Source organism: Haemaphysalis longicornis, unplaced genomic scaffold (assembly GCF_048455015.1).
Source record: "Haemaphysalis longicornis isolate Haplotype H1 unplaced genomic scaffold, Haemaphysalis longicornis Haplotype H1 scaffold_5, whole genome shotgun sequence".
Classification (NCBI taxonomy): domain Eukaryota; kingdom Metazoa; phylum Arthropoda; class Arachnida; order Ixodida; family Ixodidae; genus Haemaphysalis; species Haemaphysalis longicornis.
Genome location: NW_027526385.1, coordinates 146,498,540 through 146,570,628, shown reverse-complemented (window position 1 = coordinate 146,570,628; position 72,089 = coordinate 146,498,540). Strand labels below are relative to the sequence as shown.

At 45.2% G+C, this 72,089-nt stretch overlaps 1 long non-coding RNA gene across 1 annotated transcript; it reads left to right on the top strand.

Annotated features, from left to right (window-relative positions):
• The first annotated feature begins 16,796 nt into the window (after window positions 1-16,796).
• On the top strand, window positions 16,797-54,276 carry LOC144139436 (uncharacterized). The gene is made up of 3 exons (XR_013316206.1): window positions 16,797-16,962; window positions 53,108-53,197; window positions 54,091-54,276. It is a non-coding gene; the product is annotated as an uncharacterized LOC144139436 (long non-coding RNA).
• The last annotated feature ends 17,813 nt before the right edge of the window (window positions 54,277-72,089 follow it).

Sequence of the window (72,089 nt, the reverse complement as noted above, 5' to 3'; positions counted from 1 at the left end):
CCTTTAGCACCCTCTTGGCATAGTACAGCTTGCATGCCGCGATCGCTGGTATCGAACCGAATAACGAACCTTTCGAAAAGTCGTGGACCGTTAGAACTGGCTCCTCGCTCAAGGCTTGTTTCAGCGCTTAAAACGCGTCCTCCTTTCATGTCCCATTCCACCTTAACTGGCTCAGTCGTTCTAAGAGCATCAGTCAAAGGACTAGCCAGTGTGAAGTGATCTCTCCCCTAAGTCTAGCCATATCCAGTCAAACCCCAAAAGTCCTTATCTCTGACTTAGCAGTTGGCCGGGGATAGTTCACGACTGCGGCCACTTTGCTTTCTGACGATCTGCGTCGGCCGCGCTACCACCGCCACATGCGCTAGATACGTTACTTCGGCGTATCCTATGTGACACTTTTCACTGTTTGACTGATAGGCCTGCTTTGAGCCTGCTCGGCACGACTCGTAAGTGCTCTACTTGCTCCTACCCAGCGCGTACTCTGAGAGGCCACGAAACACCCATCCAGTACTTTCGACTCAAAAGGCCACACGGCACCCGTTTGAGACCGACGCTCAACATGACGGGACGGAATGTTCCGAACGGGGAAACGAAGAAAGCAGCGTTACAACTAGCTCTTCCCCACATGCTAGTTTCTTCAATCGAAGCGCGTTCTCTTTCCCCGGTCATATACAAGCCTCGCAAAAAAACTAACGCCCGTAATCTCGCGCGGAGCTGACTTCAAGGTCAACATCGCGGCAGGCACACATGCCTCCGAATCGCGTTTCCGCTCAAAGCAGAAAGCTCTGATCGTTCGCTTTCGCCCTGGGGACCTTTGCTCCACTAGGTTGGAACGCGGGTGAAAGTGCGCCACCTTGCTTTCAAGCAAGCCATCGAGAACTGGGGACAACTTCGAGTTAGCCTTGCAACGCTCGGCCACCTGGGTTTCCCTGCCGATGGGGATGACGCAACCCGCTTCGGCCGTCGGCGGCTCCACTAAGCTTCTGCCAGAGCTTTCGGTCCGCTCACCGCTCGGCCTTCGTTGCTCGCTCGTCTCTCGTGTCCCGCTCCCAGGCTTTGCCACAACATCGCCATAGTTGGAGCTCGCACCCGAAGGAACGCTTTCTGTTTGCGGGGGCTCTAGCGGCCTCGTCTGGCTAGCCTCACTGTCCAAGGTTTCCCGAAAAACCTCGCTATCTCGCGCACTGTGCGCGATCCCGTTGGAAGCAGTCTCTGAGGCCTCCTCTGATTCTGAGCATTCTGCCGAGTTTGTTGAACCCGAGACGAACACCTGAACTCGATCAGCGGACTCGTACGGACCTCTATCGGACGTCTCAGCAAGTGCGTTATCTTGTTTAAATACGCCATTGCTCTCCGAGACGGCGGTACGGTCTCTGTCAACGTCATTCGCCACGAGCTCACTGGATTTCTCCGTCGGCCCTGTCGGCAGCGCTTCGACCTTGAGCTCATTTTCGCGTAACAGCCGATTGGAAACCGGTGACAACGTACTCTTCGTGTCGCCCGGCTCCGTTTCTCCACCGATGGGTTTCACGCAACCCCGTTCTGCTGCTGCCGGTTCCACTAGCCTACCGCGACAGTTTTCGGTCGGCTCGTAGTTTGGGCTTAGCTTCTCGGCGTCCTTTCGCCTCTCGCTCGCTAGGGAAGAGTCAACATTCTCCGAGAGCCTCCCCGCTTGCGAACTCGAAAGTGCCATGCCCTGTGCCATGCACTGGCCACTGCCCGCGGACTGTGCGCGCGTTTCGAAATCTTTATTTTGTAGGGGCCTCTCTGCCTCCGCGCCGTTCTCGCCTTCCTGGCTCGCTTCTCTGTCCAAGAATACGAGTGCGGTCGCTTCGCGTTTGGCCTTGGACGCTCCGTCTTCCGGCCCTAACCTCTCCACAACGAACGGCGGCCGTTGGTCCTGACTTCTCGGACCGCTCGCCTGTACCTTTGGACAAGTCACGCCAGGCGCCGGCGAACCCTGCCGGAGCTCTGACTCTAGCCTCATAAACTAGAGCCACTCGAGCTACCTTACGGCTTCCCGTTCCTGCCTTTCGGCTTCCTCCCTGCGTTCCTGTCTTTCGGCTTCCTCCCTGCGTTCCTGTCTTTCAGCCTCCTCGCGCTCACGGCGCTCTTTCTTTTCGGCTTCCTCGCGTTCCCGGAGCTCTTTCTTTTCGGCCTCCTCGCGGTCACGGCGCTCTTTCTTTTCGGCCTCCTCGCGTTCGGGGGGCTCTTTCTTTTCGGCCTCCTCGCGTTCGCGGCGCTCTTTGATTTCAGCCCTTGCCTCACTGACTTCCTCAGCCGTTACGTTTTCCTTCCGCATGATCTCAAGGATCGCATGCTTCCGTCTCGCACGGCCTAAGTCAAGGCCCAGCTCCTCGCCAATTTCGACGAGTTCCTTCACTTTAAGGTCCTCCATCGTTTGCACTGGCCTCTTGCTGCTTACCCGCGTTAGAATTCCCTTGCCGCTCCTATACTATCGAGCTACTAGTAAGGCAAGCGCAAGTAATTCTCTACGCTCCTTTGTTTACCTCTCGGAACTAGCTCAGGTTTCAACACACTCTCTAGGCATGAAACAATCCAAGCTATACACAGTGCTTTACACAGCCCTTCTCTAAACTACTTTATCCTGTGCTAGAGAAGTCTGGTGAACTGAGAGAAAACGTCGAGCGCTTACCACACCAGGTAGTAGCCGTTGCCGGTCAATCCCGCAGCTGCCATCCACTGTTGGGAATGACTGTCCCACCGCTGTTACCACTGTTGGGAATGACCATCCCAGGGCGGTCGCCAAGGTTGTGACTCGCCTTCAGCTCGTCACCGATGCTGGGAATCAGCCATCCCGACGCCGTCACCGCTGTTGCGACTGGCCATCCGAGCGCAGTCAGAGGTGTAGCGACGTTGCCTTGCTCCGTCCGCTATCGACGCGCGCAGAGCAGAGCGAAGAACCCGAGCCGACGAAAACTTGATGTAACATTTATATACAGTATGTACAGGGTAAGCAAACGTTACATGACTAGCACAAAGGCGACAGCACCCTTTTCACTCGGTGCTTCCGAAGAGACTGGTGTCGGAGAGAAGCCGCCGAGGAATGCCGACGATGAGAGCCTCCGGGCTTCTTTAATAGCCCGGGAAGTTCGTTGTGGCCCCAAGAAGTTCAAAAAGCTCCAATAAGAGCTCTCGCTGCCTGAAGTTCAAATTCCGACGAATGGTAGCGAAGCGGTGAGTCAGCGGCGCCGCCAATGGGGAAAGGGATGGCGATGCCCCCGTCGTCTCCGTGACCTCGCCTCCGGGCGTAGCGACATGCGCTTGTTTGGTCGTTTTGAGATGCGGGATTCGGCCGCGCCGCAGCGAAGAAAGGGAGAGGCGTGACTCAGCCTCGCTGTCGGCGCGTCGCCTCATGCAACGCATTTGGGCCAGGCGCTCTGGCACAACACCATCCAGTGAACACCGTTACAGCTTGGGCCAAATTAGCTACATCTTAGCTTTTGAATTAATTGTACCTTTTGAAAATGTCTGACCCGCCGTCTACTCGGAGGGCTAATGAATAAACAATTGGGGGGCAGGCTTACAAACACATCTGGAACTTTTTTGCGGAAAAGTTACTTTCTTTCGAAACATCAATTCTTATGCCATAATTTTAGGTTCGATGGAATCCCACCGAGCTGGTCTGTTCCCGTTGCTCTTCAACTTGACGACGAAGGATTTTCCGGCTGCACTGAACAACACGCCCTGTATTTGTAACGCCATATTAGCAGCCCTCATGGTCTGGTGCGTACAATTCACTACAGAAACGTGCACCAAAATTTAGAGAGTGCCGCAAGTTCAAGGCGTTCCAATGACAGAAGCAAATTTCCCGCAGAATTCGCATAATACTTTACCAATTAAGTTCCAGAAGAAACCCCAGCCATATACCTGATGTTAACATCAATTGCGGGTTGTATCTGCAAACCGACAGTATAAGCGGCCTGTTAAAACAATTCACCAAGGCACGGAAAAGGTGGTTTGGTTAAAAAAACTCAGGAGGAAGCAGAGGAAGGGGTTAGTATGACACGAACCAGTAGCTACCACCACATGCTTAGTAGAAATGGTGTGTTCACTGCTAGATAATACATTTTTTCATGGTCTGCGCATCTATAACACGACGCACCGCCAACTTCGAGATGGCAAATTAAAAAAAAGCAATAACTGAATTTACCAAAGTGTGCAAGTCAGATTTGGAAATTCGAAGCTCAACAACCTTCTTCAAATTTTAGTTTTTCCACCCAATGACAAATTGAACCGTTACAGCAAAATCCGAATATACAGGGGCTATTGGGGTAACTAAGCATCATATTTGCCGACGTGGAGTGAGAGCAACTACAAAACCTTGCCCCTTATATCATAGCGGAAACTACAATAGGCCAGATGTATAGAATGAGCACGAACTTTAGAATGCCAAGCGAAAATGAGTCGGTGCTGAATTGGGGCTGTGAGCGAGCCCCAGAATTCCCGCAATACCGTTCTCGCTCTCCCCGGGGGCCGGGCTCAGGCTGCTAGACCAACTCTCTACCCCGGGCGGGCCTAGGATGTCCTATTCTGGCTACGGTAGGCGCGGGCAGCTCTGACGGAGTGTATCTGGCCAGGAACATATCGATAGTTCGGTTTTCTATATTAGCACCGAACTCACAAGTTGGCGACGGGTCTAAAAACGATCATTATTTTTACACTCCAAGGATCTCATCGCTCCTGATTGAGTCGTCAAATCTACATCGGCCGACTGGTCTCGTAGTATAGAGTTTACTTTTCCGGTATCAATTCCATTGAAGGGGTTTTATGCTGAAAGGTGCCGTATTTTTAGTTTCTTAGTATGTGTAGTTTTGTAAGTGTAAAACTGTTTAGCAAATGGTAATTTTCCGTCTCCGGAGTATAAAAATACCCGAAAATTGAGAGTGCCCGCAAGTGAACGAAGACCTCGATGCGACCGCCCGGCAGTTAACAAAACCAAGAAAAGGTTTAGCGCTTTTGTGTGCGTGCTTCGCGACGACCGCCCAGCATTCTGTGCGCACCTTTGTTAAGCCAAGCAAACATTCACTAAGAGAGATTCCACAAGATTGTGGCGGCCCGCGGCAGATAAAAAAACAAGAAAGATGTCGAGCGCTCATGTGTGCGGGCTTTGCGGCGGCCGCCCATCTTCCCTAGTGCATCATTGTCAAGCTAACCATACCCACTTGGGAATATTGACCAAGATTGGGCAGAAAATTGTGCAGTTGTTGCAGTATTCGTACAAGCACTCGCCTCGGAGCGAGAAAAACTCCATCGTTCACCGTAATCCTGGCCACACTCGCTCGGAATCAGAAATACAAGTTATAGAGTACGCACCTCCACGTTGATGTCCAGTGATTAGCATTATAAAAAAATTAAAGAAGCCCGCACTTGCAGCCCCAACAATGGGGAAAAGGTCGTTGGAAAGCAAAGAAACGATTGGGCTGCTATATACGTTATGGTTGTAAAGGAGGGGTGTAGCTCCGCCATCTTCAAGTCTTACGGGTTAGCGTAGGGTGCCTTTGTTTTTTTAACCAATTTCTTATCATTCGACATGATATGTGTTTATGGCACATTTGTGAAAAACACAAAAAAATTTGGTTGGTTTTGGTTTCTTTAGTAAGTATTACATGATGGTTTGCAATTTTCACTGCTCGTGTTACAGGTAGGGGTTGCGTAGTCCTATTTACCATGGTCTCGCGCCTTTTTTATTCCACGTTACGTAATTCATAACGACGTTAGGTATCTCTCTGCTGTCAAACGTGCCCAAGGACGATGCGGACCCCTCGAGTAATGTGGATTGTGCACACGTGGACTGTCACGACCCGCTCCATATGGTTATAGTCTCGGAGGGCCAAGGCGATCCTATTTCTTTTCCTTGTGAGTCCAGACCGGGCCTTCTGCGATAAGCACCAGGAACGATCGGAACTGGACCAAAATTTGTGCCCGTACACATACGTAGTTTGAATGGACGTAGATACTATGAAACAACAACCAGAGCACCATATCCCGGGACGCCTGGAAAACGATAGCTTAGGATTTCTTGCACCGATTGGCAGCCGCCAGTGTAAGCCACCACAAAAAACATGGCTTCGACATTCTAGTACGGACTACAGCGCCGTTTGCTCCTTAGGCTTGAATTCTAATGTGCAATTACCTGTGCGCTTATTGCTGGCGTAAATTACTTCCGTCCTGCCAATTTTTCAGCGTAGGGTGAAATTTGAAAGTTTGTATTTATTTTTGATCGTTAGAGATTTTTAAAAGTTTGTTGTTGTTGAAACAGGGCTGAGTGAGCTGTGAACGTAAGGGTTATTAAACGAAACAATTTTTTCGCCTTTGATCTCTGTTGTTTTCTCTATGTGGCGCTATGAAGACTATTTGGATATTTTCTAGTTTGGCGCTTAGACAAAAACATCGCAGAATATTTTCGCTAAAATATCAAATCAGCCACAATTAAGTTCGTGAAAAAGCCACACGCACTTCAGAACCTAACGTACAGCCGGTAAAAGGCTTGTATATAACACAGCGTTCGTACTCTCAGCCCTATTCTGCCAAGCCGGAGCGGGATTTGAATAAAACTACTGCGGAATTCTCAAGACTTAGCCCTTCGCTTTTGCCTCCGACATGTTTGGAACGAGTATGTTTCGGCAGAGCCCTGGCTGCCCTTCGCGATTGTTCGGCGGCAGATGACGTATTATTCGAAAGTGCCGGCGCTGCGATGACCGCTCGACCGGAAGAGCTCCTTCTGTTCCCTGTTCCCTTTCAGATGCGGCCCCGAAGATCCTCTAGTGAATGGATGGCTCATACAGTCTTTCCTTAGAATAGGAGAGACTGACGGAAGTATTAACCCAACAAGTTCGCTCTCGGCGAGCTTTAGAAAGGGGTTCTCCTCCAACCGCTCATGGCCGACTTCTGTTTCTCAGATGCTTGGAAGTTGTCCAGATATTGGTTCACCGCTTTCATTACCAGTGTTAGTCGAAATTCCTTGCACAATTTTTCAACAAACCATCATCACCTTCCTCCCATGTGTAGGTTTGTTTATACATTCGTCAGGCGGAAACAAGCTCTGTATGAAGCCGGCGAAGCACGTAGGCAGCAGCATTTAGTGACGCGGCCGCCACCGGTCGCCGCGTCGCGAGGAGGTACTGGTGCAGGTTCGCGACACCGCCTGCCAGCGTAATGTCGCATTGCTGCATATACGCTGTTTTAGAATAGAACAGAACGTTTGAGACGCCCCCCTCCAAATGTGCAGGAACCTAAACGCAGAACGCTTGTTTCCGACGCGCTTTATGAGAACGCCTTCTCCAACAGCTCCTGCCGGTTAAGGTTGCACGGATCACCTCGGATATTGGTAATTTTAGGATTAGCACCGAGGCACATATTTCGTTGCTGCAATTTCTAGAATTGCGAATGAATATCCTGAACACAGTGTTTGACCACACTATAATCCCCTTTCGCGAATTTCGAACCTTATTTCCACGTTGATAGTCATTCTAGCGATGGGTGCTGTGTTGTTTTTCGCGAGGAGGTAGCGCCATCCATCGGCCTGTCGTCGCATGTCTTGCTCGTTCCGCTTTATTTGCTGCCGTCGAGGAGCCTCCGCGACCTTTCGCCGCTTCACGTAGCGATACAAATTCGATCACTTCTTTCGAAATTACTTTTGATTACAATCCCTAGCGAAATTTCTCGCGACACTATCATCCACCCTCTATTATATTTAGCTTGATTTGCACTACGGCCTTGATACTGGACAGGAACGAAGAGCAGTTGCGACCGCGGCATGCGTTGTTAGAGCCGTTTTGTGTGCCGTACGGGCATGCACGATCGGCGAGCGTAGGGAGCTCTTCCGCGCGCTGGAAGCGCTTCATGCTTTCAAACTTCGTAAAGTCTACCCTCTTAGCTAAGCGGCATAGCCAACAACGTTGATGGGGAAAACGAGCGAGAAGTTTGCGAAATCCAGAGCGCTGCGTCCCACAAATTTTAAATTCCCCTATAATATGGGATAAGAAATTTGGGGTACCTCCGTATATGTTTTAACCCGTCGCTTCGCGTATGAAGCGCAGAGCACAAGACAACACGGCCAGCCCCGACTACTCGTAAAAAATAATGTAGTACCCACCATTGCCCGGGTAGCAAACTTCTGGTGTCTAGGAGTATCTTTAGGGTATCTCGAAAAACACAGTAGTATGGCGGATTAAAGTCGACCCGGAAGCAACTCTAGACAATAAACATTAATAAAGTGCAGATTGCATGCGTGCCTACTTCGCAACTTAGCCCAAAAAACTGGGACCCAGCGAAGCTGGCGAGGCGGCGGCACCCAGTTGCTGGCCACCTTCCGAACATGACGCTACTTCCGGTCGTTGCCTCTCGTTTCCTTGCTCTTCCGGCGATGTGGTAGGGATCAGTGGGCGAAGCGTAGGGTGAACTTTATCGACAAATACCGAAATCCACAAGCTGAAATTGCTCAACAAACGTTTATACGAAAAACTGGCGTGTTTAATATTTGTAAAAAGTTTAATTTTCCCCGGTTTTTTTAGCACTTTCGTAGTCCTCTAAGAGGCTTAGTTTTTTTAAAGTAAAAGGTCGTTAAATCGAAGTCGGGTAATTAGAACTTACAGTTATTTCGAACTGACGCCGTGGTGTCAGGATAGTCCTGTATATTTCAATGTGAGAAAACTTTAGATAATTGGAACGCGGCGGTATCCAGAACAGTTACTCGGAACTGCGATGCCCTGGTTTCCATCGCTCTTCGGAGAAGTCGGTAAAGAGTTATTACAATACGTTGCAAATCCTGGCCACATCAAGTTACTAAGCAAGCAAAATAACAAAATAAATCAACAACAGCGTAGCGCTCGCGCTACTATGCTGCGCAGCCTATATCGCGTCCGCAGCGGGCTGCGCCCCACCGGCGCCAGTGCTCCAGCGCATGCCCTTGCAAGTTTTCTTAGATATAACCTACCGCATAGATGTCATAGCGCGTAATTCGCTTTCGCGAGTCCAGAGGTTGCTTCTTTGTGCTCTGTCCGCGCAATCTGGAGCGCGGTGCATTCATTCTAGTAAGGACGCTAATTATAACTATTCTTATGGAATAATTTTATGGCCCCCTTATAGTTAAAATCAACGAGATTTTACTGTACATGGCTTGGTGGCACTGAAAACAGTTCAGAGAGTTTCAAATACTGTGTTTAACTCTGCACCCATTGCGTGACCTTAGCGGTCAGTCATATTATAGACCGGTTGTCTTGAGGGGCCGGCTCACACTGCTGACAAAGATTGTGTTGCGGCAAGAGATTTATCCTGACCATTTTATCGAGTACCGTAGCCCGAATGGTTAAAAAATGATCCATATTATTCTCTACTTATCACATTAATAGTAGTGGCTCACTTATGTTGTTCAGATGGATAAAGAAAGCTCAGTGGTGAGTGATCATTCCTCCGTTGAAAGTGTGCAGTGGCTGGTTGGACCTAAATCCATGTCCCATGTAAAATGTATTGCAAATGCAGCGATGTAACAAATACGGACTTGTACCACGACTATATTGCAGGTTAACTATTCGTTTTTTAGGAACAAACAGGTGAGGCCTCTATGACGAATATGACGCTTAGTCAGAAGGTCCAACCATTGAAAAAGTATAGTATTTGTCGCGTGCTCGATTGCACGCTTATATGTTTCTAACAATTGTAGTATAATTTTTTCCACTGAAATGTGCTGAGGATTATTCGGTAGATCTAAAACAGTGAACTTAAAATAGTTCATTTAAATTTGTTTTGCCACAATGGTTGTTACTTTAAGCCCCTCCCTCTGCAGGAGTACACTAGTTTATCGAAATGAGTTATTAGTTATTCAATGACACAATGGATGCTTTAATGAATTAAACTGTGGGGTTCGTACTGAGGCGGTTACTTCATTTTATTTTTGCGATACACCCCTTTCTATTATTCTCTAATAAAACAAGGATTTGGGCAAATTTTGCGTCTCACACCAGTGTTCCGCAAAGACGAGCTGAATTTTCTCCGCAATTAGGTAATGTAGTATCATTGATCATAAATGGTATTTTCGTGGATTACACAGATTGCCACTTACATTTTTTTATACTCTGATGCCGCCCTCAGACGATTTCCTATGAGTAACGCCTCGTTACAACACAAGGCGTTTTCGCTGACCATTGAAATACTACAATAAAAACGAGAACACAAAATTCGAGCAATTTTTATTTCGGTATCATCATTCGTGCCGTTGAGCTACAGCTTCAGCACATTGAGCGTAAGTTTTATTACCTTTTGCCTGTATTAGGTTTTGTTTTATTATTATTTCTTTAGGCGAAGCTCACTATACCGACTAATGACATTGTTCGAAATAGTAAAAACACCCCAGAAAAGACAATGTTACATAACGGCTTTACAAAATGAAAGATGTCTTTACGAAAAGATGACAATAAGCGAACAACCACCAAAGTGCCCAAGAAGACAAAGCTAATATTGATCATAATTGAACGTGGGTCCTTGGCGTTTTGAAACGTAGGTCGTCTGGTTGCCCCATTAGGACACGGTCAATGTGGTTTAAATTTTGGATATTGACATTGTGTGAGGTTGTACAAGCGACATGTTCACGTTTTAACAATCTCTCAATTTAGGACAGGGCTTTGATTTTTCGCCATTACGCGTAGGAGAACTCAGTGAGTAGCGCAGCTTCGCTAAAAAAGGGTTGGGCACACAACGCAAACAGCGGTGTGTAGCTCGATGGCGTCCCCAGTCGCGATAGCATGGGTTGGAGGTTGAAGTATTACGCGGTTGCGTAAAGATTAGTGGTCGGCGTAGACTTCTTCGGCAGCGTGGCACACCGCTGTCCTTCTCACAGACACCTGTTTTCTTGATAAACACTTCCGCAATTGCAACACTGTTTCTCCAAATTTGGTTTTTCACCTGTCGCGCATTTTCTAATGCTTGAGCGATTCCTTATTGTTCCTAAGCTTCTAATGATCTTACAGTGCTTCTGTGGTTATTGTACGATATACTTTTAACACTCCACACTCCCGTATACTTATTTCGACATTTTGCATGACCATCTCCAGTTTATAACCTTGCATAGAAGAACATTACACACTTTATTCGAACATTTTTTGACGTAAGTCGAAAACTTTCCCTTTGTTCCAGAGTATGTTTTGTTACTTGCATGCATTGATGGTTATATGGTTATGCAAGTAGCGATCACCTAGTCTTGTTAGGATATAGGTTCTACCAATTTTCTTGATATTGTCCCTGAGAAAAGCGGACATTGGTTGATTCAATGTGTCTGGTGCTCCGTAGAACCACGGTGGGATATAAAGAAACCAAAACACCAGAATGACTGGGAATAAAATTTTTAGGAAAGGTTAACACAAACAGATACATCAGAGAACCGTATTTACAAGTTCAACTGTACAGGAAGCCTGTGATAGAAAATATACATGTGTGGTACGACTGATTTCAGTTTATCACAGAAACAGGATGTCGCACTTGCGAGGGTTGTAGGTGATGGCTTGAGAATTAGGCTTTTTTTATATCTACGACACCTAGCGGAAGCCCTCTTCGCTTGGAGGCGAATATGATTGACTCCATTATTCTCCTGAACTTTCCAACCTCTCATTCAAAGGGCACGGCTTTACAAGTGGTTTCCTTGGTGACTCAGTTTTGAAATTTCAGGCGTGGGTATTGTAGTGAAGTAGTTCTTACACCAAAATTTTGCTAGCGGTTGAAAGGCGGTACATCAGCTTGCCGAGAATAATATTACGAAACTTTTAAGAGGTAGTGCGTCTTTATCTTCAATGTGGCGTTAATTACCTTTTATGAAAGCGATCCTCCGAAACTTCAATACACGGTTTGAGTGGTAATAGAATGTTCTACCTGTACCCAAAATATTGCAAAAGTACGATTGCTAGGTTTCACCTAAACGTAGAATTACCAGAAACGCAGAACAAGCGTTGAATGCAGAAACCCCTCGGTGGGTGAGCGGCGCATTATGCTGTGCTTGCAAAAACTGCTTGTGGGACTGTTGTGTTTACTGGTTTTGTACTGGAAAAGGAGCGGGTGAAGCAAACTCTATAACATTTCTGAAAACGCATGTCTGAATAAAGTGTCTGTGTTTCTAATAACGAGTGGCTTCGCATTACTTCGGGAAACCAGGAAGAACGCGAAAATGGTGTTGCTACCATTCACTATGTTGAAGGAGCCATCAAGAAAAAACGCAAGTTTGGTTCATTCAAAAAACGGTCTTGTTAGAATCATCCTGACGCCAGTTTTAACGTAAACTTCACCAAAATTAGCTGTATAATAAGAAAAAAGGAAATAGCCATGGAACCCACTCATTCATTTCCCGCAACTGAACCTATGATGTCATACCTGACTCCTCCGCGATTGGGAGAGGCCGGCAAAAGCAAACGCAAATTAGGCTGAGCTCATAAGCTTGCAGAGCGAGCTACTGTGATTCAATTTATGGCACATTATTTTTATATCAATAAGAATGGTGCGACAAATAGTGGAAGTTACGAAAGCACAGTAAACATAGAAGTACTGATGTGTACTGCTGTTGGTATGCGCGCACTTGGTTTAGCTTAGCATGGGGAGCTTTCGGGTTGTCTCAGACGACACAGGCCTATTGACGCAAGCCACGGTAGCACTAACTTTCACGAAACTAATTTTTTCTCCCAGAACAAAAATTACACCATCTTCCCGTGAGGAACCCTCAGGAGATGCGAAGCACCATGGGGGTTCGGTGTGGTTCCATTGTGTTGTTTCATTTATCGGAGGACCACTGGAAACGTAATGTGCACCCCCATGATGCTTCACATCTACGCTGATGGGACTGTTGGTTCCGGTCAAACTCATCATACAACGACGTAGCAGAACCGGCGCAGGAGATCTCACCGAGAAGCCTGAACGGGCGCGCACAGCGCGCACCTGCTTTATTCGCTGGCGATGGAGGCGTGAAGGAGAGGGCGTGTGCAGCACGTCCATGCTTTATTCGCTGGCGAGGGAGGGAGGGGAGTGAGGGCACGTTCAGCGTGCAGCTGCTTTATTCGCAGGCGAGGGAGGGAGGGAGGGGGAGAGGGCGCATGCAGCGCGCGCATGCTTCATTCGTTGGCGAGGGATGAAGGGGGAGAGAGGGCGCGTGCAGCGCGCAGCTGCTTATCGCTGGCGAGGGAGAGTTAGAGAGGGGAGGAGAGGTGCTGCGCACGGGGCACGCAGGAGTGACATAGCTCCGAGCAAGAGATGCTCCGCATCTAAAACAAGCCGGGTTTAAATACGGCTTGCCACGGTATGGAGGCGTCCTCTAGGTTCAACAACGTAAACAAAAGCAGAAACGTAAGCCAGTGCCGCCGTACACGGTGGAGACAACCTTTCAATGATCCCGTGCCGACGCAATTGGGTCAACGTGCTCAACGCGTCGTTGTTTTCGTTTCCCACGATACCCAGCAACGCGAAACTGACAAGATGAATCAAACGTCGCTAGTGAAATGCGTTGCGGCGATAACTTTAGCGAGGTTTTAATACAATGGCTTGCTTCTTTTGCGAGCGAGTGAACCAAAATGGTTGCGCCAGTCTATAGTGTCTCCACCCTATACAGGGACGCGTCAATCAAGGTTCCCTATGGCTGCAGGGCGATCGGTTCTTTTGATGTCATTGCAGACCCCGAAAACACGCGATTTAGAGAGAAAAGCAAGATTTCAAGTTAAATATAATAATTTCTCAGTGAACAAGTCATCGTTTTTATCCGGACAAGCGCTGAGGGCCCTATGAAACACAAAATTTTCGAATAAAAAAAAACTTGTATTTTGTCTTCATGGCTAATCGAAGCAATATGAACAAAAAATAATCAGTTGATTGAAGAATATTTTATGCGGTCGTTGGACAACATCTAACCGTTCAGTTGAGAATATATGGGAGTTGCGTTTTTCAGTTACACAATCACGCAAAGTATGTTTTGTTCACTCACTATACCAGACTGATAATAACTTTTTCTTATGGTTTGCCAGGGTTCGGCCGTGTGCCCAATTTTTACGCACCCTTGAAAAATGATTTGCTGCGGTGCTATCTGTTAGCAAACATTAGTCTTATGTCCCCACTGTGCATTATAGAAAGTAATTAACACAAAGTATTACCACATTTTATTGAAACATTTAGCAGAATAATTGTGGAGGTGGTGTGCGAAATGACAAATATAAAATTTAGAAAATCCAAAAGGTTATTTTTTTCCGCGAAGGTTCAGTGCATTGTTTATTGTTTCTTGTTTATTTTTTTCCTACAGTAGGTGCCCGAACGTAAGTAGGCCTGATTTTCACACTTACCTGGTCGTGGTGACACAAAATCGGATACACGGGCAACCAAGCACTAACCTGGGATACATAACTGGCACAGACGCGATGCATCACCTCAAACAAAATGTGCCACAAATAAATCGCTCCCCTACCCATCCTTTATACGGCTGAACCACATAGAACGTACTAATTTATCAGGAATAACATATTTATTTCAAACGAATTCAGTTCTCTGCCTATGACGCTGTTTGGCTGTGCCAGTTCAAAGTCATCCTATATTGTTACTCTTGAAAAACAACCCCTGTACGAGAACCGTTATCTCTAATGTCCCTAAACCATTGCGCATTTTCAAAAACACCCCGCAATAAACTGCAGCAAAGAGTTGGTTTTTTATTTATTAACAGAAATCTACAGATATAGCCACTAAGTTAGCGTTATTCCAGGTGGCCAAAATTAATCCGGAGCCCTCCACTACGGCGCGCCTCATCGCCTGCGTTGCGTCGGCGCGTTAAAACCCTACAATCAATCAACTTAGCGTTATTTGAAGCACATATTAAACTATGTGCTGCTCTTCAAGCTAAAAATTATAACAGAATGTACCAAAAGCTGAATTTAGGTATTGCCTGCCTGAAAATTTTTCGCAAGATTGAAATTTATTGGGTTGTGTTAACGAAAAAATATAATCCTTTGCACTCCGTCGGATCTGTACTATTCGCTGTATCTGATCAACAAAACACATCGCCAATTTTATTTTGCTGCAGAATATATTTCCCTCATTTATGCGGAAGACGTTTTCTACACTACATGCACAATGCAACTCCTGCGATATATCTATTGGGCGGAAATCTGCCGCAAACAAATAAAATATAGGCTACGAAGGCGTATATAACATGTAGCAATATCAAACTTAGCGTAATCGCGACGATTTTATGTATTTTCAAATGAGGAGCATTTCTTAGGCTCGCGATGTCACTTGTCGATGTTGTTTGCGCTGTCAAAATGCTCACTGCGCATGCGCGTTGCGTCGAGGCGCAGGTGCGCGTCTCTCCCCTCTACCCTCCTCGCTCTCAACAACAGGTGCGGCGGTGCGGGAGGAGCGCGTGTACCCCGTGCGCTCCGTCGCTCTCAACAACAGCTGCGGTGGTGCGGGGGCAGCGCGTCTGTGCGCGCATGCGCCGTAGCTACCCGTGCGCTGCGACGTGCTCAACAGTAACGGCGGCAGGGCGTGTACACGTGATAACGGCGTGGTTGGAGCGTGGAAAGTTCGCGCACTTGTGTACGGAAGTGTGCGCATGCGCGTCTTTCCCCTGTACTCCTCTCCCTCGAACGCGGGCGGTGTGTATATAAGCGGCGGAGCGCGCGTTCGGAATTCAGTCAAGGGCGTTTTTGCTTGGCTTTCGCTTGACTTGACGCTTTGCTTGACGGCACCAAGCAATAAAGAACGAGTTTAACTTAACACTCATTGCCTTCGCTGCTCCTTCATTCAATAAATAAGAATAATAATGACGAAATAAACATTAGGCATTCCCAAACCATACCCAATTACGTAACATTCACGCGATACCCCCACCACTCTGCGACGCATTTGCTCGAGTTAGTTCCCCCAGGGGGAAGATGCCAGCGGGTTTTTTTTTCTAAACTTACGCTCGAATTGTTTTGCTGCTCCTATTCTGTATATATGCGTCTTCACTAAACTATTTCTTATCAGAAAACGAACTACCTAAAGGGGTTAACGCCTTAGAAATCTTGGCTTAACTTCCGAAAATATTCTGTTAAGGCGTAAGTTGAAGGTTATCGAAAAAACAATTTAGGAAAATAAATTCTTAGTAAACACAGCTATCCGACCCCACTTGAAAACATAGATATAAAACAAACATTTCGTAGTGCACTCTGCTTTTTTGGCAGTAATAAATTGCTGACAGCAAGAAAAAAGTAAATAAATACGGGTGTGGACGCCTAATTTTGGTATCGTTGAACAATCTTGCGATTTCTCAAATGTCGACAGAAATGGTCAAGTATCCAGCAGCTGCCCAGAAATAAACCGGTTTTCGCTACTTCCTTTAAAATCACATGGTAGATTGAAAAAAAAATGTTGTTGGGAAAACCTATTTTAAATTTCCGCCCAAGAAATATTTGCAAAGAAAAATGACGTGTCTGTCATTAGAGCATGTTTTAGTCACCTTATACCTCGAGGCGTACTACATCCGCACCTTGGCCTTTCCTGGTGCTTCCACGCGCACGAAGCAACACTACAGAAAGACAACTAAGTCAGCTACAATGACGATTGTTAAAAAGAAATGTATTTTACTGGGAAGCGTTCGGTGAAGTAAGTAAAAGAAACAATATGTGTACGAAATCAGCATTTCCAAAAAGAAGCGCATAGAAAATAATTAATTTTGGTAGATCAAAAATTACAGTGTGCAATGTTTTGCTTTTGGTGTTATTTCTAACACGTATATAAACCCAAGACGTTCAATACAGAGACAGCGGCTCCAATAATTCTCGAAGATGTCAACAAGAAAGCGCTACAGTTTTTTCACGATTATTGTTTTGGCTTTGCTGCTGTCAGTGCCGCACAGTTGGACATCTGCTCCTCCCCCCGGCAGTGGGAATGAAATACTACATAACAAAACACGTCCGAGTGGGGACCCAGACCTTCTTGGAAATTGTACGTATTGCATGTATATCTTGTCGGGCAGCCTGCTCAAATGCATTGAGTCTAAACAAGCAAGGCGGCTTGCTTTGAATACGAGTGATAGGCACGATGTATTTTGCAAATAGAAAGATTGGATGAGCACGAAAGTTAGAGCGAAGTTTCTCCCGAAATTATTTTTTGACCGACAACATAATATTTACATTCGATTACGTTGAATTGAGAAGAACTAGTAGCGGAGGCTATCGCCAGATAAAAGTGTTGCCAATCCTTGCACAGCCATGGCAGCCAGAAACTAAATTTTTGGACTACAACCACGCATCTGTATACTCCTGACATCCGGTTAAAAAGAGCGTATTTAAAGGATGCACGTGCTATAGAGTGAGTTTTAGGAGAAAATACAACGGCTTGGAAATTGCAGAATATGAAAAGGTAAAAAAATACTGCCGCCAACCGTGTATGGGTTTTTTTTTTTTACTGCCCGGCCACGCCGTGCTCTATTACCCGTGTCCTTAGGGAAGCGCGTCTTCTATTCATTATGTTTATGCCGCACGGGCTATCTCACGCAGATAAGCAGACTGTTTTACCCTAACGTCACTGAGCCCAGAATATTCGTGTTCGTTCTACAATGTTCTGGATGTAAATCGACGGTTCCGAAAACACTTGCGCCGAAAGATAAAAGCCTGAAGAGCAGACGCCGCGGCATTCCATTCGACGACACTTTCCCGCGCAAGTCACGTTGTTGACCGCTGCTTCGCGGCCTCTCTATTCTTTTGAGTTGTTAGGGGAGCCCAAGTTCGCTCAAAAAAACTCGTTTTCTTTGAAGACAACTGCCTCGTCTTTGACTTCGTGACATCTAGTGGAGGTGCTGGGTGCGGACCCTTTATACTGGAAGCCGCTAACCTCTGGAAGCCGCCTCTGGAAGCTGCCAAGCCAGTCCAACAAGAGCCAGTCTACGCCTGCAAGGTTTACCACCCGAGGTCGGCTTGCTACCGGAGAAAGCGAAGAAGGAAGACGTCGCAACCTGCACCATGGTCAAACAAGCCAATCCTCGCGTCGTTGTGCAGCAACCACGGGAGCCCCCATTATTCCGTGGATCCCCTGGTGAAGACCCGGAAGAGTGGCTGGAGAAGATGGAGCGCGTCCGAAGTTTCAACCGATGGGATGATGAAGAAACTCTGAAGCAAGTGTTTCTCCCGGATTTATAGACTACTCTGACGTAGAATTCTTGCAGGTGCAAGCTCCACCTACCAAGATGGCCAGAGGGGTCTTTCAAATTTGTGAGCAAACACAGCGCATGGTGGTCTGTCACAACCTTGAATATTTTCCATATACGTACGGGCTAACTTTCGAAATTGCCCATATATTCCCGAGGCACTCTTCATCAGTGGCTGAATAGTTTGTTTTCTTTCTTGAATAGACCACGGCTGGCAGAGGCGATTACTTTTTCGCACCAGCTTTGCTTCAGTACGTGGAAGGCACCCTAGCCTATATCACTGGCGTTCGGGCGCATTTCCGTTTCGGCGTTTTCGTCGAAATGCGCGAGCACAGGCGGGCTTTGCAGGCATTGTTGCAGCTCGCGGAATGCTGTTTCTTGGCATTTTCCCAGCTGAAAAGGTTGCCATCTTTTGTCAAGTGGGTGAGTGGCTCTGCGATACTGGCGAAGTTTGCGACAAAGCGCCTGTAGTATGCACATAGTCCGAGAAATCACTGCACGCTCTTCTTATTTTTCGGTCTTGGGAAGTTCGCTATAGGGGAAATTTTCACCGGGTCAGGCCGGACTCGAGCGGCGTTGACGACATGGCCCAAAATGTTGAGTTCCTCGTACGCGCAGCGGCACATTTTAGGCTTCAGCGTTTACCCCGACGTAAGGATGGCCTCGAGTACAATCTGCAACATCGTAAGGTGTTCGTAGAAAGTTTGGGAGAATACCACAACATCGTCGATGTATACGAGGCAGGTGTGCCACTTCAGGCCAGCTAGCATAGTGTCCATGACTCGTTCAAATGTTGCTGGCGCCATACACAACCCAAACGGCATCACCTGGAACTCGTATAGGCCGTCCGTGGTTATAAAGGCAGTGTACTCTCGGTCTCTATCGTCCACTTCAATTTTTCAGTATCCGGTCTTCAGATCCATCGATGAGAAGTACTTCGCGTGGCAGAGGTCATCGAGGGCGTCGTCTAGCAGGGGGAGGAGGTTACATGTCCTATTTGGTGATTTTGTTCAGTCCCCCGTAGTGAACCCAAAACCTTAATTTGCCGTCTTTTTTTCACCAGTACGACCGGCGCAGCCCAGAAACTTTTAGATGGTTGTATAATGTCGTCGTTGAGCATGTCGTCGACTTGAGTCCGAATGGCTTTTCGCTCGTGTGGAGAGGCGCGGTACGGTAAATGCCGGGTAGGTCGGGCTCCGTCTTCGGGTATTATTCGGTGCTTCACTAGAGGTGTCTGACGTAGTTTTGAGTTCGACGAAAAACAGTCTGTGTAGCAACGCAGCAAATCGAATAATTTCTTCCGTTCTTCTTGCGGTAACGCCCGATTCACGTCCAAGTGATTCGGAAGCTTGAGTGTATCTTCGGGTAGGCGTTCAAAGTCGGGCACCGCAATCACGTCACTTGCTTCTGGCATTTGTTCGAGGATTGCGATTGCCGCATTTTTGTTTAAAGGATGATATTCCTCGCTCAAATTATTCACAAAAACTTGGGGTTGGCGTTGCGTAAGGCGCGCAATGCCTCTTGCAACGGAGACACCGCGGTCGAGAAGCAGCCTTGGGGCACTCTCTACGACAGCGTCACGTCAGGAACAGCATCTTCACAGTACACGGTGATCATCAAGCTTGCGCGGAGTGGCAGTGTGACATGATCATCGGCGATCCTTAAAGCAGCACGGTGTTCGGAGTTCGGTTCCTGCGTCATGGAGTGATCGGAGGAATGAGTTATGGACTTTGTCTGTAGATCAATTATTGCACTGTTGTCCGTCAAAAAGTCCATTCCAAGAATTACGCCGCGGGAACACTTAGTCAAAATAACGAACGGCGAACGGTACGTTGTGCCGGCTATTGTGACGGGCGATGTGCACGTTCCACTTGGCGTCAGGAGGTGGCCTTCTGATGTGCGAATATGCGGACCATCCAATCTCGTCATTACTTTCTTCAGCATAGACGCAAATGGGCCGCTCATGACTAAGTAGTCGGCTCCCGTGTCTATGAGGGCGTCTACATCAAAGCCGTCGATGGACAGCTGAACGTCGGATGGGGCTTTCTTCGAGTTCCGGGTGCTTCGTAGCGTCGTAACTCGGCTTGTGCGTGTTGACGATCGGGCACTGTGCGTCGCGGTCGTCTTCTCTGCGGCAGGTTTTGTCAGGTCGCGTAGGCGCCACGTTGTGTGGTTGTCATCGTGTTCAGGAGTCACGTCTGGGTTAGATCATGTCGTCGGGCTGAGAGCATGTCGGGAATCATCGTCTTCCACGAGTCGTTGCGTCGTTGGAGGGTTTTCGTCTTTCCGCTGTCGTGCAACTTTACCTACAGCAGTTGCTGCTTTTAGTTTCCCCCGGGTGTGCTGGGGGACCTTCGTTTTGTGAAATCAGTATTGCTACGGCGGTTGAGCGACTGGTTTAGGTAAGGCGACGGCGATCGGTTGAAACGGCCTGCTTCATGGCTGGGTTGGACAGGTATTCTTCGATCTCCGAGGGGTGCTGGCCGGGTCGGGGGCTGGGTGCGTCGACGGAGAACCCTCGCAAACCGAGCCTGTTGTACGGGCAGCAACGGTATATGTGGTCGGCCTCTCCGCAGTGGTAGCACAGCGAACGATTATCGGCGGTTCGCCATACGTCCGTCTTCCTGGGATTCTGATTTTTGGCTGCAGGTGGTCGTGCGGGGGACAGTGGACGGCGGTACGGCGGGGCTTCTTGACGACGGGTTCGATCGTGGTGGGGTCGACGAACAGCCACGTAGTAGGTTATGGCTTGTGGTTCGCGGGGTGCTTCCAACAGTATAAATGTTCCCAGTGCGTTTTGGACGGTTTCTAGGATTACGTCTGTCATGGAGGCTATCTATGGTTGCAGCGTGGTTGGAAAAAGCCTCCTCAGTTCTTCGTGAATGACGGCGCGGATCGTTTCCCGCAAGTATTCCGTCGCCAATCCAGAGATGTTGACGGGGTTCACTAAAAGCGCGTTCAGTGGTGGTTAGTATTGCCTCGAACGCATGTCCGGGGTGCTCTTGATCATCGAAGTCTTGGTCAACAACTCAGTGCCAGTTTTGAACGGGTTGCGAATGAGTCTAGCAAAGTGCTCTTGTTTAACTCGACGTATCAGAAAGCGCACCTTCTTCTCTTCTGACATTTCGGGGTCAGCTCGTCGGAACGGCATCTTCATCTCCTCCACGAACACCACAACACCTTCGTTAGGGTGTTGGATTGGCGTCTCCTACAACAGCTCTTCTCCTTCTTTTCGTACGACAGTTGTAAGGCTTTTCAAAAATTCTGCTTTAAACAAGCTCCATGATGTTAGCAAGCTCTCGTGATTTTCAAACCAGACTGAAGCCGAGTCTCCGAGGTAGAAAACCCTAGCCTCAGAGTTTCCTTATCGTCCCATCCGTTGAAACATAGGACGCGCTCCAACTTCTCCAGCCACTCTTCCGGGTCTTCACCAGGAGATCCTCGGAATGATGGGGGCTCCCGAGGTAGCTGCAGAACGAAGGGAGGATTGGTTTGGTTGAACATGGTGCTGGTTGAGACGTCTTCCTTCTTCGCTTTCTCCGGTAGCAAGCCGGCCTCGGGTGGTAAACCTTGCAGGCGGAGGCTCGCTCTTGTAGGACTGTCTTGGTGGCTTCGGGCGACTGGCTTGGTGGATGCTGGGCGCTACAACCTCCGACGCCGAGACGAGAGTACCAACCAGGGTATAATGTGTGGGTTTGGAATACCATCCGTCGACGCTGACTAAGTGAGAAGCTTCTATGACGGTATTTCGGACCCTACCAAACTCTACGACGTGTCGGCCAACTTACCTACAAGGTGATCCCCGATGGTAATACCGGAACATGTAACATCATGACGACGCTTTCTGCTCGAATTCGTCCACGTGGTTCTCTTGAAACCTTACTATGCTAGATGACCGACTTTTTTTGTGCGGTCTGTCTTTTATTTTGCATCGGGTCGATGCACTTTAGAGGAGGGTAATGCCGCGAACCATGTATGGGTTTGTTTTTTATTGCTTTTTTTACTGCCCAAGCACGCGCGGTTTTGTTACGCGTGTCCAGAGCGAAGCGCGCCTTCCATTAATTATGTTTATGCCACACGGGCTATCTCATTCAGATAATCAGACTGTTTCACCCTAACGTCACTAAGCCCAGAATAAGCATGTTCGATCTACAATGTTCTGGATATAAATCGACGATTCGAGAAACACTTGCGCCGAAAGATAAAAGCCTGAAGAGCAGACGACGCGGCATTCGATTCAACGACACTCGCCTGCGCAAGTCACTTTGTTGACCGCTGCTTCGCCCCCTCTGTATTCTTTTGAGCTGTTAAGGGAGCCCACGTTCGCTTTAATAAACTCGTTTTCTTTGAAAAGAACTGTGTCGTCTTTGACTTCGTGGCAATATATTCCATAAACAGGGTACTGACCCTAGGGTCGTGTGGCTGGAACCAGGAAATCACAAGAACGTTCGGGACAACAGAGTCTTTTTGGTAGATTTATCTTTTGCAAAGCGTAGCGTGAAAAGCACAGGTACGTTATGGGTGCTTTGTACAAGCCTAGTGGTTCTAACACTGACATTCTTGAAAACGTAAAAAGTTATCTAGACGCGCCGTTGAGGCGTTGGGACAGAATATTATTTTCAATCAATTTTAATCTTCCATGTGTGCATTGTTCATCTTTCACTTGTGGTAACCGAAATATGCACTTTGAAACGATGATTGATATTTCCCTTGCTTTTCACCTAGAGCAGGTTACGAAACAATACACAAGGATTCACAATGATAAATTGTACACCTTACGTGTTTTTATAGGTGGGTCGGTTACAGCCTAAGCATCCTGTGACGAAATACCAGTCGCATGGGATCTGTATGCAGTATTACTAGGATTACCTGGGGTAAAAATCAAACGTAAATACGTAATACCTAGCTAAATTAATTTTTTCGAGCAGATAACGTCTCGATCATTGACATGCTTGCCTTTATTTACAATATATTGCGTCCTATTCTGGCGATATAAACGACCTTATGTATATATTGAAAACAATTGTTAAGAAATATATTAGGAGTTATGTTCCCCGAATCGGGGAAAACAAAATGGAGCACGAGAACGCCTGGACTGCTCGGGGCTCTTTGCGGTTTCAAAGGGAACCAAAACTCTTTACAGAAATGAAAAACACTCATACTTTTTAAAAAAATATAGACAGAATAGCGCACAGTGCGTTAACGATGAAAGGAGAAGGGGCACTCACAAACAACTGCTTTTCGAAGAGTGTTTACTCAAAATTTTACCCATGTCGGGTAAAAGGATTTGGCGACGCGTACGTCAGACTTCTGGCGGTCGTGATGCATTTGATAGTAAAGATGTACAAGTGCATGACGCAAAAATATCTCACTTGCATTCAATTCGCACTTCAATAGCGTTTTTGCTATTGGTGACGGTGGAGTACCAAGAAGACTTTGGCGCAGATTTTGCGGTCTTACCAGATGTAGTATTAAGCGAAGCTGCGATTTTGAAGTTGCTCCTAAAACTACACGTGGAAACGTTACCAGGGCTGAGGACATACCAAATGTTTTTTTTAATATGCAGAGTGGACATCAAATTACCGGCGTGTTGTGTTTTGTAAATATTTGTCTGAAGGGCAAATACCACACGACTAGGGAGTCACCAGAGTAATACCTATACACAAGAGCGGGAACAAACTGCATGCGAACTATCCTCCCATCTTCATAACTCATGTGGCATGTAAACGTTTCGAACATTAAAGAAATAATCACTATACGCAGCCTATTAGTAAGGGTAATATTGTATCAATGTATCAACATGGATTTCAAAAATACTATTTTATGTGTACCCAACCACGTGAAACAATATATAATTTTTCGCATTCCCTTATAATGCGAAGCAAATCAATGCAGTTTTTATTGATTTAAAAAGCATTTGATACAATCTCTAATGAGATGTTAGTTAACAGAGTAATCATAATTGAAAATAATCCCCAGCTTTTAAAGTAACATGCTGCATACATTTCCAAGCGGGAGCAGTTTGTTGTGTTCAAAGGATGAACTTTGGAAGTTGTTCGTAAGGACTCTGGTGTTCCTCATTAAATGGTACTTGGGTCCCTTCCTGTTTTTTGTTTATTAATGAGATTTTGTAAAACATTCCTGAAACATGCGCTTCTACGCCAATGATTGTTTTATTTACACGGAAGTGAACAGTCTAGCTGATCAGACTTTTTAACTGATTCATTACACTAAATTATCTGGTGCTACACTTAGATAATGTCTATTACTAAGGAAATAATAGTATTCATCACAATTACTCACACAAAAAGCTATTTGGCCTTTACTTATTCTGCAAACTACAATGTCCCCGATGAAGTATACACCTGCAAACACATGGGATGTGGATCTAAAATGACCTAAACTGAACGTACCTTATTGATTATGTCGCAAGGATTGCTGACTGTGCTCCCTTAATCTTAGGAAAAGCTTTAAAAATATGTAGTTTTTACGTTTGCATGGCCGCATATAAAGCGTATCTTCTTCCCTCGTTAGATGATGCAGCTAAAATTTCGGACCCACTCGATCTAATATTAACAAGGGTTACACCATTCAAAAAGGGTGTACGGTAAATTTAAAACAGCTGCTGGAGCACTTAGGTATCTACCTGTTTAAACAGCCAGCGTACCACAAATACCTGACACAAAGGGCCTATGAAGGCTATAGTGTATGTATCAGTAGTAAAAGACAAAAATAAATTGACATTTCCAGAAAAAGTTATTTTTGTCTTTGTACGCCACTAGAAAGACACAAAATGACAATTACTCATTTATTGCAAGCAACCAAACCTTTACTTGCCTTTCTTTCTGCTGATAATTATTAAATAAACACCACTTACTCATTGTTAAGTACAACACCATTCACTTATTTTGTTAACGTCATGTTTAACCTAATGCCTAAATATGCCACTAACGTTTTTTTTTGCACCCAAGTATTTGTGGCTCGCAGGTCGTGATGTTCTCATTATTTGCGCTCCTGCAAAAATCCCAAAGTTCGATTGCAGTATCAATCAATAAATAAAACTAATAAACCTTGTCCTAATGTCTCATAAAAAGGGGTATTAGTCTTGTTCTTTGAATGATTTAACGACCCCTCCCGCTTTGTGTCAAGCCTCAATTTTGCCTCAAAGATTTGGACAAAACTTTGCGCTCATTTGCATTCGGTTATTGTATTGAGTTCCTTCTAAAAGTGTAAAATAATGTGAATATTAGTGCCCGTTCTATATTGCAGGGAACAAAGTCTGCCAGGCGATAAGCCTGCGACATCTCCGTACCAACATTGCTCGATGAAATACAACACCGGAGTAGCCAGCGCACAGCATCAGAGAAAAAAAGCGCTGTAAACACAGTCAGTGTGCGTTTGAGGCACCTTTATGGCTTTGAGCTATAGGGAATTTGCACAACAAAGATAGCTCATAGCACGGGAAATGATGCCACGCCAACTAATCTATAGGTCAGAGTCCCCTTGGAAAATCCCTGAGTTTTACGTTGTTGAAATTGTTTCCAGCCAGCATTGAGGGAACTTGAGTTCTGCGAACACATGGTCTCCGAGCCTAGGCAGAATATGACAATAGTTCATAATAGTTAGTCGGCAAAGAGCCGAAAGAGTCGAGCAATCATGAAACAACTGACTTATTGCGACACCAGTCCCTCACACAGTCAACGGCTGGCGCCAAAACACACGGAGCAAAACCTGTCTCCTCCCTAATATGAAACTTCAGGTGCAGGCTGTTGTACCAGAGTTTTACGCAGTCTAGCGATGCCAGTATCCGCACACAATCGAGTTTCCTTCTTCTGCATGACAAAGGGTTATTGATGCTCTGGCCTCGTCGTGAAAGACGAGAGAGATGGTGTTAGGGTAGCTTGTAGGGAAAAGTGCGGAAACTATGTAAATGAGCTATACACCTTTGTCTCAAGCTTAGAAGTGTAGAGGGCTTAGGTATTAAACGGCAATATTTCTCAATTCTTGTGATCGGAAGCAATGTGCCTAGCCATTATGTTTTTTTTTATTGTCCAGCCGGTCTGTTCAGTGAGACCGTTTTTTGTGGGTGATATAGCGGTGAAAGGCAGAATTTACAATCGGTCACACCTAGTATCTTTCCAACTAAGGCTGCAGTGAATGGCGCCCATGGTCGCGAATGATGACATGAGGTAGGCCATGTCAAAGTGTATTGCTAAAAAGAAATAGGATTGCAACTTTGGCAGCGGTTGCATATGACAATGCAGATGTCTGGCCATGTCTTAAGAGGTGGTCGACGCAAACGATGATCCTACACTCACCATTCTTTCACCAATAAACCAGACCTATATAATTTATGGCAAGTCTTCCCAGGGGATACGGTGGAGAATTCACAGGATGAAGTTACCCTGGCTGAGCAGCCTAGCCGCGTTTTTAGCGCTGAGATTTAAAGAAACTCACCACTTAGGTCGGTTGACTGTCCCGCCTTTGGCAAAAAGTCCCCGTTGTGCGTGGTGAACATTGCCCGCAATGCCCACACGCCCAGTCCTGAGGTCCTCGTCAACCGCCTGTAATTTCAGTCTCGGAGAAAAGAGTACTTTGCGGTGGGGACGCTTCCACAGCGCCCAATCTCCTATATAAGATTCCAATGCGTATACGAGTGATTGTTACGTTGGTCGCACGTGGCTGCGCACAAGGCATGCACTGGCATTTTGTTAGACGATGGTACCAATACTTGCTTGTCAATTTCGTCCTCCCTTTAAACAAACAAGAAAGATGTTCATTGAGGCTTGCGCTCTAGAAGATACTCCGTATGTATCAGCTCTGCGTCTCGCGATGCTCGCCACCACAGCGAAGCCAAAAATTTCCAGTTACTTCTGCCTCAGCTTCTAAGAGTCACTTGAAACAGCGTTGTTCGGCATTAGGAGCCGCGTCGTTTACATCCAAAAGGCTTAAGAAATCTTTCATCGCGGTCTTTAATGCGGCGAGGTTTTTTATTACCATCATCATCATCATCATCATCGTCACCAGCCTTTCTACTCCCCCCGAATGGCAAAGGCCTGACCCATTCATCTCCAATTACCCCTGTCCTGTTCTAACTGCAACTAATTTATCCCCGCAAACTTCTTGATCTCATCTGCCCATCTAACTTTCTGCCATTCCCTGCAACGCTTGCCTTCTCTTGGGATCCATTCTGTTAGCCTCAATGACCAACGGTTATCTTGCCTTCGCATGGCATGGCCGGCTCGCGTCCATTTTTCTGCTTAATTTCTAGTAATATGTCCTTAACATGCGTTTGTTTCCTGACCCACACCGCTCGCTTCTTGTCCCTTAATGTTACGCCTATCATTTTCCGCTATATTGCCCGCTCAGTTGTTCTCATTTTAAGTTGATCCCTCTTGGTTAGCCTCTAAGTTTCTGCCCCGTAGATGACTATGGGTAAGATGCAGCTGTCATACACTTTTTTATTCAGGGGCAATGGTAGGCTGCCATTCTTGATCTCAGAATGTGTACTATATGTGCTTCATTCCATTCTTATCCTTTTATTATCTCTGGCTCATTAGCATGGGCACCGCCTATTTGACTTTCGGCAGCTAAATTATTGATCGCCTAAATAGTACGGTCAAGAAGGGTAATCTCACAATGGTGCCAAACGCACAGTGAATAGTTAGCTTGTGCAGGAATGAAAGTATCCTGCCAGATTTTTATTCAACTTTTGCATTTTTGAGAGAAAGGTGAAACCGAGAATTTTGGGCGGTTTAAAAAATGCGTTTGCAGATGTACGAAAAAATGGTAGAAAAAGTAAACTCCCATGGTTTCACGAGCACCGGAACATTTGAAAGCATTGTGTATGTGGCCAGGTTACAAAAACTATGCCCCGATGATCGTCAGGCACGTCGTAGGCTATGAAATACTGTACAGTATGCTCTCAGGCCTCTTCAAAGTTTTCCTGTGCGTAGAACAGCCTGAACGTGCCGACAACTGGAATTTCCCGACTATTGAAACCCAGCCCGCCAACCACGGAGAAATTGGAAACGAACTGCGGCTACTTGAGCAACTAAGGGCGTCCTTCTTGCGTGGTGTTAGGTTTAGGCATTGCGTGTAGTGAGGAGCCAAGCAAGCCACAAGGCGGGGGAAAGTCTGAGCTTTCCCTCAATAACGCGCCCATTAGAACGGACCCCTAATGGCATCCACATCTGTGGACGCCGGCATGAAGTAATACCTCAGTGGAAAAGTCAAGTATAAATGGAAGGATCGCGCCCATGAAAACTTACGGTTCACGACTATACCCTTGAAACACCCGTGAAAAGGTTGTAGTTGTCTGTGTTACTGTATGGTGGCATAGTGTAAATTGGGAGGACGTGTTTTGAATTTTTCTGGTTTGGAAGAACAAGAATTAGAAAAACCGGTTATGCAGAATGAGGAGTTGACCAGGCTGCGGGTCGAAACTTTTAGGTTCTGTTTAGAAAGTTGAAACTCGTGATTTCGGTAAGGAAGCGGAAGGTGTCTGTGCATGCACCTATCCAGATGAATCGTCAGGTACGGCAATACTGTGGTTTTCGAAGATGATATCATGGCAAACAATGCACTTCACACAAAGAGTGTCAAATATCATCTCCAGGTGGACTGGTGAAGTACACAGCGAAGAAGCCTTATTAAACAGCGAATACTGGGAAATTGCCAAGGGCATTTTTTCGACGAGAAAACAGATTTATTTGTTGCGTTTACGTTCAATCGACAAATAGAATACAGTAAATCAGTTCCAAGAAAACCCAGTTTAGGAAATACAGGAATCTGCCGGTGACTAAAGTTGGATTGAATTACCCGACACATTATTTATGTTAGAAAGCCAGGGGACAGCAACACAACCGTCCCATAAAAGCGTCTTAGAAGGCTCCGGGCGTGATGCGAATTTCACATTCCAAAATTTTAATATGAGACCAAGAATGTAGCTCTTGAAAGTCAATGAAAGAGAGGACACCATGTAAAATAACTGGTGTTATTGGTGCTGCGTATGCCTCACGTCTGTTTGGTGCTTCAGCGAGGAGGATAAAACCGTAAACGAGATGGTAAGCCTTCAAATTGCGGAGCCGTGTTCTAGAATCAGCATCTAGAATCAAAGAGATGACGCAGTTTTGATTAGTAAAGTCAATTCAATGGCATTATTAGAACGAGCGTTACCACATGCATCAAGGATGCCCCTATAATGAACGACAAAGACACACGGCGGCGTTTTCTTCTCGCCGATGCTCTAGCATTCCGTACTGCGGGGATTACTTTCCTTCCTGTGAAGTCGTTTCCAAATAACACACGGTGAACACACGAGAACAAGCAACGTTGGTTTTAAGTGTCGGTTCATGAGATGACGCGATAGGTGCGAAGGGCATGCTGATGCACGTTTCCTAAGATTTATAGGCGTACAGACAGAAGTATGGTAGGCATTAGGAGGTCGAGGAACCGCTGGCACCCCCAATTACTCCACACACCGGTTGGGACACACCACAAGCGCAGGGGTTAGACTGGTTGTGTGGTGTGCAGCATACTTGACGCATTGCTAACGCTGCTGATCCGGAAGAAACCTCGCCCCATGTCGGAGGATTGAATTCACGGAAAACAAATTCAAATATAATTCAACTTTGGGTTCTTAGTTTCATTTGGTCAGTAATATTCGTGGAAATTTGTAAGTGCTTTTATATGAAGCAGTTCGCGATTTTGTTGCAACTGATTTAAACATGGTAATAAAGGTGCCTCAAATCTACAACTTCTGTAATGGGGTCTGAAAAAACTCGACACCAGCACTGAAGGCTTTCGAAATTTTATATCTGGTGCAAAGGAAAGTACCGCTTATAAATATCGCATGTTCTATATATTCCATTTTCTATCCTGTGCATTTACTGTGGTGTGCAGAAGAACACACAAATTTTTTAAGAGCGAATGCTCTTTATAAGCGACCCCAAACCATCCACCACCGGCGTCGGCGGCGGCGTCCGCAGTGCTCTTTATAAAGAAAAAACAGCATCCGGCGCCAGGTTTCGATCCAAGGACTTTGCGGGCCGCAGCGCGACGCGCTACCGACCAAGTCACAGACTTTTTTTTTTTTTTTTTTTTTTATTATTATTACCGACCAAGTCACAGACGCGACGGTGATATCAGTGTTAGACGCGCCTTATATCTTTAACGCATTCAAACTACGTCGTCAGCGGCGTGCGTTGGCGACTCAGCGGCGTTATAGCGGCTTGATAACTGCGTGGTGTACACGTGATACTACAAACCCGATGGAAGAGATGGAAGAGAAGGCGGCGAGGCGGTGGGCTGCGGGGGCCGAGCGCAAGCGCCGCAAGCGGGCCGACAACCGTGCATTCGCACTTTCACATTCTCCCCCTCGGGAAAATGCGGGGGAATTTTTTGGAGTAAACAAGGCTTTCCTTAGTCATTAAATACATCTGGAGCGTTTCAAAATATAAACTAATTGTTCTTTTTACCTCGTCTGACACTTTTCTGGGACATTTCATAACTCATTCAAGCTTAAGACTTAGATACACAAGTTTGTGCAAATTATGACCCACGTATTTCAAACATAACAGAAACTGCAAGCATGAGCATCCTTCATACTCATCGTAATAGATTACAGTGCACTCGTCAGCCTTTAGGAATTCCGGAAATATAATTGCAGAGCTCTTTTGATATTTTAATATATTTGATTGTCCTACAATTAGGTACGAACTAAATTTAACTTTCTCTCAAGGTGCACTATCGAATCACCAAACATTTTTATAATGAACTGGTGTTACTTTTTTTAACACTAAATGACCAGTGCTCTCATGAAAGGTTAAAAAAAAGACTAACGCAAGCAACAAATAAGAAATATACTAAAACTAATCCAGAAGGTTTTCCAATTTGAAGTTGCCCTAATACGCCCTATACATAATTGTAGTATTACCCATACTAGAATAGCTGCGGTTAGAAATATATAAAAAAACTTGATGTAAATTCCTTAATAGCCATTAGCCGTTTTTATGACTATAGTATATGCGCGTGTGTCAGAAACTTTAGTTGTTTCTAAAACAGCGGAATGACTATCTTATTTTATTGTAGATGCCTATTTATATTGACACCAATTTAAACACTTTTTGTAGAAACGTTAAACTACCAAATTTTTTCCCAAATGAAGAAATTGTGCTATTCGGATTGAGTATGCCAGGATTCTTGAAGGGAAAAAAATTAGCACTCACTTTATGCCTAAGTCGTTGAGGAATAAAATTTTTTTTTGTCCACAAAGATCTTGGCCCCTGCAGATTATCTAGATGTGTTAAATTGCACAGTTTTCTTCGTCCCTGTCGCAAAGTATTTCGATATTTCCTGGTATAAAATGCTTGAAACACATAAAACGATTCCTTAAGACAAATAAAATTTAAATGAAAGAAACATTGTAGCACAGCTTCTTGTTCTCACCGATGTGTCCGCAACGCTAAAACGCCCAGCATGAAAGTTAACTTTTCTGACAATTATGATTAATGTTCGTGGGTGAAGTGAGCGAAAGAAGTCTTCAGCGGCCGGAATCAATACTTGGTCTCTTGAGTGGTCAAAGCTGTGTCGAAATGGAGACAACAAAATAATACAACGCAAAGAAGCTTCGCGATAAACTATCGCCGTCGTTGGAAACAGCGGTGCATAATTTTTTTTACTGTGTCGCTATGTATTGTGAACCAAAAGCAGCAACTGTTTACGTTTTACTGCAAAGCAATATAAAACAAACAGGAAATATGCTCATCCGCTTGTGTAGAACTGCTTAGGGTACGACAAATCTGGGGTTAAAATCATTGCCGAAACAAAGTGTAGGCATGGCTAGTTTTTTACATTCTTTTGATTGGTGTTTTAGCACATCTTACTCTCTAAAGAAGGACCATACGGAAGACTTTAGAGAGCAAACATGATTTAATGCTTGTGTATTGTCAATGATATCACTAGAATTTGCTAATCTTGTGCTATAATATTTTCGCAACTGGAGAACTGATTTAAGATATTGCATTTACGACATCATATTAAAAGAAAAAGGCTCTTTAAAGATGATAATAGGTGTAAGTATTGACGCAAACTGCCTGAAAATACACAACAGGTTCAGCTTGGAGGTAAATAACATAATAAGTTAGGAATATGCTCACTGCCCATTTTGAAGAGACCTAGCTTTTTTAGGAATTTGGCCTAAAGGATATCTTTATTTAATGAACTAAATTAAATATATATCACAAACCTTGTGTGTATTCAATACTTTACCTTTATGCCAAATATTTTCAGCGGTACAAAAATTGAAGACTGACGAGTGCGGTTCCGAAACACCTATATTGCGAACATACATCGAGCTATTTCAGATTTTTTTTAGAAGAACGCATCCAAATAAAACAGGAAAACGGCTTAGAATATAATCAAATTGGGTTTCTTTATATTTTTATAAGGGCAAAATTATTTTTTTAATTTACCTGCTTAGCAAAATTTTCGTATTTACGGCTATTCATGCGAAGTGAAACATAAAAAACTTTTGGACTAAAAATTTTCTCTTTGCACAAAGCATTGAGTCATCTTAGCATTTCATAATTACTCTAAAGCTGAGAGTGCTGGAAATAAAAAAACGACACTAAAAAACACACAATATCCAGAACGGCAGCTTTAGTTGTATTTCCATGCCTTCAAACCAACTTAGCCTCCAAGCCATCTGTGTGGGCAAAATGGTGAATATTTATGGATAAACCCAGCGCACTAAAAACAACCAATGATGAACGTGAGCAAGAAACTCGGAGCCCCTTTCATCAAATCAGAAAGAGGGTTAAAATGGACACCTCTATCTTAGCAAAATTGGGTAAGACACGATTGCGATTGAGTTGTTTAAATTATATTTTCTCCAAAGTTCTAGAAAGGGGAAATGGACAAGTTCAAATTCAAACTGGTTTAACAATGCCAGAATTGTGCAATAGTTATGATGCACATTTATTTGATAAGGCGATGCATTCAAGCTTAATTCCGACCACAGAAAGTGCTTTTAGCAGTGATTCCGTGTAAGCTTGAGCTTGGTCTTGGGGAATCAGCAGATGAATAACAAGCAAAAGATGACAGCGGCCCATCTTTGCGAGAAGAGAGAGCGCGAAACCCGCGCAAGAGGGTAGATCATACCCTGTAGTCCTGGGATGGCGTCCTACCAGCGCTCAACTCTAGTCCAGACCATCTTCCAGCAGCGTCAAGAGCTAGCGTCGCAGCCTGTCCTAACTGTACTGGGGGAACAAATGGCATTTAAGAAGGTCTCTTGGTCCTAGAAAAGAGATAGCACAGCTAAACCAGCTGCAGCCTTGCGCACGAAACGACCTAATTATTTCTAGCAACACTTAGCAAAACTGGAGAAGATGCGCCGACCCTCAGCTCCGCGGTTTCTCCAGCCCTGCATCACAAGGACAATTTTTCGTTTCTATATAACAATAAATCAATCAATCAATCAATCTATCAATCAATCAATCAACCTTGATTTTCGGTGCCCAGAAACAAACCTTAAGTCTTGGTGCTGGCCCATCACATACAAAACATTAATAAAATAAACGTAAAACAGCACGGCACAACACACAAAATCATCGATATGACAGAAACAAAAGTAAAAATACTTACAGAAATTCAGAAAAAAGCAAAACAAAAACAGTGTTGCAAGCTATGGCACTCGGCCAACGAAACGTTCAAGGCACTTGAGGAAAGGAAATATACAACAAAATGCACAGTGCACATTATAGAGACGGAGTGTACATATAAAAGTAGAGTAATGTTTTTAGTAACTCTGGAATGAAGTATTACCTTAAAACTAGCGATGCCTTTGCGATGTCCCGTCTTGTCGAGACACACAACAAACACGACCAAAAGTTTGACAGAAAAATAGCGAAAAAGCAATGGCAGGAATATAGGCATAAATGATCATAAATAATAATAATAATAATATTAGTCAATCAATCAATCATGTTTATTTACGTGCCCAGGAACATCCAGAGGCCTTAGTGCTGGCGCACGGGTAGTTACATGAAAACCAAATACAAGAAACATATAGCAAAAAACAAACAAGCGACAAGACACACACAAATTAGAGTAGTGGAAATGAGAGAAATAGAGCACAGGCAAAGCCTGGGTACAGGTAAAAAATAAAGAGGATGCCTATGTTGCTCTGCCTGTCGTAAAGGCCACACGACAGGCAGAGCAACAAAGTTTGACAGTAATACAACAAAAACCACGGCAAGAGTGTAGAGAGAATTGATACGACGAACAAATGACAGTAAACTGTTTCAAAAATAGGCAACTATCAGTTGGATAGACACAACCACACAAAAACCAAATTCCAGAAAAACAAAGAACGACAGACATATCATAGGTGTTTAACATGCTGTATTCAACAGCGCTGTACGGTAAATTGTAAAGGATTTATGAAAGATGTCAAGGCGTTCAAATAAGCGGTTGTAACAATTCTGTATTCTGCGCACAGGAGAATGATAGGAGTTGCGCGCAGCGGCCAAGAACGGGCGATGCGACCTGGTGGGCCTTTGTCGTACTCTAAACTCTAAACAGTTAAGCAGGTCTGCGCAAGAAAGGTCACTATGAACAATTTTGTAAATAAATGTAAGGTCCGCACGCATACGTCTGCAGTTCAAGGAAGGGACTATGGGTAAGTCAGAATCGGGATGAAAACTGTGATTGTGATGACGGTGCTTAAGTATGGATAAAAAAAAATTCCCCGCATTTCCCCGAGGGGAAGAATGTGAAAGTGCGAATGCAGGAGTTGAATTTGCGCGGTTCGGTAATGTTCGCGAAAGAGAGATCACACACACACACACAACTACAAAGAAAGAAAGATGCATTCATTCACAGACACCTATTCGTGCTGTCGTTTTACTTGATTGCTAGAGCGGATCTCAGCTTTGAAATTTCGTGTCAGTACTCCTTTAGGCGGGTGCATTAGCCCTTCTCACGCCCGATTCATGGCCAATCCCCCACGTGGGTATGTGCCATGCACAGACACCTATTTGTGTTGTCGTTGTACTTGATTGCTAGAGCCGATCTCAGCTTTGAAATTTCGTGTCAGTACTCCTTTAAGCGGGTGCATTAGCCCTTCTCACACCCCATTCCTGGCCAATCCCCCACGTGGGTATGTGCCATGTCAGCGGCCAGGCAGCGCGCGCCCATCTCCCCCCGTTGCCAAGGAAGACGAGGAGATTCCTGGCCAATCCCCCACGTGTGTATGTGCCATGTCAGCTTCCAGGCAGCGCGCGCCCATCTCCCCCCGTTGCCAAAGAAGACGAGGAGCGCGCGCACCCGCTGCTGTTGCTATGCGGACGGCGGCGGAATGCGGACGGCGGTGGACGATTCAGGCTCGCTTAAGAAGTGCATTCGCACTTAAAACTTCTTCTGCACACGTTCTAATAATTCACTGCTAAATAGCATTGTATAATCAATCAATCAATCAATCAATCAATCAACCTTTATTTTCGGTGCCCAGGAACAACCCTAAAGTCTTGGTGCTGGCACACCATATCGAAAACAATAATAAAAGAAACGTAGAACAGCACGGCACAAGACACAAAATCCTCGATATGACAGAAAAAATAAAGTAAAAATGCTTACAGAAATTCAGAAAAAAAAGCAAAAAAAAAACAGTGTTGCAAGCTATAGCCCTCGGCCACCGAAACGTTCAAGGCACTTGAGAAAAGGAAATATACAAGATACACAGCGCATATGATAGAGACAGAGACTATATATAAAACGAGAATTTAGATTTCTGAAAAGTTACAGTGCAATAAAGTATTAGCGTAAAACGAGCGATGCCTTTGCAATGTCCCATTTTGTCGAGACACACAAAAAACATAGCAACACGTTTGACAGAAAAATAGCGAAAAAACAATAGCAGGAAGAACAGACATAAATGATCAGACCAACAAATCGCAGAGATAATAAAAATGACGAATGAATCAACCAATTAATTGTTTAATACTGTATCCAGGAACGATGTGCTGGTGTGTAAAGAAAAGTGCATATCTCAGAAGAATATAGAAAATGGCATTGCTTAGTCTGAACGAGAATGAGACACTTTGAGATACACACACGCCGACACACGCACATGACCCGTGCACATATGCAAACAAGGCAAGTGTAAGACATGATTAAAACTCTGTACACTGAAACATGTAAACCGGAAAAAAGATATTAGCTAAAAATCACGCCACAATGAAGGCATAAAACTTACATACACAAGTGAATCATCGAAACAATTAGCTTACATACATAGATAAACCTCACCCCGGTAGCATAAAGTGTGTGAGTTGAAGTTACATACTAGGGCAAGCAAACTACTCCTGGTTTGTTAAGCTACGCAGATCCTTACAAAAAGCTGGAAAGGGACGATAGAATACGTCCAAACTTCCTGCGTGCATATTGTATAGGTGCTGAATGCGTCCCAGGGGACTCTTGACACGGGCACGGACATGAAATGGTCTAGGTGCCCTGGTGTTGCCTGTCGGGGTTCTCAAATTTATGGCACCCAAAAACTCTGTACAATCAATGAGGCTGTGGACCAGTTTGTACAAGAATAAAAGGTCAGCCTTGGCCCTCCGGCTGTGTAGTGGGTCCATAACAAGCAAGCTGGCGGCATCAACACCAGGATAATCTTTAGCCTTCGCAGTAGCGTACCTATGTTTTAGTATTGAGAGAAATTTAGTTTGCACTCTCTCAATGGCCGCCGCGTTGGACCGACACATTGCATTCCAGACGACGGATGCGTATTCCAATAGAGGGCGGCACCTTGAGGTATAGAGCTGAAGAAATGTGTCTGGATAGTTGAATTCTCTGGAGACACGACATGTTGCACCTAGTGTTCGCAAAGCACGACTGGTAATCACATTAGTATAAGCTGTATATGTGAGCTTAGAATGAAACAAACCTCCGAAGTCTTTGATTTGGCATACCCGATTCAGATCTTATGCGATAGGTGAAATTGATATCATGTTTTACGGGTACACGACGCCACTGTGGTTTTTGCTCTGTTGAATATCAACTTATTTCTGGTGCACCAGTCCGAAAACGCGGAAATATCACATTGCAGTTGTGCACAGTCTGAGATGTTGCCAATCACTTTGAATATTTTTATATTGTCTGCGTATAGCAAGAACGATGAGTACTGAATTGCTGTCAAAACATCGTTGACAAACAGTGAAAACAAAAGAGGACCAAGGACACAGCCCTGAGGCGCCCCGCTGGTGGCTGAGTACGTTTCGGAGTGTTGCCCGTTACAGTGAACGTAGCAGTGACAACTGGTGAGGTAGTCACGAAGCAGATCCAGCAACGGATCAGGAATGTCAAGGTGGGAAAGTTTTCTACACAACAATGAATGGGAAACCACATCGAAAGCCTTGCTAAGGTCTCAGTACACCACGTCAATTTGGCCTCGGATTTCCACTGCTTTGATGCATGTTTCATAAAAGAAACTAAGTTTGTAGTGGTCGAGCGGCCACGTATAAAACCATGTTGATTTGTAATAATTTCATTTCTTACTCTGGATGTAATGAGGGAATGTCTTAGAGATTCAAAAATGTTAGAAGCACTGCACAGGAGCGAAATCGGTCCATATTTTTTACATCTGTTTTTGACCCGGATTTGTGTACAGGTGCAACTTTAGCAATTTTCCAGTGGTTAGGAAACGTGCCTGTAATAATACAGTTGTTAAACACGGATACATGCACTGGAGCAAGGATAGGACTGAAAGCCTTGAGTAGAGCCATGGTAATGCCATCTGGGCCACACGCTAGCGAGGGCTTCACGTCCCGTAGGCTTTTTATCACGCTTTCCTAGCTTACAAATGCCGTGCTTGGTGCCATACCGCAAGAATTGGAGATCGGAGCTGACGGAACGTCGCAGGTATCCCTATACACCGTTTTAAACTGCTGAGCGAACGCAGCAGGGACGTCATCGATGATTACTCCATCGGAGTTAAGAAGAATAATGCATTAAGTGTTATGCTGGGGTGATTTACTGCGGACATATTTCCATAAATCTTTGGGGTTCCTTCTAAGATTGCTTTCTATGGACGTAATGTATGCAGCCCAATCACGATCATACAGTTTTTTACAAAGTGACCGGTATTCTTTAAATTCTAACTTCCATTTTGTCTCCCCAATTTTTTTAGCTTTCCTGTGTGCACGCTATTTGCCTTTTAGTGCCGGCTGGAGTTCTCTCGAGAACCAGAAAGGATACTTCAAAGATTTGGATTTCTTTAGTTGTATATATCTGCGCATACCTTCTTGCAGTACTTTGGTTAATTCGCTGGCCTAAAATTTTGGGTCATTTGACGCGAGGATTGCCGACCAATCAAAATTTGTCAAGTACTGGTAAAAACTAATGTAGTCACCCGCAGCAAAATTATAGCGGGGGAGTTCGGAAACACGTGGCTTGGCCTTTTGCACATCACTTTAAATAGGTAGTACTACAGATAAGGGTGGATGGTAATTGTCCGGGGTAACCAAACCAGTAGGGCTTCTGTTGACACTGGTTTTTTTGATGTTTGAAAAACAAAGGTCAAATAAGCTCCCAGCACAGTTCACAACGTGGTTGCACTGTTCAAGACCAGTAAATGAAATAAAGTCCAGTAAGGCTGAGGCCTTTTGATGAACGCAGGTATTGTAATGAGAAATACTAAGGTCACCCCATTCGATTCCCAGCGAGTAAAGTCACCGAGAATCATGATACTTTGTCTAGGATAAGAGAATATTACATTTTCTATCGATGTAAACAAGTTTGAAAAGAAACCAGAGCTATGTTAGGAGCTCAGTAAAATGCACCAAGCAGGATGCGTTCGCCACCGATGCAACACAATTCAACCCAGACAGACTCATCCTCTGTCTCCACGTCTGCGCGCCTCACGCATCTGAATGAGCTATTGACGGCTATCAAAGCTCCCCCTCCCGTGCGTGTGGCACGGTCACTGCGGAACACGTTGTAATAAGGCGTAAAATAATCTTTAGACGAGATACTGGGTAAGAGCCAGGTCTCCTTAGGAACAACGAAAGAAAAGATTGAGGAAAATACATTACAAAAAACTCGTTAGCTTTAGTCTTTAGACCACGGACATTTTGATACAAAATGTTAAGAGACCTATTCATGAGTGACCTGTTCATTTTATAACTCAGATGCGTGCAGCTGACAATCATGAAGAATTCCCTGGAAAGGTTTAAAGAGGCAGTTTGTCGGCCATAGGGCCGGGTACTGCAGTTTCTAAAAGGATTCATCGTCTACTGCAACATCAAATGAGGCATAGGATTCGTACTTGGTTTTCAGACGTTTGCACGCTAACGGTGCGATCGCCACGATGGAAATATATGCCAACACCTGGGAAGGCGATGCTTCAGGAGCCAGATTTGTTACGAACAGCGCCTTCGATCGCCGATGTTGACTGGCGACCGACAACGTTGTACTTGTTGCCAGTCCAAAGCACGCACGTGATCGTTCCTTCGTTGGACGGCGAGAGCCTGTTGCCTGTAGAAGTGGTGGGCTCTCACCAGTGGTGGACGATTCCGAAGGCGTCTCCGAGGCAGCAGTTTCTGGCGCTTTCGGCTGCAATAGCCCCATGGGCCTGCATACAGACGGGGAGAGCGCCGGAAGCGGTGACGATTTGTGACCGGGCGGAAAAGCACAGGCGGACGCCTTCGGCAGCGGTACCGCACCAGCAGAGCCCGGCTGCACAGGCCACACAGGCCTACTGGTACTGGCCGCCAGAGTAGGAAACGACGTTGATTCAAAGCGCTGACGCGTCAGCTCGTTGCGAAGCGTATGCACTTCCTGCGGCAGCGATTTAACAGCAGCTGCGTGTGCATCTGCCTTCGCCGCCGCCTCCCTGCGCATCCGTTCATTCTCCGGCCTCCTTCAGTTGGGAAGCCTGATCTGTCAGAAAGGAGATTCCCTCGAGCACGCGAACAAGCAGGCTGCGCAGGGAACCTGCTCAAGGTCGGCCGGTTCCTTAGGAGGGGCGGCCGCTGCCGTCGTCGCCACCGGCGGGGTAGGGGAATGCGCCGCGGCTGCTTCGGCTCCGTCGGTCAAGCCGATGTCGCGGGTAGGCCGAGGCGAAGCGGCGGCACACTCACACTTATTGCAGGTAAACGGCCGCTCCCCAGACTTCAGCATAATGAGCTCATCTTCCGGCCAGGTGACACACTTCACATGAACACGTTTCCGACAGTCAGCACAGCGAAGAAACTTTTGTTTGCCAATACTGCGAGTAGAGGGAACACGTATCCATCTTCGGCGCCATCTTGGCGCTGAGTACGGATAATAATATTAATATTCAATCAATCAATCAATCAATCAATTTATTTTCAGTGCCCAGGAACGACGGTGATGGCTTAGTGCTGGTACACTAACAAACATAAAATCAAACAAAATGTCATGATATACATACAACAGGTATCACTAAAAGTACGCTACACTAATAGATGCACAAAGAACGGTAGTAACAATGATATTACACTCTATGGACGGAAGAGTTAGCCACAAATAATGTACTAGTTAAGTGAACATACAGCCAATTAGCAGATATTGAGGTAAGGCTAAAAGCTATACAACTCTAGGAGTTGAATTAAATGCAGTAACGAGCAAACAAAGGAAGGTGGCATAGCAAGATTATGGGAACAGAGTAAGACATCATATTAGCTACAAAGAGCACTACTCAGCCCTGCACGAAACTGGGCCAGGGAGCCAATAAAAAATCCAATTTGTCCCCAAAAAAGTTGTACAAGCTTTGCAGTCGGTAGACAGGCGAGTGACGACTACTAGTTGCACCAGTATGAAATGGATAGCGCGATCGCGTGCACTTCTGGGGAACTCGGAGCATAAGCTGGGACAGAAGTTCTGGGCTGGAAATGACTCCGTGTAGTAGCTTGTGCAAAAAAAGAAGATCAGCTCGGTCACGCCTAGAACTCAAGGGAATAAGCTTAGGTAGCTGATGTTGACTAGAGGACGAAACAGAACTGCGTCCTAGCCGGCGTTTATATATTGACAGGAATTTTTTGTGCACTCGTTCAAGATACTGGTGGTTGGACTGGCAGGTTCCATTCCAAACGACAGATGAGTATTCTAATTTGGGGAGGCAAACTGATGAGGAGAGCTTTAAAAAAGGAACAGGAGAAATGAAATCTCTTGTAAACCTGCACACCGCACCCAGAGAGCGGAGGGCCCGCCCGACCATCTGTCGTATATGGGGAGTGAAACTAAAGGAACATAGAGAGTCCTAGAGTCCAAGGTCTCTAACCTCGGAAACTTTTGACAGAACAGCATTATTAAGCCTGTAGGAGAATTGGAAGGGATGTGTTTTCGGCTGTAGGTGATAACTTTGGTTTTATTAGAGTTAACAAATATTCCCTGCTCAGCACACCAGCGCGCGAAAGATGAGATGTCATCTTGAAGGGCGAGGCAGTCCTCTGGGCAATTAAATATTTTGTAAACCTTTATATCGTCAGCATACAAAAGGAAAAACGAGCTCTTAATAGAGGTAGATACGTCGCTAATGAAAAGAGAGAGCAAAAGAGGGCCCAAAACGGACCCCTGAGGTACGCCGCTGGTAGGAATGAAGTCGACAGATCTTTGGCCATTTACAATGACATAACAGCGTCTGTTAAGAAGATAGCTGCCTAGTAAGGCAACTAGCGGAGCATTGACACCACAGAGCAACAGTTTTTTGAGCAACAGTGGATGAGTAACAAGATCAAAAGCCTTACTTAGACCACAGTAGACTGCGTCAATCTGGCCTGGGTCTGTGACTGCTTTGGATGCATGCTTCATAAAGAAGGTAAGGTTAGTTGTCGTTTACCGCCCAGTTATAAATCCATGCTGATCGGGTAACAACGAAATTTTTACGCAGGACGACAAAACTGTGTGTAACGAGGACTCAAAAAGGTTTGACGCGGCACAGAGAATTGAAACCGGCCGGTAGTTCGTTGGATCTGTGCGGTTGCCTGACTTAAAGATAGGATATATTCTAGAAATTTTCCATGCAGCTGGAAATGCGTTAGTAGTTAAGCAGTATATGAATATAGATGTTATAACAGGAACTAGAATATCTTTAAAAGCTTTAAGTATGGCCGCAGAAATGCCATCTGGGCCAGACGATAAAGAAAGACGACAAAGTTTCATGTGCTTGAGGCTTTCGAATACAAGCTTCTCATCAAGAAGAACTGAACCTGCCTTACGCACGCTGTTGATAAATCGAGATGTCTCATTGTCTCTGGGAGGTGCGAAAGTGTTACCAAAGTGACGCGCGAATGAATTGGCTACATCAGTTACCTCAGCCCCGGAAGAATCAACTAAACGACTGCGATCATCTGCGTTATTTGAGTGGGAACGAATAAACTGCCAAAATTTTGAAGGGGGACGCGTTGCACTAATCTCCAAGGACTGAAGGTAGGAACTATAGTCTTTTTATAGAGCTTTTTACACGTTGAACGGTGAGTTCGAAACTCTTCCTTCCACTTATCGAGGCCAGAGTCACGTGCCTTTCTATGAGCGCGATCTTTCAGCTTAAGGGCAGCTCGGAGCACACTGGAGAACCAAAAAGAAAGTTTCTGCGAGTTTTTGCTCTTTGGAATAAACCGGTCCATACCATTCTTTACAATTTCACTGAAGGAGTCGACTTGCACGTCAACATCAGAGTGGATCAAGAGTGTGGACCAATCGGCAAAGGAAAGATATTGGTATAAACCTACATAGTCACCCCGCCTGAAGCAATAACAGCGAGGGGTAGAGTATGAGGATGGAGCTTGTCACGCTGTACGGATAAAGATGCGGAAATGAGAAGTGGAGGTTGAAATTTTTCAGGACAGACAACACCAAAGTCTGAATGAAAAACTTGCACATTTAAAATGTCCGTGAAACAAAGGTCTAAAATGCTACCAGTGCAGTTCTTGGTACGATTTAACTGGTGCAAAGAAGTAAATGATGAGAAATCAAGAATCATGCTGCACTTTTGTTCATTGTTATAGTTGTAGTGAGAAAAGGTATGGTTATCCCATTCAGCGCCTGGTGTGTTGAAGTCGCCCAAGACAAGCAGCATGTGATTGCTGTTAAGTGCAGATGCTTGCTCGATAGAAGAAAGGACACTATTGAACACCGAAGGGGTGGTATCAAGGGGAACATAGAACGCCCCCATAAGGAGATTCTTGTATTAAAGGAGGCGCACATTAAGCCAGACACATTCCCCTTGCGTTTCAAGCTTCGGACGTCGAACGCATTGGATCAATCTCTCTACCGCCACAAGAACACCTCCGCCTTTTTTCTTAGAGCCTGCTGCATTTCTGTCAGGACGATAAACTTGACAATTAGGAGGAAAATACTGAGCGGAGGAAATGTCGCTTGAAAGCCAAGTTTCTGTGATAACAATGATTGGGTATGTAGAGGACAGAACATTCGCGAAAAACTCAGAACATTTAGTACGAAGCCCGCGGCCATTTTGACACAATATTTCAAATCTAGCTTTACTTTTTGTCATCGAGTGGAACGGAGTTGGTGTTGGGGGAAAGAATCATGTCCGAAAGAAGTATACCTCGAAAGGGCTTGAACAAACAGTCCGAGGGCCAGGTGCAGGGGTAACATAAACGCTGAAAGTACATATCGTCGACACCGACACAGAATGATCCATACGTTTCAAACTTGGTCTTAAGTCGGTGGCAGAATAGCAGTTCAACGTTCACTGAAGACAGGTGGGCTTGGAGCTGCCCCGTCGTCGTACTTGGACTTAGTTTCGACACGAAAACAAGCTTGGGGCGCTTCGGTGGATTTACAACAACCAAGCCAGTCGAGTCGGATGATCCAAGTAAGGCTGGTTCCTTGCTCTTCGTCGTCCGGAGTCCACAACTGGGAGATGGTACGTTTACTGAAGCGGTGGGCAGCAAGGCAGGCGGTGGAGGCGTCACAGATGTCATTGCCGCTGGCGCGCTTGGCGACAGGTGTGTGGGAGGTCGGAGAGGTGTTGCAGCGATGGAGTGTGTCGGCTTCGATACACCGACACTTTGAACACAAGCCGCCGCAGAAAAGTTGGGGTTGGGAGGTGTAGTACCCGGAGGCCGTATGGATGCGGCGCTCAGCGACAACTCGTCGCCCAGGCGTCTAACCTCCGATCGGAGAGCGGCGATGGTGTCCGTCTGTTATGATAGCGCGCGTGCGTTCTCCCTGCGGAGCCGGTCATTGCACTCACGAAGCTCGGCGACCGAGTCGTTAAGAAACGAGATCCCTTGCAGCGCCTTGAGTAGGAACTCCCGCAAACCTGTTTCTCCGTCCCCAGGAACGACCAGAGGAGAGACGGCGGGAGCGGCGAGATGCCCCGAGGCAGGAATGCGGTGGCTGAAAATCAGTCGCCCGGTGCGTCGCGAGGCCTACCTTTGCCATCCACAGTCGCACATCGGTTGCATAAGAACGGCTGAGCACGAGACTGTAGAAGCTGCAGTTCTTCGTCCGGCGCAGCACCACACACTTGCCATCAGCACGTCGTTTGCACGAAACACAGCGTTGATATTTCTGTCTACCATAGAAAACCGCGGAGCATAATACACATGTGTCTGTACTGGGCGCCATCATGCGGCGAAAATAATAATAACAACAACAATAATAATAATAATAATAATAATAATAATAATAATAATAATAATAATAATAATAATAATAATAATAATAATAGTAATCAACCAATCAATCAAACAATCATTTACGTGTTTATTTACGTGCCGAGAAACAGCCAGAAGCCTCAGTGCTGGCGCACGGATAGTTGCATAAAAACAAAATACAAGAAACATATTGCAAGAAACAAACAAGCGACAAGACACACACAAATTGAAGTATTGAAGATGACAGAAACAAAGTACAGGCGGAGCCTGGGTACAGGTAAAAAGATAAAAAGAAGATACCTTTGTTGCTCTGTCTATTGTAAAGACCACACAACAAGCAGACCAACAAAGTTTGACAGCAATACAACAAAAACAATGGCAAGAGCTTAGAGACAAACGATAAGATGAAGAAATGACAGTAAACAGTTTGAAAAATAGGCAGCTATCAGTTGGTTAGACACAACCGCAGAGATAAGAAATTCCAGATGAAAAAAAAACGAACGAAAGAGATATCGTTGATGTTAACATGCTGTTTTCAACAGCGCAGTACGTCGAATTGTAAAGGATTGTTGAAAAATGTCAAGGCGATCAAAGAAGCGGTTGTAACAATTCTGCATTCTGCGTACTGGAGAATGATTGGAGTTGCGCGCAGCGGTCAAGAACGGGCGATGCGACCTGGTGGGTTGTTGCGGAACACTAAACTCTAAACAGTTAAGCAGGTCGGCGCAAGAAAGGTCTCATGAACAATTTTGTGACGGAATGCCAGATCTGCACGCATACTTCTGCAGTTCAAGGAAGGGATGGAAGGAACTATGGGTAAGTCAGCATCAGGACCAGGAATGTGATTGTGGTGACGGTGCTTAAATATTGATAAAAACGGCTTGTGCACACGTTCTATTAAATCGCTACCAGATTTGGAGATGCCGTTCCAGGCAACAGAAGCATGCTCTAACTGAGGGATACATACTGCATTATATAGAATTAGAAATGAATCTGGAGAACAGAATTTCTTTGTAATCCGACACGCATTTCCAAGACTTCGGAGCACTCGCCGGGTGATTAGCCTAATATGAGATGAAAAAGAGATGGCACTGGCGAAAAGCACCCCGAGGTCCCTAATCTCCTCAACCCTTTGCAGAAGAGCTCTCTCAATATTGTAGGAAAACACCAGATGGGGGGTTTTCCGGAGTGTAGGTGACAACCTTTGTTTCAGCCATGTTTAAAATTAGGCATTTTTTTGCACCAGACTGATAATTCCGACACATCCCTCTGCAAGGCACGGCAGTCCTGAACACCACTGATTTGCCTAAATAGTGTGACATCATCAGCAGAGAGAAGAAAAGAAAAGTTTGTTAACAGAGTTGACACAACGTTGATAAAGATAGAAAACAATAATGAACCCAGCACGGAACCCTGAGGTGCACCACTTGTTGCAGGGTAAACAATAGACATTTTGTAGTTTACATCTACGTAAAAGGACCGGTCAAGGAGATAGTTGGACAACAAGGAAACAAGGATTGCATCTACACCGCAAGCTTGTTAATGGTTCACCTCATCAAACGCCTTACTGAGGTCAAAATAAATAACGTCCAACTGGCCGTTTTCACTAACTGCAGCCGAAGCCTGTGTCATAAAGCTTGCAAGATTTGTGACCGTCGATCGACCCGATAAAAAGCCGTGGTGATTTTGTATCACAACATTCTTGACGCCGGCCGCAAGAACTTTGTGCAGAGCTGACTCAAAGAGTTTTGAGGCGACACGAAGGAGTGATGTCGGGCGATAGTTAAAAACAGCTGACTTATCACTAGACTTACATATTGGAAAAATTCGAGCGATCTTCCATGCACGAGGAAAATTGCCGCAAAGTAAGTAGTTATTTTAAATGGAAGTCAGGACAGGCACAAAAATAATGCCGTAAGCCTTCATGAGGGCTGCTGGTATTCCATCTCCACCACAGGAAAATGATGGTTTCATCCATTTAAGGCTATCATTGACCGGTTTTTCGTCGAACATGGGTGTATGAAAGTCTGGCATTCTATGGAATAATAGGCGTTCGTCGTTAGCATCAGATAGTTGAAAGACAGAGTGAAAGTACTGAGCAAAGCTCGTGGCAACATCCTCAATGTGTTCATTATCGGAATTAGGCAGGTTACTGTGCTCTTTAGATGCCTTAGAACGGCCACGTACATACCTCCAGAAGTCAGCAGGTTTCTGAGACGCAGGAGCCTGTATTTACTCTATATAGAGCTGGTGGTCACGCCAGTACAGGCTTTTACAAAGTGAGCGATACCGGTTAAACTCAGCTTTCCACATGTCAAGCTGAAAACGCTTGGCCTTTTTGTGGGCGCTGTCTTTAGTTTAAGCAAACTTTGAAGTTCTTTACAGAACAGTTGGGAAATTTGGAATGAACAGGTTTGTAAAGAGGGATGTACTTTTTCATGCAACTCCTGACAATGTCGGTAAAACTTCGAACCTGTTCGTCAACATCATTGACATAGAAGACACTTGACCTTTCAGCGGATGAATAAAAGTGATACAGCCCAGCATAATCTCCACGCTTGAAAGCATATCGCGGGAGTGCACAATCGTCAATACCACCATCCCTATGCTGGGCAGTGACCGAGACAGAGACAATAGAGGGGGTGAAACTTGTCGGGGTGCACAAGATATATTTCGGAGGCACACACTTGTACGTTTTTTAAGATTGAGAAGCACACATCTCGAACATTACTACAAGATTTTCCTATGCGGCAAAACTGTTGCATGGAGGTGAACGATTGAAAATTTAATAACTATCTGCATTTCTGAGCTGCATAATGGTTTTTGTGCTCAAATTAAAGGCTGTTCCAGCGAATACCTGGGGTGTTGAAGTCCCCAAGTACAATGAGCTTATTGTTGGAGTGTGCATTTAAATAATATAATAATAATAATATTCTTTATTGTCCTTTTATTTACAAAGTAAAATGGCAGGCCTGTCGAAGCCAATATAGGCTTATGTGACTAGGCCTGGCAAGCCGGCGAAGCGAAAAAAAAGAAAGCAATAGAGTACATGGAAATACGAAAGTTCGAACAGAATATTTACAAAGTCAATAAACTAAACATAGCGTAAGCATAACGCAAGAAAATCATCGCAGAAAAGAGATAAGAATCCACCTAAGAACACTTCCATAACTACAAGACGCATATATAATACTTATATATGTAACCAAAATGTCAGGCACAGAAATTAACAAAAGGTCAATAGGGCTTTTTTAAGTGGTTGTTTTGATTGTGCGGGAAGGGCTTCTTAGGGTAAGTCATTAAATTTGGCACATAAACACTTCTACTTGCCATACCATACGATGTACGGGAGCAGGGGACTGAAAAGCGAGGCTGATTTTTTACAGGCCAGTAGAATTGACTTCATGCTTAAAATCAGGCAACCAAAAATGTTTAACAAAAACTGGTTGAATAAATAAAGTATGAAATGATGGCAAAATAAGAGTTTTGAATATATGCTGCACATGTGTCAACGGCAATCCATAACTTATAGATAACTATATATTTTTCAATAGGCTGTTCACGCGAGATTTCCAACGGGATGAACAAAAATAAAAAAAATGGTTACCCCTACCTGAAAACACTATAGGCGAGGGCATGCGTAATACTTTTCTTGATGTGAAAGGGAACGAAGATTTAATGTTGTAAAGCACACAAGCCACATTTCGGAGTTTTCCACAGATATAAGCTAAGTGTTCATGCCAAGACAATGCGGAATGAAAAATAATGCCTATATATTTATAGTATCGACATAACTTACAATTTCACACTCACATGAGGTGCACTTGTGATCGCGTATGTAAACAAGAGCCTTAATCACAGTAGTTTAAACAAATTACGGAAAAAGATTAGCTTCGTTTTACGAGAATTGATTTTAGGGCGATTTTCGGAGAACCATTGCACAGCATTACAAATGTCATTTTGAAGCATGTTTATCGCCGTTTCATAATTCACATGTTTAGCAACCAAGACTATGTCGTCTGCGTACTGGTAAACTATGCTTTTAAAAATTGACATGGAAAAATTATTCATGTAAATGTTAAAAAGCAAGGGCGACAAAAATGGAACCTTGTGAAACACCAGCACGTTGAGATACTGGTCTACTGAAATGAAAATGATCATCAGAAGCAACAACCTGAGAGCGCTCCGAGAGATACTTACACAGAAGATCAGAAACTGGGCCACGGAAACCCAATAACTACAATAACTACAGTTTCCTTAGCACCAGATTATGACACACCGAATCGACAGCTTTAGAAACATCTATAAATAAAGCACATGCAAATAACTTACTATCAACAGCGCTGAACTGGTCAAAAGCACATTCTTGTAATAGCGCAATTGTGCCACGGCCTGACACGAAACCATACTGCCGAGGCGACATAACCGAAAATTTTTCTAGAAATGAAGACATAATTTGTAAAAGCTATTTTTCCAGAATTTAAGAATGGGCAGCATTGATATGGGCCTATACAAGTTGACTTTATCCTTTGGACCTGCTTTATAGAGAGGCTTAGCGATGGCAGTTTTTAAGTTGTTAGGAATGTCTGCGCCATTATAAATCCATTAGGAATGAAGAGAAGAACGTCCGATAAAACATCGAAGTTCCTGCAAAGCGTCTCTATCCTTATTCCATCACAACCAGGGGCCTTATTTGTTCGAAAACTGAACAGCATGGACCTCAGCCCGGATTTAGTGAGGCAATGCAGAAACGTCGATGAAGGAACGGATAATTTAAGTGAGCAAGAATCAAGTAAAGGCGAAGTATTATCAGGCGTGATACGGAACGCATGATTAATTGTGTCCGCCACAGTTTCCGCATCATACGAAAAAGCTTTGAAGACTGGGAATTACTTGTCTTTCCAAGAAACCTGTTAATAAATGTCATGTCTTCGCTGGGTTTTTTGCATACTAGCTGAATTTGTGAAAGAAATGTGCACGCTTGGAAGATCTTAGAAGAGCCACAACTCTGTTGCGAGCACGTTTGTAATATTCGCACAGAGCCTCATCTTTAGGTGCGTGCTTTACCCGCTTCGATAGGCAATCCCTATGCGAACTAGCTTGCATGACGCCCGCGGTTATCCAACTGTAATCTTTACGCCGCTTCCTAATCACAGAAACAGTACTTGAAGCCTGGAACCGTTTAAGATGATCGATAAGCCTGCGTACACTGTTCCAGGAGACGGGTTATCTGATACGACCACTCGAAACTGGAAATCAAACGGTCAAACATGTTTTTATTTAAAAATAAAAACGGATATCTTGAGAAACAGGTACCCTGCCTACCTGATAAGTAGGCGCAGGAGAACTAGCAGATATTCGACATGCCACAATGTAATGGTCCACCAACCTTTGGGCGATGAAGAAAGACGAAAAAGAACAATTTTCAGCCCCAAAGCGATATGATCTAAACAATATATAACGAGTTTCCCGCTTACAACTTCTTCGCGAGTGACAAAATTGACTAGACATTCAAGGCCAGACGAACAAAGTACTCCCAAAAAATCTGCCACTGCAGGTTGGGCGGGATGTAGTAAATTTTTATTCAAGTCACCCGTTAAGCACATTTGATATACTGCACCAAAACTTTTAAGTAAGGTGTACAATCAACTAAAAAACTGGCAATACTACTAAAGGGAGGGCGAAAAATTGATAATAGCGCCATTGAAATAGTACCATAAGCTACGTTAATGGCTAATAATTGTGCATGTGCCAAAGTTGCATCCGGTGGCGTCACTACAATGTGCTGGCGAATGAAAATGGCAATGCCGCCCCCACGACAAAATGTACGAGTGAAAAAATGCGAGCTGAAACTTTGCAACTAAAAAAAGCCAGTAGGTGGGTTTATATTTTTTTCGGTAAGAACAAAAATATCAGCGAAGTCAGCTGCGGGTTTTGCAAGACTGCGGAATTCGTCCCAGTATTTTCGAAGACTGCAAATAGTATTGTTAACAACTATTGGATCCTGCTCAGATCTATTACTTAACGAGTGGCCAAATGCGTTGAAGTCGGAAAATTTAAGGAAGTTAACTTACATGTTCTTTAAATAATTTTTGCAATGTCAGCGATTTTGACAAGTGGAAGGATGGGAACATTTTTGTTTTTTTTTTGGCGTAGATTTTGCAACTCTTGACCCAACCGAACTTGTAGCCGTTCTGTGTAGCTGCCGTTCTGGTGTGCCAGAACAAGGCACGGTTCCGCTTGGTCAAGTTTTCATTGAAAGACAATTTCGGCAGCGCGCCTGATTGATGCAACAAGCGCAGCTCGCCGCGTGCTCCAAACCAGAATTCCATGCAGCGGACGGACACAAATCGCACAAGAATCGTAGGCGTTGTGTCACGCTTGCCGGCAAGCCTGTGCGCGCTAAGCACATCAGAAGTGCAAAGTCTGATAAGTTCAGTTTATCAGCAAGATGAGATACGTTTTGCTGCAAGTCCTCTTCCTGCTCCACCGGCATCCCATAGATCTCTAGGTTTGCCCTCCGACTGTATTGTTCAGTATCGTTGAGTTCATCGTGCAGACGTTCTATCTGAGCTGCTTGTTCATGGACAGCAGTTTTCAAGTCGTCCACCTCCTTAGCACACCGGGAGACTTGTTCATGACACCCCTTGCCCTGAGCAAGGAACGTGTCATATTGCGAAGACATGAAAGAAACTGAACCTTCTAAGTCGTGGACTTGCGCAGATAAACCAGCGAATTCCCTTTTAAAGAGCAGCAAGGAATATACTTTCTCATGGAGTGCTGGCAACATTTCTAGGCTCCTATGCTCCGCAGCTATGAAAGCACTGCACATTCTGAGTCAGGTGCTCAACCTCAGGAACCCCATCGGGGTAGGAGCTGGAAGCCTGGCGTTTCTTACTACAGGTCTTGCAAACCCACACGTCCTTTTTTTCCTCACCCATCGTAGTGAACGTGTTTGGGGCAATGCCCGAGCAGTTCTGACCGAGGTGATAGAAGTAATTACAGTCCCAGCATTTCATGCATCTCCCGTCGTACGGTAGAGAATTCGGGCACCCAATACACATTTCATCTCCTGCCATTGGGAATACCCGACTCAAATTCACACAGCAAAGGTGCAGTCGGCGGCAAATAGAAAAATGATTTCAAGCCTAATGTAGAACACACCATTTATTACCTGTCAAGTAGAAGGCGTGATGACGGGGCAGAGGTTCGTCGCCCACTGAGAAGGGGGGATGGAAACCACCCGCTGATATAGCCGGTCTGACGCTCGAATGGTCAGGTGATGCGCTGAACTGCGGCCAGAAGTAAGGCGATGCGCAGCTTCGTCAAAGAAATGCGCATCAAGTGTCTCTTTGCTACAGCAGGGACAGCAGGCCCCAGAAGACGCCAAAAACACGGTCGGACAGCGAATCCAGGAAATCCAGAAGTTATGAAGAAAATTCAAGCCTTGTGGAGCAGGTTCAGCACGGCAGTAGCCAGGTACTCGGTCGAACGGCGAGGCCACCAGGAAATCTGTGAAGTAGAAGGCGTGAGAACGGGGCAGAGTTTTGCCGCCCACTGCGAAGAGGGACGAAAACCACCCGCTCATATAGCCGGTTCGAAGCTCGAACAGTCAGGTAATACGCAGAACTGCGGCCAGAAATAAGGCGATGTCCAACTTCGTCGAAGAAATGCACATCAAATGTCTCTTTGTGACAGCAGGTACAGCAGTCCGCAGAAGATGCCAAAAACACGGTCGCACAGCGAATCCAGGAAATCCAGAAGTTATGAAGAAAATTCAAGCTTTCCGGAGCAGGTTCAGCACGGCAGTACCCAGGAACTCGGTCGGACGTCGAGGCCACCAGGAAATCTGTCAAGTAGAAGGCGTGAGAACGAGGCAGAGTTTCGCCGCCGACTGCCAATAATAATATTAATAATATTAATAATATATTAATAATAATATTAATAATAAAATAATAATAATTATACTATAGTAACAATATAACAACCCTAATTTTGTGCCCTGTGTTTGTGAAGTGTTGGCTTTTCTGCAGTGCATTTTGGATACGACACCACTATCAGTGATTATGAGAAATTTCGGTTTCACTGTAAATAGAAATTATACCTTGTACATTGGACTACCACTCCTAAGTCAATTCTGTGGTAGCTATGAAATAAAAAAAGCGAAAACTGATATTGCGCATCTTTCTTGAGAACAAAACGTTTGGAGAATTAATTGTTATATTAAATAAAGCTCTACGGGCGGTGCAATGTACTTGATGGTATAACAAGCCTAGTGCCACTGTTTTCCTCCTAGATGCATCACGCAAGACGACGACCACTGAATCGCCTTATCCTAGTACTGAAAGATCGAATCACATTCTGACAAGAACTACTAAGCGACCCGGTACGTAATATATGTATAACTATTTCAGTAGCATAAAAATAAAAATGTGTTTTAGACAAACAAAAAAGGGTACCTTTCCAAGCATGGGCGAATGATCTAGCCGAATTTTGAAAATACCGAGGTTGAATGAGACAAGAATTTATCACCTTGATTAATCGCTATAATCTTGTTATACTGACCTGGGGTAATGATAGCGTATGATTAAGGAAATTTAGCAGTAGTAGTACAAGGCTATTTCTTCAGACTCATTGTTGCGCAGATCCTGTCCTAAGCAAGATAGCCAGAAAATGTTTTATAAATGTAACCGTACGCCGTAGGTCGGTAAACATGTAACATGTCGTCAAGCCGTGTTTGTTTAGAGAACGCACGCGGTGCAGATTTTGTGCTTTCCGATGAACCCTACAAGCTTTCAGGCACTATAACATCAGAAGTTCACGTAAATTATTCATGGGTATCGCTGCGACAACTTGGATTCAGGTTTCCCCAAGCAACACACTGGCCACCACAACCGCCACATTGGGCCTGCTGGAACCACGTAAATTTGCTTATAGTAGCTATAAAAGAAAAGGGGTCGGTGTCTCTTTTGAAAACCAATTCTGCAGCTTCCTGTGGCGACGCCTAATATCTAAGTACGCTTTCAGGTTTTTATAATATTTATTCTTGTTGTTTGACTTGAGCTTTGAGCTAGACCATCCAACTGCTATAAAATATAACCCGAAAGAAACCACTTCATTTAATTGGGCAAAGAAAAGCTCCACTGGCTTTAACCTAAAATATCCTCTCCACCTAATCTACCCTGTGTCCTAGGCAAAGAATCTCGTGTCGGTTTTCTTATGACAAAATTTTCTGTTGTGTTCCTTCTTTAAACACAAGCGCTGCACCATATTTTTCAGCACCACAGGTAACGGACAACCGAGCCGGATAAAGTTCTCGCCACCAAGGGGGGCAGCTGAAGTTAACGGCTGGACATCAAGTTCACTGAAAACATACCAAAGTCCCTACGCCTCTTACGAAGCATTCAAGAAATGTGTATGCTGGGTAGTACTAAAAATAAAAACGAATCCGTGAGAACACTGAAAAGCGGATGTTTAAGTTACCTCAATAAATGGTTTCAACACCACCAAAAAGGAGCGACTTTGTGCACACAGGCATTTCTGTACTTCAAAATGGCGCTTTGCCACACAGAGGATACGCATCATTGACTGAAGAAGCGCTTACGTACGCGGTAAATGAAGAATGAATACCGCCTGAAAAAGTGCCGGTTAACTAAAGTGGGCTTCCAGAAGGGATTTAACGGTGTTTTGCAGCGTATGGATTTTCTCAATAGTGCCAGCACTGAAACGCACCACTGCCAATTTTCGCCACACATAAACGATAATTGTAACTCTACATTGATGGTTTAAAAAATTGTTCAGCAACCATGATGTTCGTACCCCGGTCATCTCTCTTTTTAACACTACTTTTGGTTGAACAAAGACGCCTACATTGTTTTGCTAAGTTTCAATAATATTTATTTTCAACAACCGGATAATTTGTTTTTATAATCGTTCCCTTGTCCCAAAATTCATCTCTACTTCACGCAGCAACCTCACCTCTTCCTTTTCATTGTTTGTCCAGATGGCAATGTTTCTGTCGATTTTTAGACAGCGGCGTGAGGCATTGACTTACGCAATAAGATTATTAGATCCCGGCTCGATAATCATCATCCCGAAATTGCTAATTTCGGAGTGATAACATCGCACAGCGTGTTCAATAAATGACACACTATTCTTCTAAAGCGACAAAACGGCAGAATAACATTCATTAAGGCACCGAAATGAGGACGAAGCCTTCGACAGCCGCGGCTTCAATCTGTTTCGCTACGTCAGCGGCCATCACGCAGAGAATCACGTATCGATGACGACAGAAATTGTACTTCCGGTTTATGGCCACCACAATAAAGCAGTCGCCTAAAACATTGATGCACTACGGCGATGCAAAGAACCTCTGTGCAGAAGTACTTCAGGTGTTTTAGCCTACCACTTAACTTAGGCAACCCCCGGAAGAGAATCTTCTAAATATCCAAGATATTCTTTTCAATCTTCTATTCAGGTTCCACAACTGCCCCACAGAAATTATTTCAAGTTCCCCCTGCAAGCGTTCTCGAACGTACTGGCAATCCTTGCAATATTTTACAATGAAGGCACTAACTTTGCTGTATTGAACATGACCGTTCCTACCCGAACCCAAAAAATTATTCTAAGATAGTGGAACTAAAGAAACAAACAATATTAACTCAAAAGCTCTAACTAATCGCGAGTGGTGATCTCGAGATATTTTCTCATCGAAAAACTGTCGGTATGTCGTGGGGCCGCAATAAAATGCCAGAATGCGCGTCCCCGTGTTTTCTGCGCCAGGCGGACGAATTGGTATGGCGCTCAGCTGAGTACATTCAGTACGGGGTGGCTGCAGCAATGCAAGTAAGGCCTGCGCAAATACCGTGGGATCTCATAATGGCGTTGACCTCCAATAAATATTTTCAGAAAATATAATATTTAACGCGCCTTTTGCAGCCACAGGCAACCTTAGACAACGGCGACGCCAACAAAAGAATGTTTGCTGGATTCCACATTCAAGAACATGTCTTCCAAACAGACATGCGCTACACTCCTATTGTGCCTCCTTAAGAGGATATGTACACTAAATATCCGCACGTTCAAATATTTTCAAGAAATATAAACATATAAATACACACACACACACACACACACCTATATATATATATATATATAGCGAATCACAATACGAAATGAGTGGCTAGTTGAAAGTAAGACAGAAATAAGGGTTGGCAGTCAAGAGAAAGTCGGACAGCAAAGGGGAGGATGTGGAAGGTAATTGAAACCGATAAATAATTTGGAAAGAAAGAAAGTGGAGAAAAAATGCCCGCCAGGTGGGATCGGAACCCACAACCTCCAGAATAGCGGTCTGGTTTGATAACCACTACGCTACCGGTGGGGATTTATTTCCCCTCCACTTTCTGGGTATTTATGTTAGGTATTTTTGTTTCCTGCGCTTGGGGGTGGTAGCCAGCGCCACTCTGACTAATCGGGGCAAAGGGGACCTTCTTTTTGACACCCGGGCCGTGACTCGAGTGTCTACGACATGTCGAGAGTGGTCGACCCTCTCCTTTTCCTTCCGATGTTTTCTTCACCGCCAATTCTCATTATTGTCTTATATATATATATATGTATATAGCGAATCAGAAATAGGAAATGAGGGGCTCCGTGAAATAAGACAGAAAATAAGGGTTGGCAGTCAAGAAAACCTCGGAAAGCAAAGGGGAAGTTGTGGTGGGTCATAGAAAGAGATGAAGAATTTTTTTGAGTCGAAAAGAAAGTGGTGAAAAAATGCCCGCCGGGTGGGATCCGAACCCACGACCTCCAGAATACCGGTCTGGTGCGATAACCACTACGCTACCGGCAGGGCTGTTTCCCCAGCACTTTCTCGGGTATTTATGTTAAGGTATTTTTGTTTCCTGCACTTGGGGGTGGTAGCCAGCGCCACTCGGACTACTCGGGGTGAAGGGGACCTTCTTTTTAGCCCCCGGGCCGTGATTCGAGTGTCTACGACATGTCGAGAGTGGTCGACCAGCGTTGAACCCTCTTAAGCTCCCTTTGGCACCAAGACTGCCAGAACAGAGGCCCTCGCTAAGCATGTAGCGAATCAGAAAATGGGAAATGAGGGGCTCCGTGAAATAAGACAGAAAATAAGGGTTGGCAGTCAAGAAAACCTCGGAAAGCAAAGGGGAGGTTGTGGTGGGTCATAGAAAGACATGAAGAATTTTTTTGAGTCGAAAAGAAAGTGGTGAAAAAATGCCCGCCGGGTGGGATCCGAACCCACGACCTCCAGAATACCGGTCTGGTGCGATAACCCCTACGCTACCGGCGGGGCTGTTTCCCCAGCACTTTCTCGGGTATTTATGTTAAGGTATTTTTGTTTCCTGCACTTGGGGGTGGTAGCCAGCGCCACTCGGACTACTCGGGGTGAAGGGGACCTTCTTTTCAACCCCCGGGCCGTGACTCGAGTGTCTACGACATGTCGAGAGTGGTCGACCAGCGTTGAACCATCTTAAGCTACCTTTGGCACCAAGACTGCCAGAACAGAGGCACTCGCTAAGGCATGTAGCGAATCAGAAAATGGGAAATGAGGGGCTCCGTGAAATAAGACAGAAAATAAGGGTTGCAGTCAAGAAAACCTCGGAAAGCAAAGGGGAGGTTGTGGTGGGTCATAGAAAGAGATGAAGAATTTTTTTGAGTCGAAAAGAAAGTGGTGAAAAAATGCCCGCCGGGTGGGATCCGAACCCACTACCTCCAGAATACCGGTCTGGCGCGATAACCACTACGCTACCGGCGGGGCTGTTTCCCCAGCACTTTCTCGGGTATTTATGTTAAGGTATTTTTGTTTCCTGCACTTGGGGGTGGTAGCCAGCGCCACTCGGTCTACTCGGGGTGAAGGGGACCTTCTTTGTAACCCCCGGGCCGTGACTCGAGTGTCTACGACATGTCGAGAGTGGTCTACCAGCGTTGAACCCTCTTAAGCTCCCTTTGGCACCAAGACTGCCAGAACAGAGGCCCTCGCTAAGCATGTAGCGAATCAGAAAATGGGAAATGAGGGGCTCCGTGAAATAAGACAGAAAATAAGTGTTGGCAGTCAAGAAAACCTCGGAAAGCAAAGGGGAGGTTGTGGTGGGTCATAGAAAGAGATGAAGAATTTTTTTGAGTCGAAAAGAAAGTGGTGAAAAAATGCCCGCCGGGTGGGATCCCCGCCCCGCCCCGTGGGAGCCCCGCCGGTAGCGTAGTGGTTATCGCACCAGACCGGTATTCTGGAGGTCGTGGGTTCGGATCCCACCCGGCGGGCACTTTTTCACCACTTTCTTTTCGACTCAAAAAAATTCTTCATCTCTTTCTATGACCCACCGCAACCTCCCCTTTGCTTTCGGAGGTTTTCTTGACTGCCAACCCTTATTTTCTGTCTTATTTCACGGAGCCCCTCATTTCTCATTTTCTTATTCGCTACATGCTTAGCGAGGGCCTCTGTTCTGGCAGTCTTGGTGCCAAAGGGAGCTTAAGAGGGTTCAACGCTGGTCGACCACTCTCGACATGTCGTAGACACTCGAGTCATGGCCCGGGGGTTAAAAAGGAGGTCTTCTTCACCCCGAGTAGTCCGAGTAGCGCTGGTTACCACCCCCAAGTGCAGGAAACAAAAATACCTTAACATAAATACCCGAGAAAGTTCTGGGGAAACAGCCCCGCCGGTAGCGTAGTGGTTATCGCACCAGACCGGTATTCTGGAGGTCGTGGGTTCGGATCCCACCCGGCGGGCATTTTTTCACCACTTTCTTTTCGACTCGAAAAATTGTTCATCTCTTTCTATGACCCACCACAACCTCCCCGTTGCTTTCCGAGGTTTTCTTGACTGCCAACCCTTATTTTCTGTCTTATTTCACGGAGCCCCTCATTTCCCATTTTCTAATTCGCTACATGCTTAGCGAGGGCCTCTGTTCTGGCAGTCTTGGTGCCAAAGGGAGCTTAAGAGGGTTCAACGCTGGTCGACCACTCTCGACATGTCGTAGACACTCGAGTCACGGCCCGGGGGTTAAAAAGAAGATCCCCTTCACCCCGAGTAGTCCGAGTGGCGCTGGCTACCACCCCCAAGTGCAGGAAACAAAAATACCTTAACATAAATACCCGAGAAACTGCTGGGGAAACAGCCCCGCCGGTAGCGTAGTGGTTATCGCACCAGACCGGTATTCTGGAGGTCGTGGGTTCGGATCCCACCCGGCGGGCATTTTTTCACCACTTTCTTTTCGACTCAAAAAAATTCTTCATCTCTTCTATGACCCACCACAACCTCCCCTTTGCTTTCCGAGGTTTTCTGGACTGCCAACCCTTATTTTCTGTCTTATTTCACGGAGCCCCTCATTTCCCATTTTCTGATTCGCTACATGCGTAGCGAGGGCCTCTGTTCTGGCAGTCTTGGTGCCAAAGGGAGCTTAAGAGGGTTCAACGCTGGTCGACCACTCTCGACATGTCGTAGACACTCGAGTCACGGCCCGGGGGTTAAAAAGAAGGTCCCCTTCACCCCGAGTAGTCCGAGTGGCGCTGGCTACCACCCCCAAGTGTAGGAAACAAAAATACCTTAACATAAATACCCGAGAAAGTGCTGGGGAAACAGCCCCGCCGGTAGCGTAGTATGACCCACCACAACCTCCCCTTTGCTTTCCGAGGTTTTCTTGACTGCCAACCCTTATACATGTATATATATATATAGATATATACGTATATACATATATATATATACATGTGTGTGTTTGTATACCCATATGTATACGAATATCGATTGATTGTAGGGTTTAACGCGCCGACGCAACGCAGACGATGCGGCACGCCGTAGTGGGGGTCTTGAGAGTAACTTTCACCACCTGGGGATCTTCAACCGGCGCCTAAATATTTTTAACACGGGATTTTTTCGTATATATATATATATATATATATATATATATATATATATATATATATATATATATATATATATATATATATATATATATATATATATATATTTATATATATATATCAATATATATATATATATATATATATATATATATATATATATATATATATATATATAGATATATATATAAATACATATATCTATTGTTACGTGGTGACAGGACAAAGGACGTGTAGCATGAGATGGGCGAACGCTGTATTTTCAGTATTTACAAGATGTCGGCCATGACGCCTACCCAGCTTCTTCGTCTTCGCACGTTGCACCACGTTTCGTTGTTCGCATCCTCTTCGTCGTCTTGTAACGTAACCCTGCTGTCGAGAGGAAGACCGTCCCGGTCAAGGCCTCAGTAGGTGAGCGAGTGTAGTGACTCCAAACGATTCAATGATAATACACAATTAAGATGACGTTGCCACCACGTGTACGGATAAAGAGCTTGGTGAAGACTGGCCCCGGAACAGCCATGCCCGCCGACGTCATAAAGCAATGTCCAAACCCCTTGAGAAGAGGCGCCGGCGAACGGGGCAGGGGCACGGCATCGTCGTCTTGTCTGGTCGCGGTTTCTCAGGTCTCGGCTGATTTCGGCTCGTCATAGGCGGGGGGCACGGGCTGGGGAACAGATGACGTGATGGCTCACCGGTGGGTGCATGTCAACGCGGTCCAAGAGCCTGGAGAAGAACGCTTCAGGAGCCGAGACGGCGCGATGCTGGAGAGGGGCAGGATGAGGATGCTCATCCTGTACCTTTACCAAAAAGATGTTACGACGCAGATACGGACTATTTACACGCTGTGCATAAAATCGATCTATTCTCAAAGAATGGCGCGTATAGTCCGAAGCAGAGGATACCAGCGTAGTTCGAGCCAGTCTGTCTCTGGGCGACCTCTTTGACTTCGCTTCGGCTTTGCTTGCGCGACCCACTGATGCGACACGTACCCATACATGAAATGTATGATGGATTGACCACCAAGTGGTCCAGTGCATTGCCATGTGAAGTGTCAAGAGGGCCGTGACAATATATGTATTACATATATTTTATATGTAGGTATATATATATATATATATATATATATATATATATATATATATATATAGCGAATCAGAAAATGGGAAATGAGGGGCTCCGTGAAATAAACACAAAGTAAGGGTTGGCAGTCAAGAAAACCTCGGAAAGCAAAGGGGAGGTTGTGGTGGGTCATAGAAAGAGATGAAGAATTTTTTGAGTCGAAAAGAAAGTGGTGAAAAAATGCCCGCCGGGTGGGATCCGAACCCACGACCTCCAGAATACCGGTCTGGTGCGATAACCACTACGCTACCGGCGGGGCCGTTTCCCCAGCACTTTCTCGGGTATTTATGTTAAGGTATTTTTGTTTCCTGCACTTGGGGGTGGTAGCCAGCGCCACTCGGACTACTCGGGGTGAAGGGGATCTTCTTTTTAACCCCCGGGCTGTGACTCGAGTGTCTACGACATGTCGAGAGTGGCCGACCAGCGTTGAACCCTCTTAAGCTCCCTTTGGCACCAAGACTGCCAGAACAGAGGCCCTCGCTAGGCATGTAGCGAATCAGAAAATGGGAAATGAGGGGCTCCGTGAAATAAACACAAAGTAAGGGTTGGCAGTCAAGAAAACCTCGGAAAGCAAAGGGGAGGTTGTGGTGGGTCATAGAAAGAGATGAAGAATTTTTTGAGTCGAAAACAAAGTGGTGAAAATATATCTATATATATATATATATATATATATATATATATATATATATATATATATATATATATATATATATAATTATTTATTTATTTACAGAGAACTAACTGTTTGGCAGTCCGAAAACCTCGGGAAGCAAAGGGGAGACTGTGGTAGGTCATTCAAACAGATAAAGAGTTCGGAGCGACAGAAAGAATCTTGAGAAAAAATGCCCGGCGGGGCTCTTTTCCTCCATCTACTCAGGCATTTACCCTCAACCTTCTCTTTGTTCTGTCTTCATTTAATGAGGCCCTAATTTCCCATTCTGATTCGCTACTCACACACACGCATATCCGTATATATACATATATATATAAATAAATATATATATATATATATATATATATATATATATATATATCTTCCGATAAGAAAACCGGCGATAAAGACGGGATGAAGCAATGCCTCAGAACCACCGGCGCTGCCTGCAGTTTTTACTTCTTCCTGTCTTCTGCGCTATTTTTCTTCTTAGTACAATTTACTAACTAGCCCTTTAGCAAACCATTTCGCAATTCGTGCCGTTGTAACAGGTGGAAGTGATTTGTTGACGGTGAAGGGGCCAAGACGGAGGCACAAGTGTATAGGTCAAGCCGCGATGATTGATTCACCTCACCCCATCTTTCTGCTAGAGTGCGACTCACGTTATCCTGCTGCTCTATTCGAGCTCCTACTTCTACTTCTACTTGTGCTAGTTCCCTTCATAAGCTTTGACGCGTAGCTCGAACTGCTTCGTTTAATCTCTGGCGTGTCCTAACAACTTGGAGGGGGGGGGGGTAGGGAAAATGACGCTCGTGTTCGAGCTTTGTTAGGCTGACTGTAATTGCAGCGCTTGAAGTGGTCAACGTGGACGTCTGAGTGCGGCTTGAACCGTGGCCGTGAGAGGATACTGGAGCAATGAGGTAGTTGACTTTCCTTAAGCACTTGATCACAACGAAGAAACCAGGGCACTTCGACCGAAACGTCTGGTGGATTTTGCTCTGTCCAACTTCCACACGACTCCCCCTGGAACGTATGTAATGGTAGGCAGTCGTTAGTTATAATGCGTCTTCATTCGCGCCTGATAGGAAATAGTGCGAAGGGGAGCTAGGCGGCATGCCTATTAGGAAAGACCGAAAGTTTGGGCAACGAATGAATTGCCGCCGTGTGAGAAAAAGAAGATGTCCATTAGACTGTGCGGAACTCGGACGTACACTGTGTAGTAAGGAGCGCATCCTGTAATGTCGTGCTTCTTTGAATCGTATGCTTATGCAATTAGGGCAGAACGGTACCCCACTTTTTATGGTTGGATGCTACATACATGGACATCATGTTTGTAAGGGTCCAGTTTGTGCGTTTAGATTTTCTATCAGTGTATTGCATGCTAGTGTTACCTATAATAAGAACCGTTGGCTGAACTGAAACAATTCGTTTTAATGAACTGATTTTCTTTACGAAATTGACTCGCAGAGCCCACCGGGGAGCGCTCTTTTTGCTCTCTGCGGCGGTGGTGCGCTGGCGCGGCTTCCGCTCGCCTGCTCGCGTTACACGATCGCACCGCGATCCGCACGGTGGCGTCATCCAGCGGAGGCACTGCGTACAGTAGGGCGTTGAGTGGCGAAAGTTCGTACCATAAAACGGAGTTCCTCTCCTACAACACCGGCTGTAAACTGTCTCCCGCGGTCTGTACTTATAACACAGAGAGCTCAATGGCGCAAGCTAGCACGGTTGAAATAAATATTGTACTCATCTGCAGCTTTAGCCGAAATTACCGTGGTTGCTTCAGCGTACCTCGTAAGATAGTCAACGACACAATCAATCTGCAATTTCCGCTTCAGATCTTTACAAGTCGGCCGCCTGAAAAAAGGCCTCCTTTTTCGAGTGGAACTGTTGGCACATTTACGGGTTGCAATGTGCCTGAGAAGGATTTGGTAGGCCATTTATGCCGATTACACTCTGTGCAATTGGCGACGTACTGCTGTGAATGATTTCTCAATGTGGACTATTAAAAACGGCAGCAAATTTCTAATTCACTAAAAATTGTGTGCAAAACTAAAATTGCCAGAAGTTTAATCGTCATGCATAGCAAAAAGAACTGATTGGAGGAGGCTCTCACGAACTACGACGAAAAGGCGTGGCATCTGCGGAGTAGTTTTTTGTAGAATACTTCATCGTGAATGATTAATGGTGTCTGCGAAGTGGGCGGTTGCGCCGATTTGAAGAAGCAAGTGAAGGGTCGTTTGGCTCTTCTTGAACTAACATCAAAGGGTCGGGTGCACCATTCGAAACAGTTGCCACTCATTCGTCGAAAGGGTCATCGTTATAAACAGCGGTCTCGGCACGGAGGCGTGATAGGCAGCATCACCTTGGCGGTGACCATAATTTAGGACACTGAAAAGCCATATTCTTAGAGTCGTAGCGCCTAACAAGCGAGCCGGCTTAATGTATAGCGAAGATTCACCGGCCACCACTTAGAATGGTGGTTCATAACTGTCGTGAACTAACGTCCTTATATGTTGGTCAAGAACGTTTTTATGGAAAAGGCCAATGCAAGACATTGCATTTCCGTGACCGTATTATTCCTGTACCCTTTTGTGACGGATAGTGTGTACGTCATAACATCCTCTGCTGCATCCTGGGTCCACATGAGAACAGCGTTAACGCCAGACCAGTGGCGTCACTGTGGAGTTTACTGGCGCAGTGTGCTTAAAACGCCGCTGAACACGTTTGGAGGTTAGCAAAAATTTCAGTTGGGTAAACGAAGACTCACACCCCGGCTTCCACAAAGAGGGAGTGTCTTTTTGCAGTAGTGCCGTGAGGAGATGAGCATGTTTTGAGAAATTTTGAATAAACAAACGAAACGGTTCAAATCCTTTATGGTGCCCGTCAACTAGAAAGCACATACCGAAGAAAGGTTCTGGCATGTCATCGAAGTTCGTACTTGCCAACGGGAAATCGAAGGTCTACTGTTTGACCCTTCCTAAAAGGACCCTTTTTATAGTTTAATGACAAGCCGCTGGTTTGTGCAGTCAAGAACTATGCTGAGGCGGCTATTATTCACTTGTATGTTCTTGCCGAAAATAATGACGTCATATAAGTGGCACATGCAGATTTACGATTTCCGACCTACACCGGTGGTGTTCATGAATCTCTCAAGCGTGGCCAGTGCAGTGCAACACCTCAAAAAATTACCATGTTTAAACTGCCGTCTTGTGTCACAAAATCTGTCTTCTCTTCGTCCGTCAACTGCATTGGTATCTCCCAATAACTGGAGCGGAGATCAATCGATGATAAGTGTGACGCTCAAGGGAGGCAGTCAATCACGTCATCAATTCGTGGGATAGCGTAGACATCTTTGTTTGTAAAGGCAATCAGTTGACAGCCATCCGCACAAAATCTGCTTGAACTCTGCGTCTTCCTCACCAGGGTCATCCGAGACGCCCACGGGCTGGAAAACTCCCGGATGATACCCCTCATCAGCATTTCTTGCTGCGCTCTTTGGTGGCTTTTGATTCTTGTATAGACGCTCTACATGCCTGTTGACGGATACGTGCCGCATCACCTGTGTTCATACTATGGTGCGGGCGAGATGGAGGCGGCGGTGGCGGGTGTTAGTTTTGCGCGAAGTCGAATACGAGAGTGTACAAGGATGGCAAGCTTCGTAGCGCACGCTACTTGCCGGAAGGAAGTGATGCGTTAATTATGCGCCAAAACTGATCACAATAGCCGGCCTCGTAGATCGTGACATTGGAGACATCACTAACTGCTTGAATTGTGACGATGACTTGCTCATCTGACTTAGCGGGATTGAATCCACAAGGCAGATGCAGAGGTTCAGCAGATGCGTCCACTGTCCAGATGTGAGCCCTTTTGGTTTATTAATTCCGGTTTCCTTGGAGAAATGTGATATACTTTTACTCTAACCCTGTAGGGTTAGAGTAAAAAGTATATCACATTTCTTATCATTGTAAGCCTCAGCAATTGGGTGCCTCTTCGATATGGAGCGTAAATGTTTTTGTAACTCATAAAACCGTAACATCTAAGAGCAGAAACAGTAAGTTCTGTGCGTGTTCAGATTTGGAAGCCGTTCTGATGCGGCAGGACCGTGTAAAACCTTTCTGTAGGTAAACTGCTGCGTGAATATTGAAACCTGTATCACTCCACTAAGTGAAAGCTTTCCGGTTTCTAAAATTTTAACACGGCTTTTGTGGAGGAATTTTCACATATTTTGGGGTGCTTTTTGTAGTCTTGTTAGAAATACATTTGGACATTACCCATGTGGCTGTCGTTTGGCGTCTAACCATTACAATCGGGTACACAAAGTTCACGAAATATTTGAAAGGATGCTTGAAGTGGCATTGTTCACGGAATCTTCGCTTGCATATGTGAAAAAGTCCTGAACAATTCCTTTCTGGTTGCACTATTGAAGTCACGTGGATGAAATCTGCCGGCCGCGGCGAACCTTTAGTGGCAAACCATGAATTAGGCATCGACTTCAAGCTCAGCCGGCGACAACGCAGAAAACCGAGTTCTACCTATCTTGCAGTCTACAGAGCATCAGAGTGTTTTAAGGAACCTTCGCAAAAAGTAAAAAGGGCTTATACAAGAAAAGGCAGTGCAAAACGCTCATGATACTTCCTTGCACTATCGGGTGGTGATTCGAGTAGGAATCACAATGATGTCACAGAAGCGTAAAAAGTTTAAAGACACTTTCGAGTCTTGTTTTGTCAACAATATTATATAATTTTTAATAATTTTATACGGGTAATATTATACTAATATTAATGTTGTAATAGTATTATATACCGACCAAGCAGTTTACTACCCTTTTCAATCTGTACGCGTATTTCGTAAGACTTGGACCCGTCCAATCTTTACTGGTAAACCTCGACGTTCACCATTTCCTACCATCCTGAAGGAATATACTACTCTTGAGTATCACAACTCTTCGTGTACAGACATTTCAAACATATTAAATTCATTAGACATGTAATAAAGAAGTGTCTCGATAGCCGCAGACATTTCCCAAAAAGTGGTCCACATTTAGTAACCCCGTTACAGTGTAAGAGGCCGGAAAATTCGGTGGAATTAAAGAAGTTCCAATTAACGAAACCTTTTAATATCCTAACCCTGCCGAGATCACAGCATCAGTTAGAATAAACCAGTTCTTCGAACTAGGCGAGTTCGAATAAACGAGGTTTCACTGTATTTCACGGAAAATGTAGAGGCTAAGAAAAATTAACGTTATCTTTTGTTTGGAAAGTGGGACGGGAGATATAAGTCCCACTTTCTATTTCACGTCCTTGGCACAGTTGCACCCTCAGAAATATCGCGGTATTGCCTACGGGTCAATAACTTCAGCAAGCGACTGTAGCAGAACAATCCAGCTGCCGTTTCGTAACGTTGCCGCTGAAGGAAAGCGGGCTGAAAGACAGTTAGACTCATTTCGTTTTTTGTGTCCATGTCTCATATTCGGCCGTTTTTGTGAGCTATTTTTAAGCACCAAAAACTTCTGTCGAGACAATATTCTTTCTTGGACTAGAGTAACTGCTTAAAAACAACCAACAACTACATTTTTTGGTTTCTGATCGTGCATATATAAACGAACTGTTTTTTACCAAAAGCAGAGCGATACGCGTCGTGGTAGATTGGGCTGGTTCTACCGCACCGATGTTATTTTTGTGTGAAGGGGGGAAAATATTTCCCTGCTGAACAACCACCCTTAATGGAAGAACACTGGCATACGGCGACAGTAGCGTGCCTGCGCCAATAAACTAGAGCTTTAACTGGTGTGGTATTACTGGTGCTCACCGAGCAATGAAGGGGTCGACGCTAACTGTCCATTGAAAGTATTCAACGGCCACCCGTGTGAACTGTACAGGTTATTGGGACCACTTTACCAGAAGTATCTGCGCCAAGTAGGCAGCGGGACAAATGTGTCCCAAAGTGACCAAACGGGGCTGTTGGGCATAAAGGCCCCGTGGTTCTAGCGGTAATGGAACAGTTCTTAGCTCTAATATTTGTTTTGTTATCATGATGATTTGAGAAATAATTACTTTAGAACATTTTCAACATGATATCATTTGTTCCCTTGTGGTGTCCACCGAAAATGGCTAAACCCGGATGTTTATGTGAGCGTGTGCTTGGTCGTCCGGTTGTCCGCTTCATTGCGGAACCCTTATTTCCCACGCGTTAATTGCAAACACCTGCATTTCCCTGAGAATACTGACAAAAACGAAGTGTTCAAGGGATAACTAATTTCTTAGTAATGAAAAAGCAATTTGAATCAATTAATATATTCTTGGGCTAACAAAAAGGTGCAAATTCCCATTCACTATTCTTTTTGGCCTTGTTGCACCCTTGAATATTTCTTGGGAACGTTTAACTCTTATCGGCATCTTTTTACCGCTTTGCCGGCAATGCGCCGGGTGGAATAAAGTCACAGTCTTTCAAGGCTTGACTGCTCAGGAAAGTGATCTGTAACTCTAACAGCGAGCTTCATACGATGCTTTTGACTGCCGCTTGGCGGTACAACATTTGTTTGAGTGCACCGATTGTGCTGCATTCCGCTAGCTAAAACGGTGGTGACGCTGCCACCCGCATTTCTTTCAAGCGAAAAAAAAACTATCGCACGTGATAAAAACAGCAACATGCGCAAACGGGGAAGACGAAAACAAGGCTGATTGACCCACGGCTTAACGAAATGTAACTTTTTGCGAGCCTACTGAACACCATTCGTTAAACGACATTCATTGCACAGCAGTCGCTGAAAATTAAAACTGATATTGTATGATAATTTTGTTAGAAGCTGGCTTTTTTGCGTGCATTCAAATTTGCACTAATTTGTGCACATTTTTGGACGTAAAAGACGCTTTGTAATGTAGCTTTCGTTTTTATACTTTTCCTATATCTACTTATGCATGTCGTACATTGCAGCACAAGAAGAACATTGTATGAACTAAAATATTACCGCTTCCATTAAGATGAAGACTTTGCATATTTAGCAACCTGTGAATAAATATATTGTAAAATTTTCTTCACGTTTTCGTGATTGCAAGCATATGCAGGTGTTGCAGTGTAAAACCCATGTGCGCCTTGTGTTTTTGTGTTCTTTCCCCTGTCTTTTTCCACTGGTTTTAAATCCTTTGATATACTCACAAATTGCACAACAATAATATGATGCTTACAATATTGTGCTTACAATCTTGCGGAGATGTTACACCTAATTTAATCGAATTACAAAGTGCAATAATGAATACAGTCACGACGCGTACTAGGTGGGATTCAAAGGATTTGTTTCCATTCATTGTTCATAAGATAGCTCCCACTTACAACGGGCATCCTTTGTGCATGACTGATATGTCTTCTACGTAAAAAAACATCATCCAAAATAACAATACATGCCAGTGAGCTAAAGCCCGAGACCAGTTGTACATTTATTGGCCGACGCAAGAGGGAGTTGGGGCAATCTGAAAAAAATAATCAATGAAAGGCACGCTGTGTATGCTTGCGTATATGGGATGATTCATAGGTTACAACTAAGGTAAAAATGGAGATTACTGAGAGCGGATCTTCCAAACGCAATGAGTATACGCATAGAATTGCTTGGGGTTCGCCGAGTATTGACTAGAAATTTGAACTTTAGCGTGAAAACCATGGGCGGTGGAACAGAAAACACTGACACAATGCTGGTATCGTATGCGAGACCGGGATAACTTTACACACGCTGCTTAGTGCCTTCTCAGCGCAGGGTGAGCTTGCAATAGCGTGACGTAGCGATATGAAAAGAGTGCCGACAATTTCTGACCAATAGTACAATAATCAAAAGTATTGGATATAATAAATGTCCCTCTGTGATGATTTGCATCCCTGGGCCGCGAGACCGCGCCAGCAGACGACGGAAGCGAGCCGGGGTGGAAGGCGACGGCGAACGGGACCACGCGGAGCGGAGAGCACGAGAGGGAAGTGTGCCGGGAGTGACTAGCGACGAGACAGCGCTAGAGGAACGGGCGCAAGGACTCCTCGTGAGGCGGTTCGAGGTCACGCCAGGAGCGTGCTTGCACCGTGCTCTTACAATCGTCCCGGGAGCTGTTCCGGGAGCCCTTTGCTGCAACGCGTCGTGCCTGTTCCCACTGGAGTAATCCGGATGCGTGCTCCGGGCGAAGGTTCGGGGCGAGGCCTGGAGTGGCCAGGCACGAGTGCGGGCATCGGCGTTCCGACCTGGGGCCACTGCGTCTCAAAAGGCGACGCCGAGAAAGTATCCCGTCACGTCTTCGGACCACCGCCACCGTACATGGGTAGCACTCAACACGTTCCACCGACGTCATCCCACCGAGCGTCCCGCCACGTCTTCGCCCCACCGGCACCGTACATGGGTAGCGCTCAACACGTTCCACTGACGTCATCCCGCCGAGCGTCCCGCCACGTCTTCGACCACCGGCACCGTACATGGGTAGCGCTGAACACGTTCCACCGACGTCATCCCGCCGAGCGTCGAATAGACTGGAAAGTGGGCGTGTCCCCTCGTTTTTCCTTCCGCTCGAACTTTGGTTCGGACTTGAGTGTTAGTCATTCCTCCGCGTTGCGCGTGTGCTTTATTTTGTTGCCAATCAGGTCACCAGTTTTTTTCTGGAGTGTTTGTGTATCCGCAGAAGAATTTTTTTGTTGTTGTTCTCAAGTCATCGCGTCAAGATTCTCCTCTGCGGGCCACACGACCGCCTGCCTAAATGGACACTGAAGTCAACTTGTCAAACTCCCATTTTTTCTTGCAGTGCGAAGACTGGCTCAAATTAACAAAATTTTCGTCGTTTATTAGGTTGATAAGTCAATAAATATTTTCAAAAGCACGAAAGAAGAAAACCTACCATGCGTGGTTTGCGGCGGCCGCACCAACTAAAGGCTGTGACGCCGGGAGGAGACGCACCGTGATTGGACGATGCCGGAGATTAGCATTCAAACAAGTTCTGGTTTCCGTTCTGTAAAACAACGTGCTTAACATCCGATGGAATCGTTGGATGGGCATTCTCGATTTTTTAGTATTCGTCATTCCGGGCTTTTTCCATGTGGTCGGCGGTAAAATGCCTAAGATAAGCTTCCCAGGACGGCTTGGAATCGTAGCAATCACTAGCCTAGGTCTACGCAGTGGATGAACGCCCTTTGCATCTCCGTAGACACTAAAATGCCATCCACTTTCCCCCCGTATTTGGAGCTTGCCTCACTCATGCCTTTACCGTAAATAGCGTGTGCGCACCATGCCAAGGGTCTGTTGATTCTGGTCTGTACTTACTGGCCGCAAGTGGTAGGCGCTTATGGCAATAGCACGCAAATGAGAACTCGCTAGCACGACAGTGTCAGCCTGCGAGCGTTCTGTGAACTAGTTCGTTGAACAGTGAACGTTACGGCCCAAGAAATGGTGAACTCAGTATAGAAAACATCGGCCGAAAACAAAAAAGTCCACTTATAAAAAATGAAAGTACCCCCGGGGATTCGAACTCATGACTTGGAAAACACTTGGAATAGCATATCAAGCGCTCCAGACCACTCAGCCACGGGCGAGCTCTGCCGACCTTGGAAATATAAGGTATATAATGTATAACCACTTTACACTTTTATTTATTTTTAGCATTTCAAACAGCTTAGGTGACTATTCGTTGTATTGCGCTCGTGTAGTAAGCGTGCCACAAGTTTACACAATATCTCACGTCTAACAATTGCATTTTTTAGGCGGAAAAGTGTTCGCAGATGCGTAGTCGTGCTGCTAACCGCTGTGCTTGTTCTCCCAGCGCAAAAAAGTGCTTCCTGCACCCTAGTTTTACGCTGTACGGTAAAAGTATCACTTGATTTTATTTCCTTATTACCCTATTTACTTCTCTGACTCTTCTCCCACCTTCAAGTGGCCTTATATTTACCTACTGGCGTGCCAGTCAACGAAGCGTCGCATGTGCGCTTGTGCAGCGCTTGTGTGAAGCCACCTTGACTTAGAGGCTAGATACAGTGTAGATACAGAGGCTAGATACAGGATGTGCAAGTGCTCGGAAGGGTAAGGTGTAGTGACCACCGTATGGTAAGATCTCGAATTAGGCTAGATTTGAGGAGGAACCGCAGCAAGCTAGTACGAAAGAAGCCGATAAATGAGTTAACAGTAAGACGTAAAGTAGAAGAATTCAGGATCGCGCTGCAGAACCGATATTCCGCCCTTAACGAGGAAGCCGAGCTTACGACACAGGAAGCCAGCGACAACCTTACACGCATTATCACGGAGTGTGCAGTAGAAGTCGGGGGCACTATGGCTAGACAGGATACTGGTAAACTTTCACAGGAGACGAAAGATCTAATCAGGAAACGGCAAACCATGAGAATCTCTACCGCAGCTGACAGAATAGAACTAGCAGAGCTCTCGAAGTTAATCAATAAGCGTAAGACAGCTGACATACGGAAGTATAATCTGGAGAGGATCGAATACGCTGTAAAGAACGGAGGTAGCCTGAAAGCAGTGAAGAGACGTCTTGGCGTGGGGAAAAATCAGATGTATGCACTTAAGGATAAGCAAGGCAATGTCATCACAAATAGGGATAGAATAGTCACAGTGGCCGAGGAGTTTTATAGGCATCTGTACAGTAGCCGGGAC